The 53,323-nt window shown below is 40.9% G+C and overlaps 1 protein-coding gene across 1 annotated transcript; it reads right to left on the bottom strand.

Annotated features, from left to right (window-relative positions):
• Positions 1-33,031: 33,031 nt before the first annotated feature.
• ISOC1 (isochorismatase domain containing 1) lies at positions 33,032-50,980 on the bottom strand. The gene is made up of 5 exons (XM_032851973.1): positions 50,621-50,980; positions 41,271-41,390; positions 40,958-41,161; positions 39,203-39,319; positions 33,032-34,182 (listed from the first exon to the last, which is right to left on the bottom strand). Exons 1-5 carry the CDS (start codon positions 50,921-50,923, stop codon positions 34,036-34,038), a joined length of 891 nt encoding a protein of 296 aa, XP_032707864.1. The 5' UTR covers positions 50,924-50,980; the 3' UTR covers positions 33,032-34,035.
• Between the last annotated feature and the right edge of the window lie 2,343 nt (positions 50,981-53,323).

Genomic DNA, 53,323 nt, shown 5'->3' with positions numbered 1-53,323 from the left:
TATATATTTGGCTCTGTTCTACTCACCAGTCTAATATAATACATATATTATATTATTTTTATTATATAATATATTATATGTATTATATTAGACTGGTGAGTAGAACAGAGCCAAATATATATATATATATATAGAGAGAGAGAGAGAGAGAGAGAGATCTATATCTAATTAGATATCTATATCTAATATCTATCAATCTATCTAAAGTACTTTTTTTCTTTTTTTTTTTCCCTTCTTTTCTTATCTTCTATCTTATCAGGGATTTCTTATCCTCCTGGTTTCTAGTCTCTTCTGATTTGGTTAGTGTATATTTTTCTGGGGTTGTTGATACCCTTTTAGTGTTTTGTTCTCTTATTCACCTATTCTTACATGGATAAAATGACAAGGTGGAAAAACTCACCTCAAAAAAAAAAAAAAAAAAAAGAACAAGAGGCAGTACCAATGGCTAGGGACCTAATCAATACAGATATTAGTAAGACGTCAAAACTAGAGTTCAGAATGACGATTATCCTCTCTGTCTGCCTCTCTGCCTACTTGTGATCTCTGTAAAATAAATAAATAAAATCTTTAAAAGAAAAAAGAATGATGATTATCAAGGTGCTAGCTGGGCTCAAAAAAAGCATGTAAGATACTAGCTAATCCCTTTCTGAAGAAATAAAATCCCTTTCTGGAGAAATAAAAGAACTAAAATCTAACCAAGTTGAAATTAATAAAGCTATTAATGAGGAGCAATAAAAAATAGAGGCCCTTACTGCTAGCATAAATGAGGCAGAAAAAAAGTATTAGTGATGTAGAAGACAAAATGATGTAGAATAAAGGAGCTGAGAAAGAGATAAACAACTATTGGACTGTAAGGGGAGAATTCGAGAGGTAAGTGATACTATAACATGAAACAGTATTAGAATAATTGGGATCCCAGAAGAAAAAGAAAGAGAGGGACAGAACATATATTGGAGCAAATTATAGTGGAGCAAATTTGGTGAAGTGAACAAGCATCAAAAGCCATGATACACAGAGAATCCCCCTCAAAATCAATAAAAATAGGTCCACACCCTGTCATCTAATAGTAAAACTTACAAGTTTCAGTGACAAAGAGAAAATCCTGAAAGAAGCTTGGGACAAGAAGTCTGTAACATACAATGGGAGAAATATTAGATTGGCAGCAGACCTATCCACAGAGACCTGGCAGGTCAGAAAGAACTGGCATGATAAATTCAGAGCACTAAATGAGAAAAATATGCAGCCAAGAATACTATATCCAGCTAGGCTGTCACTGAAAATAGAAGCAGAGATGAAAAGCTTCCAGGACAAATAGAAACTAAAAGAATTTGCAAACCCCAAACCAACTCTACAGGAAATATCAAAAGGGGAGCTCTTAGCAAAGAGAGAGCCTAAAAGTAACAGGCCAGAAAGGAAGGAAACAATATACAGTAACAGTCATCTTATAGACAATACAATGGCACTAAAGTCATATCTTCCAATAGTTACCCTGAATGTAAATGGGCTAATTTCCCCCAATCAAAAGACACAGAGTATCAGAATGGATTTAAAAAAAAAAAAAAAAAAAAAGACCCACTGATATGCTGTCTGCAAGAAACTCATTTTAGACCACAGGCACTTCCAGATTTAAAGTGAGGGGGTGGAAAACAAATTTACCATACTAATGAACATCAAAAGAAAGCTGGCATGGCAATCCATACATCAGATAAATTAAATTTTAAGCCAAAGACCATAATAAGAGATGAGTAAGGACACTATATCATACTTAAAGGGTCTGTCCAACAAGAAGATCTAACAATTTTAAGTATCTATGTCCCTAACATGGGAGCAGCCAATTATATAAACCAATTAATAACAAAATCAAAGAAACACATTGACAATAATACAATAATAGTAGGGGAATTTAACATCCCCCCCACACACACTGAAATGGACAGATCATCTAAGCCAAAGATCTACAAAGAAATAAAGGCTTTAAATGACATACTGGACCAGATAGATATCACAGATTTATTCAGAACATTCCATCCCAAAGCAACAGAATACACATTCTACTTCAGTGCACATGGAACATTCTCCAGAACAGATCACATTCTGGGTCACAAATCAGGTCTCAATTAGTACCAAAAGACTGGGTTCATTTCCTGCATATTTTCAGACCATAGGGCTTTGAAACTAGAACTCAACCACAAGAGGAGAGTTGGAAAGAACTCACATATATGGAAGCTAAAGAGCACCCTACTAAAGAATAAATAGGTCAACCAGGAAATTAAAGAAGAATTTTAAAAACTCATGGAAACAAATGAAAATGCAAACACAAGTGTTAAAATCTTTGGGACACAGCAAAGGTGGTTCTAAGAGGAAAGTATATAGCAATGCTAGCCTTTCTCAAGAAACAAGAAAGGTCTCAAGTACACAACCTAACCCTACACCTAAAGAAGCTGGAGGAAGAACAACAACTAAAGCTTAACCCCAGCAGGAGAAGAGAAATAATAAAGATCAGAGCAGAAATCAATGAAATAGAAACCAAAAGAACAGTAGAACAAATTAATGGAACTAAGAGCTATTTCTTTGAAAGAATTAATAAGATTGATTAACCCCTGGCCAGACTTACCAAAAAGAAAAGAGAAAGGACTCAAATGAATAAAATCATGAATGAAAGAAGAGTGATCACAACCAACACCAAAGAAATACAAACAATTATAAGAACATATTATAAGCAACTATATACCAGTCGATTTGACAATCTGGAAGAAATGGATCCATTCCTAGAGACATATAAACAACCAAAACTGAACCAGAATGATAGAAAACCTAAACAAACCCATAACCAGGAAGGAGATTGAAGTAGTCATCAAAAATCTCCCAACAAACAAGAGCCCATGGCCAGAGAGCTTCCCAGGGGAATTCTACCAAACATTTAAAGAATTAATACCTATTCTCCTGAAACTGTTCCAAAAAAATAGAAATGAAAGGAAAACTTCCAAACTCATTTTATGAGGCCAGCATTACCTTGATCCCAAAACCAGACAAAGACCCCATCAAAAAGGAGAATTACAAACCAAGGATACTTGATGAACATAGATGCAAAAATTCTCACCAAAATACTAGCCAATAGGATCCAACAGTACACTGAAAGGATTATTCACCACAACCAAGTGGGATTTATTCCAGGGCTGCAAGGTTGGTTCAACATCTGCATATCAATGTGATACAATACATTAATAAAAGAAAGAACAAGAACCATACGATACTCTCAATATTTGCTGAAAAAACATTTGACAAAGTACAGCATCCTTTCTTGATCAACTCTTCAAAGTGTAGGGATAGAGGGTACATACCTCAATATCAAAGCCATCTATGAAAAACCCACCGCAAATATCATTCTCAATGGAGAAAAACTGAAAGCTTTCCAGCTAAGGTCAGGAACACAGCACAGATGTCCACTATCACCACTGTTATTCAACAAAGTACTAGAAGTCCTAGCCTCGGCAATCAGACAACAAAAAGAAATTAAAGGCATCCAAATCGGCAAAGAAGAAGTCAAATTCTCACTTTTTGCAGATGATATGATACTTTATGTGGAAAACCCAAGAGAGTCCACTCAAAATCTCCTAGAACTTGTACAGGAATTCAGTAAAGTGTTAGGATATAAAACCAATGCACAGAAATCAGTTGCACTTCTATACACCAACAGCAAGACAGAAGAAAGAGAAATTAAGGAGTCGATCCCATTTACAATTGCATCCAAAACCATAAGATACCTAGGAATAAACCTAACCAAAGAGGCAAAGAATCTGTACTCAAAACTATAAAGTACTGATGAAAGAAATTGAGGAAGACACAAAGAAATGGAAAAAGGTTCCATGCTTATGGATTGGAAGAACAAATATTGTGAACATGTCTATGCTACCTAAAGCAATCTACACATTTAATGCAATCCCTATCAAAACACCATCAGTGTTTTCAAAGAAATGGAACAAATTATCTTAAAATTTCTATGGAACCAGAAAAGACCCCGAGTAGCCAGAGGAATGTTGAAAAAGAAAACCAAAGTTGGTGGCATCACAATTCCAGACTTCAAGCTCGATTACAAAGCTATCATCATCAAGACAGTATGGTACTGGCACAAAAACAGACAGATAGATCAGTGGAAGAGAATAGAAAGCCCAGAAATGGACCGTCATGTCTTTGGTCAACTAATCTTCAACAAAGTAGGAAAGAATGTCCAATGGAAAAAAAGCAGTCTCTTCAACAAATGGTGTTGGGAAAACTGGACAGCCACATGCAGAAGAATGAAACTAGACAACTTCCTTACACTACACATGAAAATAGACTCAAAATGGATGAAAGGCCTCAATGTGAGACAGGAATCCATCAGAATCCTTGAGAAAAACATAGGCCTCTTTGACCTCAGCTACAGAAACTTCCTTCCTAGAAACTTCATGAAAGGCAAGGGAAGCAAGGGCAAAAATGAACTATTGGGACTTCATCAAGATCAAAAGCTTTTGTACAGCAAAGGAAACAGTCAACAAAACCAAAAGACATCTGACAGAATGGGAGCAGGTATTCACAATGACATATCAAATAAAGGGCTAGAATCCAAAATCTATAAAGAACTTATCAAACTCAACATCCAAAGAATGAAAACTCCAATCAAGAAGTGGGCAGAATACATGAACAGACATTTCTGCAAAGAAGACATCCAGATGTCCAAGAGACACATGAAAAGGTGCTCCACATCACTCACCATCAGGGAAATATGAATCAAAACCACAGTGACATACCACGTCACACCAGTCAGAATGGCTAAAATTAACAAGTCAGGAAATGACAGATGTTGGCGACAATGCAGAGAAAGGGGAACCCTCCTACACTGTTGGTGGGCATGCAGGCTGGCACAGTCACTCTGGAAAATAGTATGGAGATTCCTCAAAGAGTTCAAAATAGTCCTACCCTATGATCCAGCAGCCACACTACTGGGTATTTACCCTAAAGATACAAATGTAGTGATCCGAAGGGACACGTGCACCCGAATGTTTATAACAGCAATGTCCACAATAGCCAAACTATGGAAAGAACCTAGATGTCCATCAACAAATGAAAGGATAAAGATGTGACTAATACACACACACACACACACACACACACACACTGGAATACTATGCAGCCATCAAACCCCCCCCTCCCAGAATCTTGCCATTTGCAATGACGTGGATGGAACCAGAGAGTATTATGCTAAGCAAAATAAGTCAATCAGAGAAAGACAATTATCATATGATCTCTCTGATATGAGGAATTTGAGAGACAGGGCAGGGGGTCATGGGGGAAGGGAGGGAAAAAAAGAAACAAGATGGGACCAGGGTGCGAGACAAACCGTAAGAGACTCTTAATCTCAGGAAACAATCTGAGGATTGCTGGGGGTTGGGGAGGAGGGATAGGGTTGCTGGGTTATGGACACTGGAGTCGGTATGTGCTATAATGAGGGCTGTGAATTGTGTAAGACTAATGACTCACAGACCTGTACCCCTGAAGCACATAATACATTATATATTAATTTAAAAAGAAAGAAAGCAATATTTATTCATAACCTCTGACCCAAGGTTTATTACAGAGTAAACAAACATTCCTTTTAATTGCCATCCCTTTCAGAATTTCAGTTAAACAAAGTTCAATTCTTCATACCTTATCATAAGACATAATTTTAAGAGCAATTCAATTAAAAAGTTACAGGAAATACATAACTTACTTTTCTGTGTATCTTTTTTCAGTAGAATAGAATTTTCACATAAAGCTAGAATTCTATCACCATTTATTTCTCGATGCAGGAAACCAGAGAATCCTGACATTATCTACTTAAAGGTTAAAAGTAAAAAGTTAACCTTGTACTGAAGAATATCTTGTGATTATAATTTATAGTCATATAGTTTATATGTATAAATTCCCCAGATTTATTATTGATTTCTCTTATAACCAATTGGTTAATGCTTAAATTTAAAAATGTTCAATAGCTATAGTTTAGTGCCTTAATTTTTCCTATCATTTTTAGTAATTTTTACTTATTTTTAATTTTTAGTACTGCTTAATTGTAAAACTGAGTAGACTTTGAAGCACTTCAGCATAAATATCCCTGCTTCAAGGTTAGTATTGGTTCACTGATTCAAAATAGCCAATAATTGGGGTATAGATCAATGTGCCCTGGGAATAGTCATTTGCTTGTTGAAAGTCAGCTTCGGTTACCAAAGAATCCGGTCCTTTTGAGAAAAAGCTGTTGTACCTGCAACAGTGACAGTTCAGTGAAATGGTCTTACTTTTAAGACCTTTGACCCAGAGGGCACCTGATCCAAAGCCACTCCTCTCTCTGTACAGGTTCAATAAGTCAGACACCAGTATTTTCTTCTCTCCACAGCCCAGAGTGGTCAGATGATCTCTCAAGGAAGATTGGACACTAATTTTTTTTTTAAGATTTTATTTATTTATTTGACAGACATAGATCACAAGTAGACAGAGAGGCAGGCAGAGAGAGAGGAAGGGAAGCAGGCTCTCCACTGAGCAGAGAGCCCGATGCGGGGCTCAATCCCAGGACCCTGAGATCATTACCTGAGCCTAAGGCAGAGGCTTAACCCACTGAACCACCCAGGTGCCCCTAAATTTTTTTTTTAAGATTTTATGTATTTATTTGACAGAGAGAGAGAGAGAGATCACAAGTAGGCAGAGAGGCAGTCAGGGGGCGGTGGGGAAAGCAGGCTCCCCGCTGAGCAGAGAGCCTGATGCAGGGCTCAATCCTGGGACTCTGAGACCATGACCTGAGCTGAAGGCAGAAGCTTAGCCCACTGAACCACCCAGATGCCCCTAACATTTTTTTAAAAAACATTTTTAATCCAACATAAAAGGACTGAGTAGTAGTACTTCTACTATCATTAAAAGCTTCTGAAATCTCATAATGGAAATCTTTGAGAGTACAAAAGAAATCATATTATATTAGATAGTACACTAAGAACACAGAAAAGCTAAAAGCCTGACATCTCAAACAAATAACCCGCTGACAATGTGGCCTCCTCCCACCTTGCTGCATGCCCCCCACTACATCCCACCCCACTTGAGGTGTTTATACTTGTTTATCTGGTTTTAATTTTGCCTTCTTTTACACCTATCAATAATACTAATTAAACAGCACAATAAAGAGGGTGAAAGGGTGATCAGGCAAATAGACACTGAAATGTAACACAGCAGGAGGTTTGGGGTAGCTAGAAATCCTAGGCTATACCTCTCAGACTGATGGACAAAATGACATTATTCTTGACAGCGTGGTCAGAGAAACACACCCATGTTCCTCATTCTCCTGTCACTTTTCACTTCACTGGAAACAGGTGTGAGGTTAACTTGCCAACTCAAGTTAAACCTCTAAAGGCTTCTGCCAAAATCATGAATTTTAATTACCTTCACATTTATTTCGAGAATTCCTTTAAAAACAGGGAAAACTCTCGAGCTGCTGCCAAGGTATTCATTGTGTTGCCCACAAAGTACAAAAGTTCAAGAACCATTTTATCTTCTCCATCCCATCTCCAGTTTTGCAAGGAATTCCACATGTACAAAATTAGTTCCTTAAAATGAATTGGACAGGGCAAGAAACTTAGGCGGCAAACAAGACTAGAAGCTGGTTGGGTGGGATCAGACAGCTTCTCACCTCTCCCAGCAAGAGACGGTTGCTCAAAGGGGTGCCAACAAATTTAGGTTCAAATGCAAGTTCCTTGTAGCTTTGGCCATCACTCCAAATGTAATCAATGGCCTCTCTCTCGCTGTTCCCACGGAAATTTGTACCTCCAGAGAGTCTTTGGTCTTCTTCCTTCTTCTACTAAATTGTCATCAGTTTTAGTTCAGGGATAATATTTCATTATCTCTCTAACTCCTGCAGTCAATGTAGTCCTTTTCACACGGAAGACAGTAAACAGGGGCACATGTGTGGTTCAGTTGTTAAGCGTCTGCCTTTGGCTCGGGTCGTGATCCCAGAGTTCTGGGATCAAGCCCCGTATCAGGCTCCTTGCTCAGTGGGAAGCCTGTTTCTCCCTCTACCCCTGCTTGTGTTCCCTCTCTCGCTGTGTCTCTCTCTGTCAAATAAATAAATAAAATATTTAAAAAAAAAAAAAAAGAAGACAGTAAATAAAAGTTCAGTTAGTTAAAAATGGTGGATTAGAGGACCCTGACCTGAGGAGTCCCCAGGCACCAAATGTTCCCACATTGCTCTTTAGAAAGGTTGATTCTTTCCTCCGCAGAAGAAACAAAATACCAATTATTTTCTGGTAAGAAAAAAATACATAGTTTCAGCACCTTGCCTAGGAATTTTAAGACACTAAGCCACATACAGCACTTGGATGTTATAAAACTACATGAAATATGCCCACCTTTTCTCTGCGGAAGAATCTAGTCTGCATAGCTCATTCCAAACACGTATTAATCACTCGTTGTATTCTAAAGGGACTTTTCTCAAAATGTGTGCTCATAACTCATTCTAGTTTTAAAAGACTTACACATAAAGATAGACTACAAAAGGTACCCAGACAAGTTTTATGTTTAATCACAACTTAAATGAAGGTAAATTTTAAATGTAGGTATTAGATTAAATTATATAGCTTTTACTCTGTATCAACAAAATCCCAGGCACTGGGCTGAATTGTTTAGGTATGTAAGAGCATATATTCTCTCAATAAGCTGGAACTCGCAGGGCATGTGGGTAGCTTACTTAGTTGAGCATCTGACTCTTGATTTTGTCTGGGGTCATCATCTCAGGGTCACGAGATAGGGTCCTCTGGGAAGCTCCTTGCTCTGTGCCTTCTCAGGCAGCTTGGGATTCTCGCCTCTGCCTCTGCCCCCTGTCTGCAGTATACTCACTCTCTGCCCTTCTAAAAAATAAAAATAGAGGGCCCCTGGGTGGCTCAGTGGGTTAAGCCTCTGCCTTCAGCTCAGGTGATGATCTCAGGGTCCTGGAATCGAGCCCCACATCGGGCTCTCTGCTCAGCAGGGAGCCTGCTTCCCTTCCTCTCTCTCTGCCTGCCTCTCTGCCTACTTGTGATCTCTCTCTGTCAAATAAATAAGTAAAATCTTAAAAAAATAATAAAAAATAAAAATAGAAATAAGTTGGAATTTGCTTTACCCTAAGTCAAGAAAATATGTAAGTGACAACCCAAGGTTCCTCACCTTTACGGGGTAATGAGAAACTAAGTTCCTAAAGGAAAACCATTCCTTCTTGAAGCAGTTTTGATGAATTAATCAATGAAGAAATTAAATGGTTTTGGGAAATTTAGCTTACCAGGAAGACACATTATTTTATAAATTATTTGAACACAATGTTTTGCAGGTGGGGGAGTGAGGCAATGTGAAGCAGCAGGGGTGGTAACCTGTTTTCAGAAATCAGTAGCAAGTTTCTTTTTTTTTTTCTTAAGATTTTATTTATTTTTTGACAGAGAGCTAGAGAACATGAGGAGGGGCAGAGGGAGAGGGAGAAGCAGGCTCTCTGCTGAGCAGGGAGCATGATGCAGGGCTCGATCCCAGGACGCTGGGATCATGACCTGAGCTGAAGGCAGACGCTTAACTGACTGAGCCACCCAGGCGCCCTTAGTAACAAGTTTCTATCCATACATAACTGCTCTTATAAACTCAAAGCAGAGAAGGGGAAGACATTTTTGTTATGGATAACGGGCATAAAGAAAAATATTTTTATGTTTAAAACACACACACACATACACAGATAAGCTTATCCCCAAGAGAAGTGGCATAAAGCAAAGGGTCTTGGTGGCATCCATGTTGGATATGGTCTTCCTAAGTCTGCAGATGGCCACAGTGAACACGTCTGGACATTCAAGTATCTAATTGATGAGGGAGTGCCCCAAAAGTGATAGGGATAGAAACAGCGCACATGAGTCAAGTGAGTGTGTCTACTATCTATTTAGAGAGAAAGGGCTCCAGCTCCAGAGTCCATCACCAGTAGTAAACCAGGTGAGGGCGCATTTCCATGGTTCCTAGTCCCTGAACCCAATACTAGACAATGATCACAGAAGTCAGAAAGGAAACATGAATAGAAGGAAAAGGAAGAACAGTCGCCTACAGAGGACCTGATCTGTGCCTTATAAGATATACTGAAGGGTTGCCTGGGTGGCTCAGTTGTTAAGTGTCTGCCTTCGGCTCGGGTCATGATCCCAGGGTCCTGGGTTCAAGCCCTGCATCGGTTCAAGCCCTGCAAAGGCCTGCTTCCCCCTCTCCCATTCCCTCTGCTGTGTTCACTCTCTCACTGTGTTTCTCTCTGTCAAATAAATAAAATCTTAAAAAAAGAAAAGATACACTGAAAAAGCAGCATTTTATAAGCAGTAATATTATTGTAGTTTTTTTTTTTTCATTACAGAGTTTTTAACCTAAAATAGTAACTAACTATTGAGAAAATACCCAAGTTTTAGAGATAGGCATATATATTGGTATCCCTGTGAACTATCAAAGGAATCTGTATATTTTGGCTCTTCGACTTATCTCCTGATGCTGTTAGAAAGGACAATAAACAAACCCTCTCACAATAATGCCTTGCTGTCTCTGCCAGCGACAGATCCCAGAGGGAAAAGATCATGTGATCCCCAATCATAGAGCAAAGTTTAAAGGCTGTACCTCTTCTTAAGTTAATAGTTAATAAAATTTATATAGTTAATAAAAATATTGATGTGTGTGATATGAGCCCTTTCTTTATCCCTATTTACACATATTTTATAGGTTTAAAAATAATGAAGTAGAAAAAAAAAAATTCCCCAACAGTCACCTTTCCTCTATCAACCCACTGAAGTGAAAACAGGTCCCGTCAGGGTATACGTCCCGCTGTTTCATGGTTATTTAATTATGCAGTGACTCATCAAGTTCTCATTTAGTCAGAGAATTATAAAAAAGCAATCATCATGAAATCAACACTGAGGATAATCTGGATCAAGGGGCAGGATTGAGAAAAGTTACATGGCTGTTTTTCTTCTTTGCTGGCCCCTCAGCCTCGCATTCTGGATGGTGGTCAGGAATTACTCACCAGTGAGAATGATGAAGAATTTTCAAGATGTGTTGATGGAACATTGGAAGAGTCTCAGTTTACCTCCGCCTGCTGGCATGTTTCTGCGTCTGCTTATGGTCTTTATGACAAAGAAGGTTATTTTAAAATCAGAAGGCAGCTTTAGAAACACTGTGGCAATGAAAACGAAGGACTCTGCAGAGCAAACAGCAGGCATAATCGTGACTGTGTCCTGGTGGAGGCACCAATCAAGCAATTATCCTAGAGTGATGCATTAGGGAGCACTGGGAGCCAAGCACGAAACCCAAGAATCTCAACTACTACTTTTAAGAAGTCCACGTGCCTGAAAACATTGGCTACTGGCAGGTAACCAGAAGTACAACTAGGGAGACACAGAACTAACTAAGGAGCAGCCTGAGAGGGGCAGTGAAAGCCAGGACAGAAAGGGGAGCCCCTTGCTGCTGGTCCAAGTGTCTGGCTCAGAGGCTTGCCTCTCCACTTCCTCCTTCCTGTGACAGTGGATGAAAACAAAGATAAATGAATGTGTGAGCATAAAGAGAATTGTAGGTGGTCGGGGGGCTATTAGAGCCCATTAATTTCCTGCAACTGTCAAAGTACATGGAAATATGCTAATGAAAATGAAATCCGCCAGGGAGTTAAATGGAGATGAAAGGGATGCCCAGATGGCTCAGTCGGTGAAGCATCCGCCTTTGGTTCAGGTCATGATCTCGGGGTCCTTCCTGGAATCGAACCCCACATTGGGCTCCCTGCTCAGCGGGAAGCCTGCTTCTCCCTCTCCCTCTGCCCTGTTCCCCCTGCTTATGCTCTCTCACTGGGTCAAATAAGTAAATAAATAAATAAAATCTTAAAAAAAAAAGTGTGTACCAGTTCAGCGTAGTGACTCGTTTCTAAAAGATCAAGTAAGAACAACAACAAAAATAACTTGACAGTAGACACACTTGCCAAACCCTGCCTCAACCAACAAAGAAGGCTAATAGCACCAGGAGTTCATGGGCAGGTCCTGTACCCCTGAGAATGATGTGATGTGCGCATTTCACTCTTGAGGCATCCTTCCTCAGGCCTCTTAATTCCCATATAATACTAAGGAGAACCATGGTACACTGTAATCAATAACCTGTGGCCGTCATATATAATGTCATATATAACGGTCAATAACCAAAACCACCAAGGTCACTGAAAACCAGGAAAAATGAACCAATGCTCACAGACCAAAGGAAAATAAAGAAACACAAGGAGTCAGTTCAATTGTTGTAACCTGTCCTAGAAGCTCAAACAGGAAAGGGACGGACATCAGTCTAACACAAAGTCTGGTGTTCAGTTATTAGAAACGTACTGATGTTGGTTTCTCATGTGTGACCAAAAGACAGTGATAACGTAAGATGTTAAGAGTAGTGAGAACTGTACTGTCTTTGCCACACTTCTGTAAATCTGAAACTCAAAATGAATTCAAATAAAAAATCTGATGTTAGTCACTAGTAATTTACATCTGACATAGTAGAGTACATAGTAGAGTAGAGCAAAGGAAATTGCTTAAAGCCAACAGGAGGTATGCATAAGAATATTAAGTTAAAATATATATACATATAAAATATATACATCTATGATCAACAGAAGAGATAACCATCACTTGAGGAGGAAGACAGAGAGGGGTTGGGCACAGTTAAGTGCATATATAAGGTTATCTGTAGTCATTTGTAAAGGGATGGAACTGCTTTGGAAATTAGTCTGGCAGTTCCTACCACATCTCTGTGAATGGACTACTTAAGACCTAGTAATTCCATCTATACTAATAAACCTCAGAGAAATTGGTGTCTTTGTTCACGAGAAAGATACACAACACTTGTTTGAAGCAACCCCATTCGTCACAGTCCAAAGGGGGAACCACGTAGATGTCCACTGACATTAGAGTGGATGCAAAATTTTTATCAACTTCAAAAACAAACAAAACTCATCTGTTGCATGAGAAGTCAGAACAGAATTGACTTTCAAAGGGAGGGAGGAGGGAGGAAAGCAAAACACAAAGAGTGCTCCTCAAGAATGGGTGATGTTGGGGGCGCCTGGGTGGCTCAGTGGGTTAAAGCCTCTGCCTTCGGCTCAGGTCATGATCCCAGGGTTCTGGGATCGAGCCCCACATCGGGCTCTCTGCTCAGCGGGGAGCCTGCTTCCTCCTCTCTCTCTGCCTGCCTCTCTGCCTACTTGTGATCTCTGTCTGTCAAATAAATAACTAAATAAAATCTTTAAAAAAAAAAAAAAGAATGGGTGATGTTGTGTTTCTTAATTTGCTGGTTATAGGAGTTCAGTCACTCTGTGAATTCATTTTGATGTTCAGTTAGGCTATGCATACTTTTCTAGGCAAAAAAGTTATTAAAAAAAAACTTTTCTTTTTAGGGGTTGGAGTTTAGGAATTGGGGTGGGAGACAAAGGAGCAGCTGTGTTGTTTTAACAGACATGTTCAAGTACTTCATTTTTCAAACCTGCGTTTTAACATTTGCATTTTCAACAGAGGCCAGGATATCTGATTTAACTTTTTATCTACAGCATAAAACATGCTGTCTACTGGATACTAGGTACACACTGAACATACAGGGGATGAGGGCATGAGTGCAGGAAGGAAGGATGCAGGGACTTCAGAGCTATAGGAGAGCAAACCAAGAGCTCTGAGAACATCGAGTGGTTTCCCCGGAGACCCAAAAATCATAGATACATCTCATTAACCTGGAAGATAAACATCCATTTGTATTTGACTTAAAGATATGAAGGGAACCATTACAAACCTATTAGAATGACCCGAAGCTGGAAACATAGACACCATCACGTGGAGCCAACAGCATGTGTCCACACGAGCTCTCACTCGCAGCTGGTAAGGAGGTGAAAGTCGAGAGCTGCTTTTGCAAACACTTTGCCAGGTTTTTATAAAACTAAACCTATTCTCATGTATGATCCAGCAAACGCACACCTTTATGGTCACCCTAAGCAGCTGAAAATTCATGTCTTCTGCACGCGGATGTCTACAGCAGCTTTATTCACAATTGTCAGACCTTGGAAGCCACCACGCATCCTTTGGTGGGTGAATTAATACAAAATTGTCATTACCAGACAAGACAATGTTATTTGGTGCTTGCAAAGAGAAAGGACAAAGCTATCCTGGCCTGTTTAGACACAGAGGCAAATTCCACACTTATTACTAAGTACAAGAAGCTGATCTGAAAAGCCAATCACACACACTGTAAGATGCCGACTCTATTACAGTCTGGAAAAGGCAAAACTATGCAAACCAGAAGCATCAGTGTCGGCCACAGGGTGGTGAATGTGCAAGGAGGAGGCAGGGGTGGGGGTGGGCGATGCTGAAGCAGACTGCAGATGGTTTTCAGGGCTGAGAAAATAGTCTGTATGATACTATAATGGTGGATCTACGTAATTTAACATTTGTCCAAAGCCAGAGAATGTAGAACACCATGAGGGAACCCTAAGGTAAACAAGGGAATTTGGGTAACAATGATGCACTAAGATTCATCCTGGATAACAAGGAAGTAATTATCAATACTATCCTGGTGACTGCGATTAGAAAAGGGGAACAGGCTATGCCTGAGTGTGGGCAGGGGTGGGGAGGTGGGGGAGGAATGTGGGAAATCTCCATCTCCAGCTCAATTTTGTTGTAAATCAAAAACTGCCTGGGTGGCTCAGCAGGTTGAAGCCTCTGCCTTTGGCTCTGGTCCTGGCCCCGGGGTCCTGGGATCAAGCCTGGCATTGGGCTCTCTGCTCAGTGGGGAGCCTACTTCCCTTCCTCTCTCTCTGCCTGCCACTCTGCCTACTTGTGATCTCTCTCTGTCAAATAAATAAATAAACTGTTTAAAAAAAAAAAAAAAACTGCTTGAGGAAATCACATCTTGAGTAACTTCTGTAGAAAATAAGGCCAAAAAGGGTATGAAGAAGTCTTAGGAAAGGCACTAAAACCGAAGGTGAACAGAATCAGTGAGTCAAACTACTTGGATTTTACAACTCAAACAGGCTTAAACCTCATCATGTGATATTTAGGCTTTAAAAAAACTCCTAATATACATGAAGTCAAACACTGGAACAAGTTATCAAAGGTAACTTCTCTCCAGCATCTGTGTAAGAATACAACTCCTTTGCCTTCAGGGGCTTTAAAGTGGCTCTATTCTCTTGAGTACATGGGCCACAGAGACTCTATTTTCTGTGTAAGCCTGTCTCTCAGATTTGTGCCATTTAGTTGAAAAAAAAAAAATCTACTTGCTGGCATTTTAATAACTATATCCTAAAACACTCACCTATTTTTCCCCATACACAGAGGTTAAGGAGAGACCACAGAGTCAGACCATTCCAGATTCATAGATGGCAGTTCTCATCGGCAAGGGAGGTAACAAGGCAGCTCCAAGATGGGGAGGTATCCGCATCCACCTGCCCAAATCTTCATAGTTTGTATGTATGTACATATGTACATATGCATGTATCTAGGTGTGTGTACATATAATACACACACACACACACACACACATAAAATCATGTATACCATCAGGGTCTCAAGACCTTACTCTCTCAAGGTTATATCCTTGCAAGGGCTTCAGCTATGACAACACTGCTGGAACTCCATTCCAAGGACAGGGAGGGGACAAGGGGCTTTCAATTGCCCAGACCCAGCTATGGAGTCAGTCATTATTGTCTTCATCACCTCCTCTAACATGTACTTGCTATTCCCAAACCTGCGCTGTTACCAGTCTTGAATGAAAAATTCCATCTTTATTTCATAGGTTTCTATCTAAGCTCATCTCATTCTACCAACTGTGAATGGCACCTACAATCTGGCTGATTCTACATTCTCGATCTTTGGCAGAAATGTCACCTTGTTGATGGTGCAAATGTTCCACGTACAATGAACCCAGAAATCTATTTACTGTCTACTGATTATTTTTTCAATGAACATAGTTTATTTTAGAATAGAGGCTTTAGGAAGAGAGGGTTTGGGGTCTGGTTGGCACCTGGGCGTAGAAGCATGGACAAGTCCACTCATCTCCCTAAACCTTGGTTTTCTCAACAGTAAAATCAGAGTATTAACTCAACAGTCTGTTTCTTAGTCTAAGTGTCATGGATGCATTTTCATTTTCAAGGGTGAAACATCAACTATTCTCATAAATATGGCTGGTATCATAAGGGACCTTGCTCTAGTCTTATCATTTAAATAAACCAGTTCCCAAGCTTGGCTATGAAAGCAGGTCTGTTCTGCTTCATGGTGGTTCCAAAGCTTCATCATCTGGAACCAAAATTTCAATGACTTTTCCCCCTTCCCAAGGCCTCTTGCTACATCTGGACTTCTTCCTCCCCCACCTCTCCAGTGAGATCTGTGGTTCTACAGAGTATCTTTTGAAGGAAAAGTAAAGTATCACATGTAGGTGAAAATGAGTGTCATTTAACTTTCTACCTTTGAACACTCTGGCTTCTTGGACTTTGGCCCTTCATTTGAAAACCTTCCTTTTCATTCTCCTAAACAGTCATTTAAAATTTTGAAAATCAGTGTTTTGCTCCCAAGTAAAAACCCCCACTGATGGACAGTTTCAGATTATACTCACAAACTACAATATCAGGTTAAAAATAAATCCAGAATGGTAAAGCTTATTAATTTTAGCTACTAGGAAAGCATATCTTTTTTATCCTTTTTTTTTTTTTTGATGGGTCTAGTTAGGTAACTCTCCTCAAGTTTCACAACCAGATGGAAGTTCATTATTTCCAAAAGAGTAAAAGGGAAAACGAAAACATCACCAATAAAAGCAACTGTATCCATAACTCTGGTAGATAACCTAGGAGAACTGAATATTCATAAGAGGCAACATAACGATGAGCAAAAAGGGAAGGTGCTTCTACTCCTACAAAATATAGGTCCTTAAGTCAGTCACTTCCCTAATCTTCAGTGCCCCCATCTGTTAAATGGGTATTATTAAATTCCATCCACACAGAGTTGTGGAGTGGTTAAAATGTCAGCTCTGAACTATTAGTACCCTGTTACACTCTATAAACCTCTAAGGATGTTAGACCTAAGTATACACTTAAGAGCTAGGATGAAAATCAGTAAGTTTTGCTCCCAGCTACTTAAAGCCAGTCCTCCAACACATCTGGGCCTCTGATTCCCCACTTGTAAAAGAGGGTGCTCTATCAGACAATGTGATTTCTCCATCAACTATGGAATTTTAGAAGTGAGTAATTGTGAGCTGGGTAAATTTACAATTTGATGAGTATTTCAGTCTGGGTGAAATGAATGTCTTGGTCTCACAGAGACTGCCAGGGACAAGACTTAACCTAGTGTACTTTCCACTTGGCCATTGTAGAGTCTGTAGACACCTAACACTTCCTGAATCAATCAACAAACACCTAGTGAGCACCTACTTCAAGTGAGGCAACACATTAAGCTCTGAATTAACAAGTTTTCCTTACGTATGTCAAAAAAAAAAAGTGGCCCAACTCTTCCATCACCCTCTCATCGATAGACTCTCAAAATGAAACAAAAACAAAACCCTTTCAAGACTAAAAATCACAAACTACACTTAAGTGCTCTATTATCTGATGGGTTGACAAAACACATCTGTACAGTTTCATTAGCTAGTACAGCTGTTTTCTTGCTCCTTTTACCGCAGCACATTTTTCAACACGATATGTACTTTAGGACTCCATTGTCCTATACAAGACAACACACACCAGGCTTGCACAGTGGAGTTGGTTCATCCAGAAGCCATTACTTGAAAGTAATTTTAATTTTTACAGCAATTTACAGGAAATATGGGTAAATGTTCAGGCATACATTATCTACGCGTAGGATTTCATATAGATGCGTCTCCCTGTGTTAGTTTTGCTTGAGGAAACTATAAAAGGAAAATAAAAGTAACAAACACTCATTCGGAGGTACATTTTAATTCTCTGATGAGGAATATATTCTTGTGAAAACCCTATTATCACACTACTGAGGGAGAAATATCAAAGGTCAGGGTGGTTTCCCAGGGGGAGAGAATAATCTCAAGAGGGAGGCAGAAATCTCAAGATTTTTATCTCAGAGAAAATCCTAAAGCCCTCCACCAATGTTTTCTGAACTGTTGCTCATGTTTCCTCCTGAACAGCGTCATACCTGTCTACAAAATGCCAAAAATCACAGGAAGAAGTAAAACATTCACTTCTATTTGGAAGTTACTATTAGCAGCTGAGATAGGCCGGTGTGGGGCACTTGCCTGGCTCAGTTGGGAGAACAGGAGACTCCTATCCTCGGGGTCTTGAGTTCAGGCCCCACGTTGGGTATAGAGTTTACAAAAAAAAAAAAAAAAAAAAGCAGGTTTGAGCTCACACAGCAAAGAACTGATGGGCCTGTTTCCAGAAGGTGGTAAAATCAACACCTTGTCAGGTAAAGCAGGATCAGCAAGCAGAGTTAAGGGACCACTTAAATCTACTTCACAGATCTGATCCAGTGTTAGGTCATGACCAGGCATGAAGTGTCTTTCCATTTAAGTAGATTTAAAAATACACCTTAAACTGGCAGCAAAAGAGCCACAGGATTTACATACACATTTAAGAATCCCTAAGCTCTAGATGAGTGTTTAATTCTTATGTGTTCACTGACGTTGAATCCAGTGGAAATGTGTTCTGCTCCGAAAAGCGAAAAATCCCCTTTGCTATGATGATTCCAACTGGAAAACGTTCTCTTAGAACTAGGTTAGTATTTGCCCCACAGAGGTATCTGGAAGACCCTTCCGCCTGAAAGCGGCCTACCATGGAGCACAGCCAGCTCCAGCTTGAGACGCAACGACTAAATAGGAAAACCTACAAAGAAAACAACTGTTCATGCTCGAGGTGACCCAGCCCTTTTGTTGAGAGGAAAGCAGAGCTCCTCAAGCAGACCTGTTAAGAAATGCTCAGCATTGAATTGTGCAGACTTTGCAAGCCTGCTGGCCAGGCTGGAAGCAGAGGAGCTTGGAGGCAATTTTACCCCCTCCCATTTCCTGGTGCATATGCTTCAAGCCTCAGGGTGCTTTTTCTCACTGTTTTTATGAGGTAGCCACTGCCATCAGAACCACTTCAGACAGCCTGATAAAAATCAAGACTTGGCCCACTTCCAAGTTTACAGAATCACAATTTCTTGGGCCTGCCAATCTGCTTCACACAAACGGCCACAGGTCATTCCCACCCCCAGACCAACAACCACCACTCAGGGAGAATGGGTAATGAGGCAACCACCACGCAGCAGCTACCCCTGAAGAAACCCATTTCTCCCTCCCCGCTACCCAGAAGACAGAGGGTCAATTCCAAGTGGCAGAAATGTCAAGTGCAGCTCAGGATTCTGTTAGGATCCAGGGGCACCGGAGATGAAAGAAAGCCTCTTTTACAGGTGTTCTCATTCCCCAAATTCTCACAGTATTTCCTTGTCAGGAGACATTTCAAAAAATGATGTTCAGAAAGTCTATTAGGAGCTTGACAGGAGGATGGCTCTACATGAAACAGTTAAGAGACAGGCATATATTTTTGAATACAGCCAGGGGCTTTCACTATATAACATGCCCAAACTCTTCATGGGACATGGTGGAGAACCATCTTAGCCAAACCTCAGCCTGAAAATCCTTAAAAAGAACAGAGACTCATTTTGTTAAGAGAGTAAGCTACATAACCTTCTTCTGATTATGCAAGAAAGCACATGCTCTGGAGAAAAAACGGTAAATAATGAAAACCATATGGAATAAAACACAAGACACTAAGTGTCAGCCTCAACTAAAATGTAAGCGCTAAACACAGGGATTTTTGCTTGAGGCGATGCTGTATATACGGGACTTTGGCAACAGTCAAATTGGCTAGTCAATAAATATTTGTTTAATGTCACTCAAAAGTCAGTGATAACTAATGGTTATTCTGACAAATTTCCTCACAACCATTTATATCCATCCATGTTTCTTCCCTAATAAGTAACAGGGATGAGAAACTGTTCTTTGAATTTCAAGACTATATATTAACCAGTATTAACGTGTATTTTTTATTTTACCATCTGTCCTCTGGAAAGTTTACACCAATTTACACTCAAAACTGTAGGAGACTGCCATTTTATTTGTTTGCTTTTGGAAGTATTGTGAACAGTGGTAGCTTCCTGTATTTGCTTGTAATTTTTGAGGATTAATTATTGAATTTTTTTTTCATGCCACAGTCGTTTGCATTCTTTTCTTTCTTTCTTTTTTTTTTCTTTTTTTTGTACATGTCTGATAATTTCTTAATTGCCTCAATTTCTAGTGGAAAAGTCTTTACATAAGAATGTTAAGTTCTGGGCGCCTGGGTGGCTCAGTGGGTTAAGCCTCTGCCTTCGGCTCAGGTCATGATCCCAGGGTCCTGGGATCGAGATCCGCATCGGGCTCTCTGCTTAGCAGGGAGCCTGCTTCCTCCTCTCTCTCTCTTTGCTTACTTGTGATCTCTGTCAAATAAATAAATAAAATCTTAAAAAAAAAAAAAAGAATGTTAGTTTTTAAATTAAATGTCATAGAATTTTCCCCAGTTGTTTGCCTTTTAATATTACAGGGTTTTGTCCAATAAAAGATTTTAATTATGTTGTGATCACATTCCTTGGTATTGTATGACTTTTTTCAACCTTGAGATAAGCCTAAAGTCATCAAAGGTATATACTTGGTCATTATTTATGGGGGGGAAGGGTGGAAATCATTAGTTTAAATGAGAGTGAAAACTGTAGTTGCTGTTTAAGTCAATACATTTGATGAAAGAAATACACATTCTAGGCATGAGTGTTTGGAATATTTTTTCATAATGTGGTCCTTAAATATATTTTATTTATATTATATATATTTTTATTATCATTCTCATTTCTGTAAGAGTAATTGAGGTAGACTTAGAAAACAACCATTTTGTGGTCTGAGTGGTGCTGTTTCAAGTGCACCTCATTCAGACATTTCCTCAGTCTCCTTTCTGAGTCCTTCTACCCCTGAGGATAAATTTTCAATCATACCCAGTTGTCTTTGTCAGCTACCTTCTAAGTGTGATTCCTCGACAGAAAACACACACTGTTATTTAGAGGCTATATAGATCACCTTGTTTTACCCTGCACTTGCCGGCTCACCTCCATTTGTCCTTATTGTAGGGTGGACAAAATCAGCCATCTTGAGAAGGCAACTGTATTCATTTAAAATTCTTTTTTGGAGGACAAAATATACATAACAGTGTGAACTCTACTGGAATTAAAACACTTAATGAAAATGGGGGACAAAAAAAAGAATGAACTACTGAAAAATAAAGGACCAGCCATCAGCCTATCTTGCCTTTAAAATGACCTAGAGGGCACCTGGTGGTTCAGTCCTATAAGCTCCTGACTTGGTTTTGGCTCAGGTCATGATCTCGCAGTGGAGGGACTGGGCCTCACGTCAAGCTCTGCACTCAGTGTGGAATCTTCTTCAGATTCTTTCTCCCTCTACCTCTGCCCCTCCCCCCATAAATAAATAAAATCTTTAAAAAATTAAAAAATTAAAAATAAAATGACCTAGAAAGTAGGCCTAGTAGTGAAAATTCACTTCTGTTTTACTAGGTAAGTGAAATAATAAATACAAACTTACTTGTCATAAAATTTAAACAATTAGCTCACAGTATACTCCTCAATTTCATATAGAAAGGTTTTATGTTTGTTTTTTAACCACCTGGGGTTACAGAACTACACAAAATTGACTGTGGAAAAATACATTGTTGGGTTATGGCTTTGCCAAAAGCATTTATCTCATTAAATTAGGTTTCCTAGCATTTCCTCTAGTGATATTGTTTCTAGTTCCGTTACAAAAGAAAAATTCTAACACTTCCAAATACACGAATGAATCTAGTTTCACCAAATGTTTTAACTGAAGATCTAAGCTTTTATTATATACATGGTATTACTGATTACTTAGAGCGATTATGGTTAAGTTTCACCTCGACAATCTTAGATGAAGTAGACTTCCCCTGAAAAATATTTAAGTGCCTTAAAGTAAGATCATTCCTTGTTGGTGACTTTTGGTCAGAATTCATTTCACAAATAGAAAACACAGAAATCGCAATTAGAGATAAAACAAATCTGAGAGAAGGAGTGATGATCTCTGTCCAGTTCAGTATTAGTCACATTTCTGACTAGTTATTTGTAATAAAAGGAGGGAACAATCAGAATGGACAACACTACCAAATCCAACAATTCGAGCTGACTGCCCCGACACTCAGCAGGGCAATGGAGATTTCATTCTCTCCCCACTGTGTGACTTTTTTTTAGGCATCACTGCATTCACAGTGCAGAAGAGACACTGAATACAAATGTTCATCACATTTAGGCATTCAAAAACACCACAAATGAGTAGGTTAAAAGCCTCTCAGGAACTAGCATCAAACAGTACAGGATTCTAATTAGCTAAAAAAAAGTAATCATACTAACTCAACTATAATTTTCCAATTTAACAATTCACATTAAGAAATAATGAATCCCTATTTTTCATATCTTGATGCAGGCTTTCTCTTTCTGAAGCTACGAGGCCTTAAAAAGCTTTGCTTAAAGTCAACACTAGCCCCTCAAAACGGCAGGGGAATCTCAGAGGCCAGTTAGGTAGACAGTGGAGGGCTGGTTAGGTAGACAGTGAAGCCCACTGAACACAGTGATGACTGAGAATGGAGGTCTGCACCTCAATCTTGTCCATGAGAGATGGAGGGAATTTCTCAGGTTGCATTTCTTAGATAAATTCTTCAATTTCTAATTAAGCATTCACTCCCTCTCAGTGTAGCTCACTAGGGAGATTAATATCATCACAAAAGATATATGCCTTCCCACAGACAAGAACATACAACCAGGGGGGGAAATACCTAGGAACCTGTTACTAAAAGACAATCTAAGACACTGTTGGGAGATACCACAGTAAGAAGATTCATGGTTTTCATTTTCTTCAAGTGGTTTCTAGGTGATCTGATCCATTTTTATAAAATGAACAGTCGAGCTACCTCCAGAATGTAAGCTCCACAAAGTTAAGGACTCTTACTCTCCTATAAATGAAGATGTCTTTGGAACATGAAAAAACCTAACTTGAGTCAAACTGCTCAGGATAAAGGCAGTGTTAAAGCCTTATTTCCAAAGTGTGCCCCAAGGGGGCGCCATAGAGCTGGTGCAAGTGTTTCGTGGCTAGGCTTCAAGTATGATTGTACTGTGATACGGATCTTTCCAGCCCTCTGAACAGTCAGAGCTTTGAGTATGTTGCCTCTCCTGGACAAATGTGATCAGTTTACCCGAAAGTGTCTTACAGCTGTTAGCTTTTCATTTCTATTCCTGCTATGATACAAAGACTGTAAACCACTGTGGTACATGACCAAGATAAATGAGCCTGTTACTCATGATGAACAGGTGTGACCTTTTGGCCCCTTTGGCAAAACAACCTTCATGTACACTGGATTGCAGGCTCATCCACATGCATTAGCTTTCCAGCATGCTCCACAAGGCTAATAAACTGAACTGCTCGGCTGAACTGGTTTATTTGTCTTGTGGGGAGAAACAGAACTCCATTTACACGATAATAAGGATTTTTGGCTTCTCAGGGCTACCTCTTGCCTCATTATGGTGAGCCATGCTATCTGCATAAACAAAGGTAATTATTTTTCTTTTATGTGATTGGAAGGCATACAAGTAGTTCATTAAAAAAAACCTGCTTTCTTTTGGGTCTAAGTTAAAGGGGAACCAATTTCCTTGAGGCACACCATTTTAAAGTATCTTCTGTCAAGAGAAGACATTCTGCCCAGCTGGATTAGGCTCTGAGAGCTATACAGACTTGACACTGTGCTAATTGCTTTAAAAACATTTTATGGAGTTTGATAAGTAACACAAAATCCTGTCCTTTTTTTTTTTTTTTACAGCTGAACAGTGACATAATTCATTTTATTCCAGGTGATCTCCGAATCCCCTCGGGTAAGACATCTGGCCGACACATTCTGTACCGTGTATGCACCTGTACAGGACTGCAGGTTGGGGACTGACTCTTCTCTCTACCCCATCAGAATCACCTTTTTGGGTTCTCTGTGAAAGCACAGTAAGTGTGCATGCTTCTACTACTTTTTTTTTTTTTTTTTTGAACAATTTGGCTGTCTAGACAGATGAAAAACCAGAGTGAAGGGCTGTGTAACCAAGGCTCATTTATTAAAGGACAAGCACACAAAGAATATGAAGTTTTTAGAGAAAAACACCACAACTAAAAGACTAACTCTCCAATCCACTTTCAAAAGTGGTGAGTGGAGAGTTAATATAAGTAATTACAAAACAGTCCCACCACCGAGATGGAACAGCTAAATGTTTTGGTGACCTGGAAAATTCTCCCAGTGTCTTTCTGAGGTATCAGAGGACGTCACCATGAACACAACTGAACTAAGGCAGTGATCTTCAACCCTGGCAGCACATCAGCCTCGCTTTGGAAAGTGTTCAAAATGCTGATGCCCCAGAGGCACCTGGGTGGCTCAGTGGGTTACAGCCTCTGCCTTCGGCTCAGGTCATGATCCCAGGGTCCTGGGATTGAGCCCTGCATCAGGCTCTCTGCTCAGCAGGGAGCCTGCTTCCCTTCCTCTCTCTCTGCCTGCCTTTCTGCCTGCTTGTGATCTCTGTCTGTCAAATAAATAAATAAAATATTTAAAAAATAAAAATTAAAAAAAATAAAATGCTGATGCTCAGGACTTAGCACTGAACAATTATTCAGTTAGAATCTCCCATCACAGGCCATGCATATGAGTACATTTTTACTCCTTGGTGATTATAATGGGGAGCCATGATTAAGAACCACTGTGCTAAGGATTAAAAACGATGTCCGGTGATTCTCCGATTTTGACCCACTGGAGTCACCCAGGAAGCACAGGGTAGGGCTTGCAATTCTGTATTTGCCATAGACATGATGGCAATGATCTGAGGGGCATACTGACTAAGCCAAATCTTCAAGCACTGGTTCTCCAAGTGGGCTGCACACTGCAAATAACCTGGGGAGTTAATACTCCAAAGTATCTGGGTCCTTCCATGGAGATTCTGACTTCCTTCACATGGGGCATGCTCTGGGTATTGGGTTGTAAGAACTTACCAGGTGATTCTAATAGGCAACAAGCTCTGAGGCCACTGCCTTAGCTTTTGTGGAGTGAAACAGCAAAGACTAGTAAACCAGGAATGAAGAGGAATTAGAGAAGCATTGTGTTTAAGTGACAGGTTGCACATATAGGTCTCATGGCCAATGGAATGTCTGACAAGTCATGCTTTTCTTTTCTACAGGATTTGGAAGCTCTGCCACCACTGAGCTTGCATTCTCCCGTGGTAGCAAGCAGGTGGGACCACATAGAGTCGGCCCCCTTAGACCGTACGTGCCCTTTCCCCCGTGCCAGCCTACCTGCCCCATTCCCTTCACTTGTATTCCCTGCCTTGCCCCGCGGGCAGTCGAGTTGGACAACTTGGGGTTCAGCAAAGCCTACGCACCCGGACTCCAGGTCGCTGGGTTCAATGAGCAAGTCCCCAGCAGAGCTTGCTTTAGTCAAGAGTGACTGTACACAAAATGAAAAATTAGCCTCTTCAGTTTTTAGACACTGTATATGTATTGACGAGCTGCCCTTCCCATACATGGTATTTAGGAATATTAAAGGATAGAGGGATGAAGCCCTTGAAACAGGTCACACATTCCATCCCCAGGCTCCAGGTTCTTACCCACTATTTGTGGGGATAACAACAACCCTGTCAAGGTTTTGAGAATCAAGAGATAGACATCAAGCCCCTATTGAAGTGCTGGACTCCTAAACCAGTGCTCAATCGACATCAAGCTGCTGTTACCCATTTTGTAGCTCTGCTGCCCTTCAACTGTGCACTGAAGCTGGGAAGGCCCTGTGCACAGTAAGCTTGGTGCAAAATTTCCTATTCTTTTCAAGTAAAGGCCAGAAAATATTTTATCAGATCAAATCAAACTAATCACCCACGAAGCACTAACAAAATTAAAATGAGAGTAGGTTTTGGACGCACAAAGCTCTAATCCATCTGGGGAGAATCTGTCATCTGGCATGCCCTAATGGTGTCCAGTATGTCATCTTTGTACAGACCATGCCCTGTGCCCTTTGTTTCATCTATGGATAGACAGAGGCCCTTCGGAAAGAACTCTTCCCTCTTCTCTCAACCAACCCCACTGGGGAGGCTTTCACAAGGTAGGTAATTATTAAAGCAGTACTCAAAAAATGAACAAATAAACCCACATACACGCATTCCAGAGAAGTCTTGGTAGCTGACATTGGCTGGTGTTATTTTTCTTAGGTGTTAAAATATTTCAGAATCTACACTGTCAGTCTATCAGTGGCCAAACAGCTGTTATTGGAGAATGTTAACAGAAAGACAGCCCTATGCACCTGGACTACCCATTTCCCACATCCCAATTAGCTAAAAGTGTTAAAATTTGGAGGGGCGCCTGGGTGGCTCAGTGGGTTAAGCCGCTGCCTTCAGCTCAGGTCATGATCTCAGGGTCCTGGGATCGAGTCCCGCATCAGGCTCTCTGCTCAGTAGGGAGCCTGCTTCCCTTCCTCTCTCTCTGCCTGCCTCTCTGCCTACTTGTGATCTCTCTCTGTCAAAGAAATAAATAAAATCTTTAAAAAAATAAAATAAAATTTGGATTGTACACAATCAATGATAGGATGGTTCATTTTTCCAGAACTGTGCTTCATTATTTTGCGAGTTAGTATGGATTAAAATCATTGAACGCTTTCCCACATACCTTTCATTTTTATCTTTATTAGATCTTTCAGTAAGTATAAGTGTTCAAGAGGTAGAAGAGACTAAACCTACTTCCAGATGTTTCAATCCACCAAGCTGTACTGTACTATTCAGCAAAAGTGCCATATTCACAGAATTTACTTCTGTCAATTTAAAATAAACACCCATCAATGTGTTTCAAAAAAGCAAGCAATGAACTCATCCCTTTGTTCTTGAAAAACAATTTTCTAACAGGGCAATCACTCTAAAGTTTTTCTAAGCTAATTCACACACTCCATAAAGATGGTCATTTTTTAAATGCTCATGACACCCTTATGCCTTATCCAATCACTACATTTTTTATGATTATTCAAAGAAAAAGAAAACGAGGTAGTATTCCTTAGTCATGTATTTATAATTGTGTTTTCATTTTCTAAGATATATTTCTCTTGAAATTACAAAGGGCATCCTTGATTGAACAATTACAATGATTCATTTTCTCTTCTAAGAATCCATTTAACACATGAGGGCGATCAGCCGTACTATGTTTGCACTGCTTGGTTATGTGAAAAGGCTCTAAGCCTCATTTTTAAGCCTTAGGCAACCTGTGTTATTTTAAATGAAGGTTTTCAGAAAATGCTAATACCTAGTAAGCAGACGAAGGAGTAGACACTTTTGGGCATCTCCCCTAACTCCACATCCTATGGGAGATAACCCTGAGATCTCTCACAAAGTCTTGAGGGCCACCATAGAGAGAGAGATAGCCCAAGAATCAGAACCTGACAGACTCCATCTGCCCTTTGCCCTGCAGCACGCCCCAGCCCGCTGTGGGCAGATACAGTACTTCTTGGGCTCCCCCCGGGTGATGTGCCGTTTGTCCAGGACCCTGAACACTTCCACCCAGGCCATTTCTCAGTGTTGTTTAGGCAGCTGGTCACCTTGAGAGAGGACCCTGAGAACTCCTTTTGGGTGAAGGGCAGCCTTGCTTACATAGCTTGCTATGAAAGCTCAGTGTGTACCCACTGAGTGCAAGCCTTCCAGCCAGCACACGCTTCATCACCCCTGGAGCTGCCTTAGCTTGTAAGTACAGTAACATCAGCTCCGACACCTGGCAATGAATTCAGCTTGAAAATTCATGTTTATAGCTTATTATAGCAAATGATTTGATTAGAATTACTCAGAATATGGAGACTGGCAAACAACATACCAAACAAAAGCATTCAAGGACTCTAGTAGATGTGTGTTCCCGCTACTCATCATTCCAATACGTTCTTAGGCTATTTTTGGTCCTCATCATTCAGGTCTCAGAAGACTTTATATTTCACAGACCTGCGAGCCAACTAAAATATTCAAGTGCTTAAGAGATAGCTTCAGTCTTAAGTATATTTTGTTATTGAAATAAGCAGAAATTAATTTTTTGAAGGCAATGAGCATTCACCATAGCTAAGCTATTTACCTCGAAAGTTTTGAACACACAAGATGAGTGAGTCGATAGAACAATTTCTGGCTAAGAAAACTGTATTTTGGAAGGCAAATCTTAAAGCAATTTAATGAACGTCTCAAGGACGTTTAAAGAGAGCGAGAGAGTTGACATTTAGTGAAATTCTTATGTTTCTCAAGGAGCTCTCTAAAGAAATTAAATATTTAAAGTAAAAAGTGAAGTCTTCAAAACAAAAACCTAGCTATTTATAGAAAATCTCAGAGTGCAGAGAAGGTTATCTATACAAAGAAGGAACTTGGGCGTAAAGAACTCCCCCTTGCCACCCATGCTTTAGGCGTCATTACGGCTTCCTCAGGTTTCCCTGGTGCCTGGAGGGGGGTGTGTGGTTCACAGGACAGCAGGAGGGAACATGGCAGCAACGTTCCTGCACACTAAATTCCAGGCTCAAATCTGCAGTCAGAATCTCAGTCTCACCACTTCGAAGGAGCTCAGTGACCTTGGGCAAGTTACTTACTCACTCAGGTCTGCATTTACGTAACAGGGCTATAAGGGAACTTGAGGATCAGTTCATATAAAGTACTTTGCTACCTGGCACATTTCCTAAGATGACAGGCACTCAAACAAATGTTGGATTTAATTCACTCTCATAATCTGAAGCATAGGGTTTACAACTGCAAACAAACCCTACTCAGGGGGCAGTGTAGGCCGATCTCTTTGTTGTGCAGACAGGAAATCTGCTCCAGGTGCCAAAGCTAGAGAAGTACGAAGCCAGCTGCCCCATCTCCATGCACTGCAGGAGTGGGGGCTACTTTGCCAGTAAGAAAATCTCCCGGGGCGCCTGGGTGGTTCAGATATTGGGCTCCGGTCATGATCCCAGGATTCTGGGATTGAGCCCCGCATCGGGCTCCCTGCTCAATGGAAGCCTGCTTCTCCCTCTCCCACTCCCCCTGCTTGTGTTCCCTCCCTCCCTCTCTCTCTGTAAAATAAACATATAAAATCTTTAAAAAAAGAAAATTCCCCGTTCTTTTCTGCCAACTCCGTTCACCAACAACCCCAACCATTGTTTTTTTTAACTTGAGCATAAAGGTATGTGAGACTCCCCCCCCCCTCCACCGCCCCAAATGGTGTATGGAAACCATGCTATCTGCAGGAATAAATTGCTAAAATGCAATACTGACATCATAAGATGCTTATTTTTTCCAAATTCGCTAAAATAATAAAGCTCTTACTTATTGGCAAATTAACAATACAGCCCAGAAGCTACTAACGTTTTGGGTGGCAGCCAATAATTTTCACTCGTGTTCTTTGTAGGTAGCATACATTCCTTCTCGGGTCTTAATTTCTCAAAAAAAAATTAAGAATTGCCCATTTCCAACTTGTAATTTACAAAGTATTCCACATTTTCGGCTGAGGCTACCTAACAGGCTATTCTGAAAGCACACAGGCATTTTCCAAAAACCCAATTCAAAGCTGCGTGTATTCAATATACGTCAACAATGAGTACTTGTGTATTAACTGTACGTTCAGAGACACATCCCCTTTCATTTCTTGCATTTAGTGCCTGAAGTGGGAGGAACAATTTAACAAAGAAGCAGCTGCAAGAACAATGAACCAATCTAAAGCCTAGCAACTCTTAGAGTTCTGTAGTAAAATACACTGTGCAACCAACAATTATATCAAGAAATCAAGCCTCATATGACAGGTGTGCTCTAAGTTGCCTCTTTGCTGCTCTGAGAAATACAAAAAGCCAAAAGGACAAGGAAAAATGCAGTATTAACCATAACAAACTACAAGACATTCATTTTCCCTCCCTGCCCCACTTTTCTGGAAACAAATTAGTAAGAGCTCATTGGAATGTAAAATACAGACATTATTTTATTCTCCTAAGAGCACCCCACTTATTTCCTTCCTCCTTTTCTTCATATAAACATGGCTACAAATTAAAAAAAAAAAAGTATGTTTCCCATTGCTGTATAACCAATTATCAGGAATGTAATGACTTAAACGTATTACCTTCCAGTTCTGCAGGTAGGAGTCCAGGAACATCGTGGTTGCATTCCTGCTCAGGATCTCTCAAGCCAGAATCAAGATGCCAGCCAGACCCTGTTCTTCTCTGCAGCTTCTGGAGAGCATTCTTCCAAACTCTACTCAAGCTGTTTGCTGAATTCAGCTCTTTGTGCTTATACAACTGAGGTCCTCGTTTCTTTGCCAGCTTACCTACATTTCTGCGGGTTGCAATCCCATCCATGTTCGAAGTCAGCAGCACACAACCCCCCCCCAGGGAGTGAGAGATCCCTCTCATACTCAGGATCGCCCCCCCACAACCCCAGGGAGTGAGTGATCCCTCTCATACTCAGGATCTCTTTGCTCAGGAAGAGCCGAGTCCCTTTTAAAATCTCCCCTCATTAGCTACAAGCCACCAAGCCAGTCTATCTTAAGGGGCACTGATTTGAAACTTGAATCACCTAAGCAAAAACCCTTTCCTGCTACACTGACACCGGGAGGTTTAATTGCCTGCGCACGCACGCTCCCACACCACAGTGGGAACTAGAGGAGCCATTTCGGAATTTTGTTTCCTACGGCTGGCAAACAGGGATTAGAGTCTATCCAATAGGAATTATTAGGTTATTTTTCCTGAACCAGCATTTTGGATTTTAATCTCTTCTAAAGACATAAACTTTCTTGAACTGTTCAGCCCTAACAGAGAAAGAAAAGCAACTTGGAAACCAGAATTCTAAAAGCCAATGGCAATTCTTTTAAAATTCCATTTCCATCTCATCTAAATAATTGATAATTCCCATTATGGTAGCCTAGTGGTTTTTAAATTCTTTTTAATCAAAGGTTAGTTGTTGATAATTAGGCTCTGTGGAGGATTAAGGAAGCATTAATGATGTGTGAATATTGACCTATAGTTATTTGACAATGCAAATAATTTCCGTATTACCAGCCATCCTCCTGAATTACTTAAGAAAGCTGTCCAGAGAGAAATAAGACTAGACTGAAGACAGCAGGCCCCGGGAGAGATAGAGCACTGGGGGTATCCCATCGACTTTGTAATGTCAACGGCCATGCTGTTCTAGACTGTAACATGCATCCTTTTCCTTGTTTTCCCCTTTCCCTATGATCATCTTCACAGCATGAACCACTGGTATCAGGAAGTACAAGATAATGTGCTAAGAAACCTTGTCCTCATTCTGCTACACCTTTAATCAGTCGGGCATGTTTAGAAAAGGCATTTATCTCTGGGTCTCAGTGGCCACATCCGTAACATAAAACCATGTTAGAATTTTAGAGCTGAATTTCACCTTTGAGATCATGATCTTTCAAGTTCCAACCAGCTTGAGTCATATTTATCCAAACATCAACTTGTCAAAAGGGAAAATATTCCGATTAGAGAAATGTGGTATTTAAAATGGGTAGTAACAGGGTACTTCGTTCCTGCTTGGAGTAAGTTATCACTTTCATTTCTTTTAAAGTTCTGCACATGTTTTTACATTTCACTAAACGAAGCATCTTAATCCTGTTCCGAACCCCTCAACACCAGACTCCTCTTCTGCTTCAGTGCTTCACTTCTTTGTTTCCATTAGTTAAAAGAACACTGTTCTACAAAACTGTAGGCACTTCCCAATTCAAAGCCTAATATATTAAAATCAATTCAGTCTTCTCATAATAACAAGGCCATGTCACCCTGCTTTTGCATGATCTGTGAGAAAGAAGAAGCCAGAATTCCCAATTATATTCTTCTGAACTCTGGAATATTGACATTCCTGAACTTTTGACATAACCTATTTCAATTTACATTTGCTGAGAGGTTATGATAGATCTGACTTTATACCAGACCAGGAGTTTCCTACAAGCATCTTTTTATCCTCAGCACATAGCACAATGTTTAGAACTTAGCAGGTTCTCAAAATGTATTTCCAGAATGAGTACAGCAACTGCACAGATTCTGCTTTCAAAGAGCTGACAATCTAGTGGGAAAGAGGGATTTCAGCCCAGTGATACTCATTTCAGGCTTCTAATCTATAAAACTATAATATATTAAGTTTCTGTGGTATCGAGCCACTAAATCTGCGCTAATTTCTTATGGGAGTAATAGGAAGCTAACTTGGGGGTCAGGGAATTGGTTTCAGCTCTGACAAACTTCACTGCAGTGGTATTTCATGAGAAACAAAGGGTGTGGATGCAGGGGAAGGAAACAGGTGTTCTTTCTGATATGCTTGCTACTCAAAATGTGGTCCATTCTGAGCAGCCCTGGTGCAGAGAGCCTTTTAGAAATGCAAAATGTCAGGCCCTCCTGCACAGCTACTAAACCAGATTCAGTGTTTTAATGAGAGCCCCAGGTGAATGACATTCATATTAAAGTTTGAGGAGCAGTAGGTTTGAAGTTCTTCAAAACTATTTCAAAACTTTGATTTAAAATTTCTTTTTTGATACCCAAATTGCCTAGGGGGAAAGAATACTCAACCACACCCACAAGATTGCTGGCTGCAGTTTGTTACCGGTGACAAAAGAAATCAGCATTTCTACTGCTCTTAAATAATGACAAGGCCCTTCAGGAAAATCCATTTGCCCCACCTGCAAAGAATTTTCCTTTGAAAATTCCCTTTGGTTGATAGATTATTGAATGTCAAAAGTTTTACACTTTGAAAAAAATATTAGAATTCCTGGCATAGTACTCACAGAGCCATGTTGTGGAGGACAAAATAATTTCATTCGAATAATACATTTTCTTTAATTACTTTAATATAAAAGACAGCAGTGTTTCATATTTCACATGATATAAAAAAAAAGTTTTAAAACCCTCTAATAAGTTTTTAATGAAAATAAATTTATTGAAGGGTAGCAATGACTACAAAATTAATACTACCAAATCATGACTCAAGCCTTTGCCTTAACTGTAATATTTGGAGGGTAGGTAGAGAAAATACCAAACAAGAATACGGACGTTTGAAAACCCTATTTTATCCAACCTGTGACTCTTCGCTAAAGCTGGTGCATATCGGAAGACATATTCAACATTGTAGTAAACACATGCGGCCAAAGTAAAGAAATCTAAAACAGTTCTCCCCTGATTTTGTAACATTGCAAACCATTCTGTTTAAAAAATTAAAAGAATGGCCCAATGAGTATTTTAAGGAAAAGATACAGCTAAAAAAAAAAAAAGAGAACATTAACAGAAAATGAGTGATAGTGACTAGAATAAGAAAATTAGCATCATCAAGAAAGATACATAATTATTCAATATATATTTGTTTGGTTAGATCAATGCTACTTACTCAAGTAACCTGACTGCATTGTGAAAGAAAGGGGTACCATGATCCATAGGTCTGTTTGAAATTCTCACCTAATAATCCTATTTCAATCTATCTGTAAAGTAAAAGCATGGAGTCTGGGCTACAACAGACATCTTAATAATACTATGAAAGTCAAACCATTATTGGTACATTTTTTTAATTTACAGTGCACAATTTGAAAAAATGTCACAAGAGTATTCACATTAAAAAAATAATGACCAGTGGACACAATATACACAAAACAGGCACCTTCATTATAATTATTTTAATAAATAAAAGCACATTAACCCAAAAAAGAAAAGAAGAAGAAGAAGAAGGTAGGCAGCACCTGAAGCCTTTGACATTTGTAACTAAATGTTGGTACCCAAATGGTCTAAGTGGTTATGTTTGACTAAGAGGAGCAAAAAAGGAGCCAAGTTTTGACTTTAACATTTTAATTCTAGTAGAGACAAGAGCTTGTCCAGGCTTACAGTCCTGTCACCTGATGGTGAGCAGCATACCAGACCTTCAAATGTCCTTATACTTTGGAAAGCAGGCCTGACTCTGGAGCACTCGCCTTAATTAAATTCTGAATTTCCTTGAATTTTGGATGGTCTTTATCTGCCACCAGCTGTAGCAGAACAGCTTCACTTGTAGTCACTATGATCCCAGTTCGAGCAAGACGCTTAAAAAAAATAAAATAAAATAAAGGCAAATCAAGAAATGAGCACAACAAGGAACACTGTATTAAACAGCAAAAGCTATGGCGGGATACAATAATTAGTGTCCTCTATTAAAGCGATGGTCCTTAGCCAGACCATCCACTTAAGTGATGGAGACAGATTTCCAACTAGTCACACCACAAACTGATTACAATTATTCTCAGTAATAGTAATGTGGACTAGAAACAAGGAAAAGAAAATATGTAGCTAATGTTATGACTTATATGTGCCAGTCACAGAAAGGACATCAAGACTATGAGGGTAAAACAATGACTTTTAATTTCTTTCTTTCTTTCTTTCTTTTTAAGATTTTATTTATTTATTTGACAGACAGAGATTACAAGTAGGCAGAGAGGCAGGCAGAGAGAGAAAGGAGGAAGCAGGCTCCCCGCTGAGCAGAGAGCCCGATGCGGGGCTCGATCCCAGGACCCTGGGATCCTGACCTGAGCCGAAGGCAGAGGCTTTAACCCACTGAGCCACCCAGGCGCCCCGACTTTTAATTTCTTTTTTCTGTCTCCAAACATATGACATACAGCAATGTGTGTCCTTCCCATAAGTCAGAAAGAACTGGTTGTAGGAGAGCCTCATGCAATTTGTAAGAATGTGCCCCTGTGGCACCTGGGTGGTTCAGTCTTTAAGTGTCTGCCTTTGGCTTAGGTCATGATCCTGGAGTCCTGGGATCAAGCCCCACATCAGGCTCCCTGCTCCGCCGGAAGCCTGCTTCCCCCTCTTCCACTCCCCTGCTTGTATTCCCTCTCTCACTGTCTCTAACAAATAAATAAATGAAATCTTGGAAAAAAAAAAAAAAAGAGTGTGCCCCTGGGCTGATAACAGACCCACCAGCACTGCCACCACCATAAACTTCAGAATCATGAAACAAGAGCATAAAATTTAAAGTTTCGCTGACAGATCAAAGAATGTTGTTGCCAAACTGCCCCAGTGACATCATAATAAAGAAGCAAGGACAGAAGTCTCAAGGAGGGAAGAAGGGAGAGAGGAGGGCAAAGAAGACAAAATTGAGAATAAGCAGGAGAGGGGTAGAGAAGGGAATGAGAGAGAATTCTAGAGTTAGAGTTGTCTTCTCTGGCCATCTCTATTATCAGAAACCATAGGGAAAAACCTGGCCAACTGCTGTCCCTCGAACCCTCTGCTGTAAGAACCAAGGAGAGAGGCAGAGACATAATTCCCAGGCAGGTCAGGGGAAAAGACCCAGGTCAGTGACTCTTCATGAAGGAGGAGTCAGAACAAGAACCAGGACATCCTCCAGGAGCAAGGTGAAGCCTTGCAGATGTGCAGGCCTAACCTTCCCACTGGCAGAGTAAACCCCTCCTTTTTGTCCCCAAGGACGCAGAAGGGAGAAGCTCAGCCCACTTCTCAGAAAGCCAGTGTGGACCTCAGCAGTCTGTGTGGAAAAGCATGCAGGGCAGCTGACCAGCAGGCTTGAGGAAAGAAAAAACAGCAGAATTACATAGGAAAGAGGGAGAAAAAACCAAGTGTGCTAGTACCCTGTATGGTGGGGACAAATACCCAAAAGTGAGTTTTTTGAAGACTTCTGGAAACTAAAGTCCTCCTCCTTTTAGTCCACTTTTGACTATCCTATCAAAACCCTTAGACATCTCCGGGACTGTGTGCTTCCCTCCCAGAGAAGAGCAGGGGACAACTGTAAGACTAGAGCAGCTCCTGCCCTGACCAGCTGGCAGCCCGGCCTGGCCTTCCTCAAGGCTCGCAGTTTAATGAAGGGACTCTCAAGGATCCACTCTGAATCTTAATCACACACTTGCAGAGTCTGTGAACACGCCTGAGGCATGCAGAAGTGCCAAAGAAGTCAGTTCTCACTCAAATTTCTAGTTCCTCCATGAGGCAGAAGGACAGAGAACTGCTCCCAGGTCTACGGAAGAAAGCAGATAACCCCTGAAAACACCAGCTTTCCCTAGGGCTCTGCTGACCACAATCTGCTGGACTGACGGCAAGTCAACAGTCCCTGGTGAGAGTCAGGTCACCGTGGCAGAGGTGGGCTGGGATGCTCGAGGCACAGAAACACATCTTAGTCAACTGACGCCAACCATGGCTTCAAGACGGAGATATGGCCAAGGCTGACTGGATTTAAAAAAAAAAAAAAAAAAAAAAAAATCAAGCCCCCCCTCCCCCGCAAAAAAATCAAGCAAAGAACCTACGTAAGCAGAAGGCGTGGCTCAGCAACATGCAAAGTTTTCAGAACCGACTCCTGGACCTTCCCATGGTGCCTGCCAACCCCAAACTGAGTGCCTGAGCAGAGAGAAAAGCGGAGCTTCTGCAGACACAGGCAGGTCTGGGCACACCCACAGGCACTATAACGACACCTCCAGTCCTTCTCCCAAACTCTCTTTCTTTCCCGGCTGAAAATGAGGCAAAAACTTCAAACCACACCTCTTTAATGCACACAGGTATAGGGCTCCATCGGCTTCCAAAGTTCATCCCCTACACTTACAAAACAAGTCCAGCAAGGTCGAAGCAAAAGTTACTCTGACCCACAAACCACAAAATTCAAGGGCACAAAGCCATGAGACCTTCAGAGAGGGCAAAGGGGGGGTGCTAAACCCAGTAAATTTCCAATCAACATGAACCCCCCCACCCCCACCATAAGTCCAAGGGTATCAAGTTCCAGAGAGGGTTTCATTCTATTTTATTCTGCATTTACTCTACAATTATTAGTTGAAAGAAACAATGCCTGACAAACGGTTGATGCTCAAAATATTCTGTTGAAGACAGCACATGCCACACACCCAGGCCCCGAAGTTTCAGTAACAGTATCTATAAATCTTTTTAATATAATGATCTCAACAGGCAATGTGGATAGTCTCAGGAATTCCTGTGAGGAGCTGTGTTCTAAAGGAACAGGGAAGGCGAGCTGGCCGGATTGCTCTTTAACTTTCAAAGTCCTACAGTAAAAGAAATAAAACTAACACTTCTCCCAATAATCTAGGTACAAACTACAACACCTCCACCAAAAATTAAGACTAAGAGAAAAATCTGCAGTGTGGCACGCCTCCCCCATCGCGATCTGACCTGATTCTTTCTTTTCACTTTGCAACCTCTGTGCTTGAACCCACGTGATGATGGTTGCTCTGTCTCACCCAAAGCCACCAGAGAACCACACTCCCTCCTTCCTGCTGGGTCTGAGAAGCTGACCTACTGCTTCTACATTTCGGGTTAAGACTAACCGCATGGATACAACAACAAATAATAACCACAAGACAAATAAATGCAGCAGCTAATATTTGAGTGTTTACTTCATCGGACGCTACACTAAGTGCTGTCAACACCTTACCTCACTAACCCACACCAAATCCCCCAGTGGGGTGGCTTTTTACTATATCCGCTTCCCTGGTAAGAAATCTGAGGCAGTGGGGCTCCTGGGTAGCTCAGTCATTAAGTGTCTGCCTTCAGCTCAGGTCATGATCCCAGAGTCCTCAGTGAGCTCCCTGCTCAGCAGGGAGTCTGCTTCTTCCTCTCCCACTCCCCCTACTTGTGTTCCCTCTCTTACTGTCTTCTCTCTGTCAAATAAAATCTTAAAAAAAAAAAAGAAAGAAAGAAAAAACTGAGGCACGTGTACTAGATAACCTGTCCCTGGACACACATTTACAAAACGCCAGGCCCTGCATTCAAACCCGTAATATCCCTCCAGTGTTCAGACTCCTAATCACTGAGAAGAGACGACTTCCCAAAGAGTGTCTGATGGTAAAGAGGTTCACCATGTTTGTATCCCCAGTGTTAGGAGGAGACAGAGGTGCCAAAAATCATAATTTTCTGTAATAAATGCCATAATAAAGACATGTCTCAAAAACTTATTTGAGTGGAGGACAAAAGTCCTTGCAATTTCTTTATAAGCAAGATTGTTATTTTTGGATGTTTTTAGTTTTCCACTTCCGTGGAAACACTTCAAGTTCTGGCCCTCAGCCTTCCTAGAGAAGGGATGGCCAACCAGGGCCTTAAAGAAGCTGCTGCTGCCACCTCCCCACTTGCTTTTGCATCGGCCCTCTGCACAGACTTTTCTTCTTTCTTGCCTATACTCTCTCATTTGCCCTACCTCAACACCCCTGGGAACACTCCTGGCAGAAGCAATGACTTTGCAACCCAACACAGAAAGTGGTTCATAGGCCAGCTTGGGCCTGAACACTGGAGGATCTCAACAACGACGAAAAAATCTGTATTTCCCATTCTCAATAAAAATCATCAGTTAAAGAATATGCCAAGTCAATCCACATGGACATGACTCTAAAATTATTACAGAACTAGAATTAAATGCAAGAGAGAGAACAATCTACAATATGGAGTGAGTGTTTCAAAGGATTATATGGTAGTTTGCTTTTCAACAGTTTTGGAAGAGAAAATGCTTACAAAAGAGTACTGTTAAGCAACACTGACAAAATAGCTCTGATTCCCTGACTATGGTCCACCCTGATCTTCTGGGGCAGACAGCCAAGAAATACTATGTGTGAGTGGTGTCCAGAAGCAGTGATACACCTCCCATTGCCCAGAAACTCAAGATGGAGGAAACCCAACAGAGGCTGAACCAGGCTTAGGCTGGCCATGCCCCTAGGGTTGGGCATGGCCAGCCTAAGCCTGGTTCAGCCTCTGTTAGTTAAACTAGGTGGGCTGTTTCTGATTTGCAAATCTCTCAGTGATGCAGATTAAGCTTACTAGAAGGCTTCTTACAAGTTCATACATCAAACCATAGCAAAGTCATGAGAAAAGATGTATGAGAGCTTCTGGTATCACTAGAAATCTAGATCTGAGGAGATGGAAGCTATAAAACAAGATTTAGTGGCAAGACCTCAAAGGTCGGTCAGCACACCACCAAGACTCCGGAAGTCAGTGAATCTGAAGTTGTCAAAAGACACGCAAATTGAAGATGCCAATTTTTCATTGCTATGAAGTATTCATGATTCTTCAAATTAATCGGGAAAAATTGGTAAATTACTTATTTTCAAGCAGGACAATTACCTCAAGAGCAAACATCCGGTCCATCATGCTTCTCGATGAGGTGGCATCAGCAACAATATGAACCTCAATACCTCGGCCCACTAGTTCCAGAGCTGTCTGCTGGATGCACACATGAGTCTAGGAGGGACATTAAAAATCCTCCGTAATAATGCGGGCACACATTTTACAAACATGTGACAACATGATAAAGCAGAAAAAAGCACTACAGTTCTCATGACCTTGCCCTCCATCTGGCTTTGCCTCTAACTTGCTAGGTCATCTTGAAAATAAACATCTCAGGCTTTAGTCTTTGGTTTCCTCACTGTAAACTCAGAAACTGGATTCCATCAAGCTTCCTCACACTAGGATCCTTGAGCATATACTTGGAGCTCCGTGACAATTTTTTCAAAAGGATTTTCATCTGTCATCTGGATGACCTTCCTAAGGCTGACTACTACCACTCCGTTTTGATGCTGCTCGTGGTTGGGTTTATTTCTGAACTCACTCTGAGTGCCCAACACAAAGAATGAGTCAGCAGTACTGTACACGGAGAAACAAGTAGAAAAACTAAGTTGGTACGAGGTACCCAGTAGTAAAGGTAGGCCAAGTTAAAAATAACAAGTGACAAAGGCAAAAAATATCCAGTATACAGCACAAGCAGACGTATCATACAGATCCCGTCTTTGTAGGTACTAACTTGTAACAATTCATTAGCAGACAATACAGAGCAAAACCATGCCCGAAAAAGAGCTCTGTTATATAAGCAATGAAAGCACATTTCAATAATACCAGGATGCCAAACTTATGTGCACGTGACGAGTGAACTTTGGAGAATTATCAACTGGCATGCCATTAAAATTCGCACTGGAGGACTGTTCAAAGATGATTTTGATTAGGCATGAAGTATAATAATGACGAATGAGCAAAAAAATAGTGCCCAAGTCAGCAAAAGTATTTGGCATGACATATTTATATCAATAGGCTTCCTCTGTATTATCATTATTAAAGTCAAAATACAAAAATATTTAATGCACACCTAAAACTAAGGCTGCATCCTTGTACTCTTAAAACCTACAGTATAAAACCTACTATCATAGGTATATTAAATTTATACTATTTGGATTTCACTGTATTTATCATTTTTTTCCATAATTTTAAAATTTAATTCAATAACTGTTTAAATGCTATGAATAAATACATATATTCTGTATATACAAATGCCAAAAAACCAGATCAAACAAAAAATCATTTTAATCCACATAAAGAATCTTGGGTATTTTTTTCCTTCAAAAAGGTATGTAAGTGATTCAAGTGGGAAGGACAAGGAACTACATGACTTCTGAGGTTTTTCTAGAGCAAAAATATGACCAAGGTGAAATCCTATAACACATAAATAAAAATAATGCCTCTGAATGTAGGCTGATCGATTCTTGTGCCTCTGTTTTAACTACTACTTTTGGGGCACTGTGTTTTTCTGCTGTGATATGCATCCCTTAACCAGCTATCTGCTCCAAGCAAGCTGCACAGCATGAGTGTTTTAGTTTCCTCATCTGTAATAGGGGGAGACCCAAAATACTTCATTGACTCAGAAAGTCACTGGGAGTGTTGAATGACTGAAGAGTTACAGATCACTGCCATGCAAAGAGTCAACACTCATTGAAGGGTGGTGGATGTTTCTCATCATTACTATCACCTACCACCTAGCCTACACATAAAATTGCACTGCAGTTTTTCTACAAATGACATTGTACCCCAAACATAACAAAACGCACTTACTTCTACTCCAAATAATACAACACTCCTGACTCCAGGAATCTCGGCTAATGCTGCTTCTACTTCTGGTATTACCATTGAAAACCTGGTCTTTGGAAGGACCAGTTTTACACCTGTTAGGTCAATTTCTTGAACGGTGCTTCCAAGACCTTTAGGGTACTGTTCTGTTACAATAACTGGAATTCCTAACATTCGGGCCCCTTGTAACTAGAAAAAACAAAAAGAAAACAAGGATAATTAGCAATTTATGTATTTTGTAACTATATAAATGTATACCATGCTTCAGGGAGTTGGAAAAATAAACAAGCAAACATACCAATCTTTGTCCCACGCTAATAATATCCCCAAAATATTTGATGGCTGGTCTAAATCGCTCCTGCATATCACAGCAGAAAAACACAGTGCTTGAAGGTGTAAGATTTCCCAGGGTGGTGAGCTGAGGAAAGAAGAAAAAAGAATGATTTAGCACTCGTTATACAACGACATTTATTTTCAGTGGAGGTCAATAAAGGAGAAAAGTGTTCCTACTGTTTGACCTAGTAAGTCAATTTCTACAACTATTATCCAAAGGAAGTGATCTGAATTATTGAAAAAAAAAATTATCCACAAAGATGTTGACTGAATTGTTTTTAATAATGAAAATCAGAAAAAAACCAAGAACCAACAATACAGAAAAGATTTCACAAAGTTTAACACACTCCCATGAGAAAAAAGTTTTTAGAGAACTAAAATAATATATGCAAATAAGTTTTTAAAAAATATTTGAACCATCTATGAAGAAATGCTCATGATCTAATATTAATTTTAAAAAGAGAGCACAGGGACGCCTGGGTGCTCAGTTGTTAAGTGTCTGACTTTGGTTCATGTCATGATCCCAGGGTCCTAGGATTGAGCCCCACATTGGGCTCCTTGTTTGGCGGGAAGCCTGCTTCTTTCTCTCCCTCTCCAGATGCTTGTGTTCCCTCTCTCTCTGTCTCTCTCTCTGTGTCAAATAAATGAATAAAATCTTTTAAAAACAAATAAATAAACAAAAAGAGAGCACTGAAGTTCAGCAGTATTTCAATCATGTAAAAATATAAATAGAATGTAGAAGCAAATACATGTAAATATTAACAAGTAGTTACACAGTTATGGGTGTCAGTCATATTTTTTTCTTTATACCTTTCTTACCTTCTCCAAATGCTATTTAAAAACACTTCCCAAACGTTATTTAAAAGTACACATTGCTTTTACTGTTAGAAAAAAAAAATGTTATGATGGTAAACAACTTAAGTTTGATGATGGCATTGCTTCTAAGTACAAAAAGTAACCCTGAAAATAAACTGTAGCAGAGACTATGGAACATAAAACTAAAAAATCAGAACAAATTCAGAACTGCTGCTGTCATCAAGACAGAAATATTAAGATGCTGTTCTCAGGAATAACTTCTCAGAGTTAAAAAAAAGAAATGCAATGAAATAATGCCAAGCACATCACCACTGTTCAATGGACAGACATAAATTGGACACCTGCATTCATCAACAAATTCATCATCATCAGGAAATTAATGAATTAAGGTTAAAAACAGGTATTAGATTACCCAGCTTGACGTTAATTGCCATAGTTGGTCTACAGTAACAACGTGGGCCCAGGAGGAGTCTACAAAAAAGTGGAAAGCCGCTGATCAATGTTAAGAATTTCATGTCACTCATGCATTCTTCAAGGTCCACGATGCTGTTCTTCCTGCCTTCTCAAATTTCAGAAAGCACTGCAGAGGAAGCAGTCTGGTCCTGAATGAACCCATGCCCCTCCTCTTACTAGCCAGCCCTTAGATCTCCCCTCAATTTTCCCATTTTGCCCAAAAACCACCCATGGATGATGTCTGTTAATAATTTTCCAGAGAAAACCCTGTGTCCCAATTACATGATGGTGGCTTCCCCACCAGCCTGGCCCTACACACTCCCAGGAAACAGTTACTACAGGAAGTAGGTGCATCATTAAAAGGAATCTCTTGTCCTGCCAGTGAGTCTGTACTTCCTTATCTGTGCGCTGGTCTGAGGAACTCTCACCCATTTCCCTCTACAGACCAAATTCCCGGCAGAATGGGAGTGCTGTCTGTAATGCTAACACTATGTAAAAGGTTTCCCTACTTTGCCAATAAAGGATGATCAAAATAAATATTCAAGCATCCTAAATTACATATTCTATCTTTAACTGTTCGCTCCCTTAAATTTTTAATGCAAGTATCATTTTCCAAAGCAGGGAGCGTGACATAGATATATAAGTACCCAGGACACAATTTTTGAAACCAATCACTATTTATGAATACATATTTTAAATTCTCTGTAAAAATTAAATTTTGGATCAAAGGGCTCAAAGTCTAAGTGGATCCCTAGACACCCACAAAGTGTTTAGGGCACAGGACAGAATGCAGTTTACCTGCAACTGGTCTGTTTCAAATTACAGCAATGCAACTCAGTCATTCTCGTCATTCCACGGCAGCGAAAGAAGCAAGCAAGCAAAATAAACCAAACTAAGTGTGCCAGATGGCCAAACACTATCATACTCAGAGCTCGTGGCCGCTCTATCTCTAGCTCGCAGATCTCACCTCAGATAATGGACGAACTCTGTACACATTCCCAAAAAGTTTAGTCCTCCTGGCCCTAAACTCACAGAAGGTTATGAACAGCAAATCGGAAAGTAAGCGGCTAGAGACAGGCAAACTGGTATCAGCAAGAAATGATAGGTGACAGAAAAAAAATTCAAAGTACACTAAAAGCAGATCAAAACTCAACTAGTTCCACATCTAGACTTCTAGTGGAAGAGTATTTTTATAATAACATAAATTGGGACATCATTTTAGCACACTCAACTAAGAAAATGTTAAATTATATAATACTTCAGGGCTATGATATTAAAATGGCCAAATGTATTGGGATACATAAAGGAATAAAGCCTTACCTATCCAGAAACCCTAAATATTCAGAGTTGTGGTCTCCTGGTGTTTCTATTCCTACCTCCTTTCAGCTGTGAGGTCTTCTATTCTGGGCAGGGGGCCACATCAGATATATGTCATAGTGGACACAGACTGAGGATGTCAAAAAATGCAGCCACAAAATCCTCACCACCTTGAAAAACCCTTCTAGTATAGGAACTCATCTATTAACCTTCAGCAAACAGAGAAACGACAGAGATAATGTGACAAGGCATGTTCTTGTGCAGAGATGACTGGCTATAATTTAGTGAATCAAAAATGCCCAGACAGCCTCCTCTCAGTAAGTCAGAGTTTAACTCCTAATATCCCTCTTGGATGTGGACTGCATGAAATGACTTGCTTCCTCAAAGTAGAATATAGAGGAGGCAACAGGGTGACTATTTACAATGGAAAAAATCTGCAGACACTGCCTCAGCCAGGTGATCAAAACTGAGAGAATCAGTCTTGCCACATTGCTAGTATATAGACTTGAAAGAACGTGATAAGAACTACCTTCACCATCTGCCTCTCAAAATCCCACAGCCCCATTTGAAGTGTGTGAAAAACATCAGATAAACCAAACTGAGATACATTCTACCAAAATATCTGACCAGTACTCTGCAAAACTGTCAATGTCATCAAAAACTATACAATACAGACAAAACAAGTCTGAAAACCCAAAGGAGCCTAGGGAGACATGACAATGAAACATAATTAGTATCCAGGAATGGACTATGGAAGAGAAAAATGGCATTCGGGAAAAACTAGTGAAATGTGAATAAAGTGCAGAACTCAAGAGATTCGAATGTACCAGTGCTGGTTCCTTGGCTGTGACAAGCATTGTGCCCAGCAATGTAAGACGAGAGTCAGGGGGGAATACTAGGTACAAGTATCCAGGAACTCTCCAGGCTTTCTCTGCAACTATGCTCTAACACTGTGCTAAAACTAAAAGCTTATTTAAAAACAACAACAACAAAACAACAACAACAACAAAGAGGTATCCCTACGCTATGGTAGTTGGGAAAAAAAAATTGCTACTTTTGATAAGCCAGAAAGACGGCTTTGAGGCTACAATAAAAAGGAGAAAAAGCAAAACAAAACTTCCCTGAGAAACTCTAACCATGTCCCACCAATCCATCCCCCAAATTCACATGAATTCAATAAGTTGTTATTCAATTACACACTGACTCTAAAACCCAGACTTCTTAACTTGACTCATGAATTTCTCTTAAAGCAAAACCTTGTAGATAACTAAAAATGCTGCTCAGACATACACTGCAACTGCAAGATAGCAAATTAAAAGTACACTGGGTCAAATGCTGTCACAAGTTAAAACACAGCAATTACAAATCATTGCATATTCAAGAACCATGAAAAAAATCACATATAAAAATGTGTGTGTGCGAACATACACACCTTCATTTATCTATATATCTGCAAACATCTCTATACATGCATACACATAGATAACACATATCTCAATAAACATATTCAAATACAAAAAACCGGTCAGAACCTGTAGCACCCTTCAGAGATCAATTGCAAGTATAAATTTTTGTCCATTTTCTTAAGAAGTGTCACAGCTGGAATCTGACCAGATTTAACAGTTAAAAGACTTTTCATCCCCAAGTCCCATTATTACATTATTATATTATCACGACAGTATATCCCCCTCTTCATTACCACCTGTGTTCTGACCATTTTCTAACAGCAGCTGTCCATCTGCAAGGAACCTGTCCTTCCTCGGTTAAGTGCCCCTGGTTACTCAGGACAGGCACATACACGGAGGCTGGCCTTGCTCAGTGATGCTCTCTCTATGCCCCAGTTCTGTGTTTCCACAAAACCAATTCACGTTGAGTGTTTTATGTTGAATTGTGTCCCCCAAAATTCATATGTTGAATTCCTAACCTCCAGGACCTTAGAAAGTGACCTTATTTGGAAATAGAATCATTGAAAAATAATTAGTCAAGATGAGGTCACACTGGAGCAGGGTGAGGGCCGACACCAACATGACTAGCATCCTTATAAAAAGAGGCAATCTGGACAGAGAAGGCCTTGGGAACATGAAGGCAGTGATGAAGGTGATGGGTCTATACATCAAGCAATGCCAAAGATGGCCAGAAAACCAAGAGCCCAGGAAAGAAGCATGGAACACATTCTCCCTCACAGTCCTTAGGAGTCGACCCTGAATGTTAGCCTCCAGAATGCGCGGAAGTAGGCTTCTGTTGTATAAGCCACTCAGTGTGTGGTACTTTGTTTTAACAGCCTTCTAGTGAGAACTACTACTGTGTGTCTTTAGGAATTATTAAAGTTTGGAATTGTAAATGGGATGTGTTCAAAACCGAGGCAGTCTATGAGAGTCACAAGATAGGCATGATATACTTGGGAGAGAGTCCAGAAGGGACGGTTGGGTATCAGAATTTCCACTCAGAAATGTTTGCAAGGAAATGTGATTACCACAGCTACAGCAAGGCCTTGCTCCCCCGGGGTAGCAGAGCTGTGGGCAATAGAATCTGAGACCAAATCTCAATTTCCCTAAATTCAATTACATGAAATCAGACAAATCATTTACATTTTCAAACAGCAGTGTCTTAATCTATAACAAGGCAACAAAACAGTATCTACCTCAGAGGGCTACTTCAAGTATTAAATGGGCTTCATATAATCAAACAATAAATTCATAGTCCCTACTCTCAAACACTGCTTGTTTACAGGTAGCCTCCACTAAGGGGAAAAAAGTATGCAATGCTTGGGGCAGTAATACAAAATGTTAAATTTTTTTTTAAAGTGACACACACAACACATTCTATCTCTCTCTCTCTCTCCCATCAAACCAATGGGGGAGAGACAAACCACATCCCTCGCATTCCAGCTGTTTCCTCTCAGTGCCCTGACACTATTCACCTCCCAGAGATCTGTCCTGCCTGCTTCTCTATTCTGTTTCTGAGCATTACTATCTATCTGCTCCTCCTACATGCTCCCACAGTAAAGGTTTCATAATCAAAAATCACCACCTTCAAACTAGCAAGCCCAAGGGAAAACAGATTCCTTTCCTTCATCTTCCCAAACCAGGTCTTCTCTCCCTTCCCACCATGAACTCTGGGGTCTCTTCTGGCTAATAAATGCCATGCCCTCTGTTAAAAATAATAATAGAATATTAATAGTAGTAATAAACCTCTACGAAAGTGAAGGTGCTCTGGAGCCAAATATCTTCCCAATTAACCAACTCAGGAAAGGTCAAAATAACCTTCCCAGGGAAGCCCTTATCTCCCACCCACACAAAGCTGCCAGACCTTTCCCTCCTAAATACAAAGGGAAAATGGCCTCACTGGCATCCTCCTCGTCATGTCCACTTCTTCCTCTCTTCTGTTTGGGCTCTGCCTTCCATGGTGACAAGCTGGAAAATACATTGGAGGTGGTAGGATATCAAATGTACAGGAGTCTCCAGGGTTGAATGTTTCCATTAGTAAAAACTTGGAAAATACCTTAGGAAAAATTAAAACTTGAAAGTTATAAAAATGACCTAAATTCCCACTGTTCAATCCTCTCATTTACATTTCTTCCTTTGTGTCTCAAAATGCCTCGGACTTCAAGCATTCTGACCAAGCAGAAAACACATAAACCATGCTTGAAACATGAGCTGTCTTCAGCTACCTGAGCTGTCAGCAGACACTCGGTCCCTGTGAGATCATTTCAGACAAGAAGACACTCAGAAGTCCAATATTCACAATGGGGGTCTCAAAGATCAGTCCCCACAGAACCACTAACCCACTACAGGTGCACACAATATGGCACAGGCAACCACTCAGTGTTACAAGGTCATGGCAGCAGCAGTCAGAACAAGAGTGAAAGCAAAGCCACTCCCCTATGTAAATTAAGAATATATTCTAGAATATAAGTATGTGAGCCAGGGCCCTAGAGGCTCTAAGGTCCAGTTCAAGCAAATAACAAGTTACATTATTTAAGCAGAGGACTACATATGGCCAAACTTGTGCTCTCTGTCCCTGCTGCTGGGAGAAAGGGACCATCAGGCCCCAGGAGCATGGCCTCACTGAAGGGCCATCCTGAGTCTTCTTAAGTGACAGGCACTGATTTCAAAGAACAATGAACACCAGCAAAACAAATGACATTACAAACTCAAGTTTGTGGCCTGTTCTCTATTCTGCCTGATATTTTCATTAAGCATGAGAAGAGAAGATGAATGCTATGGTCAGCTACCAGGGAGGGCCTTCACAAGCTTTGATGGCTACACCATTATCAGAGAACCTTGGGCAATTTCTTCCATTTTCTGCTATTTTGCAAAATGAGAGGTTATCAGGTGAGGAACAAGAATGGGGTCTTATCCATGTTTGAATTCACGGCGCCAGGCACTTAAAGCTGCCACTCAAATGTTTGTGTGATGAACCCTATGGTCTCATTTAGCTATATAAATATCCATGTCTGTAGGATTACACAGCTAGGTTCCAAAAACATGTAATAAATTGTTCATGGAAAGAACTATCTTCCCTTTCACTTCTAAGTATATACACACTAAGTACACATATGTCTATATTAGAGACCTATACTCATATACATATAAATAGGTATCAGAATAGCTTTATGGGTATATATAGAATGTATGTAGCCTTCCACATTTATTTTATAGCTGGAGGAGGCAACGGGCCGAAGAAGTCAACGTATTATTACTAAAAGGAGACAGCATAAAGAAAAATACTGTTAAAAACTTTAAAATATTTAAGGTATTATGTAACAGACTTTTAAGAATTCTTGGGCTATTTAATGAGATATAAATAATATCTTTAAAAAATTGAACAGAGTTGTGTTATTATAATTATTATTTTAAACATCACCACCAAAAAAATGTTATCTCCTATACCAAGCAAAATATTTCAAAAGCCACAAGTTACCTGAATTATAAAATGGCTTTTGAGAATGTACAGGACATTTCAGATATACACATATACATTACTAATTTCCAGCACGTTTCATTAAAAATCAGTTGGCAGACATGGGCCTTGAATTTTTCAAAATAAATAAGTCTTATCTTGTGGGGAAGGGGAATAGACTTAGAGATGTGGAGTGGGGGAGGGGTCACTAGTTTGGCTTAGCCCACCCTCCCTCCCAACCACTACAGAAAATGCATCACAAAGAAGTCTGCATCTTCAGGTCAGCTGCAGACCTCCTCAGTTAGAACTTGGATTCTGGCCTTTATTAATGGATTTGTCAAAGGTGCATCCAACTTCTTGGGTATTTTGGCAACAATAACCTAAATACAAGAACAAGGAAGACTGCAGAAAGGTGTCAACCACGAAAACTCTTGAAGACATAAAAATGGGGGGCGGGGGTGGGGGGAGTTGTAGTAAACACCTTCCAACCACCATTTTCACAATTCTCTGTATGGACAACAGGGCAAATTCTGGGGTATCAGAGATCATCACTTTAGAATCCCCACAGGGCTAAACGGTGGAACCTCACAGCCTTTGTCCTTTGAACACAGGAAATTTATCCAGGTAAAAGTATCTGCTTTGGAAGCTTCTTGCAGGGGTGCTGGGGCTGGCATGGGTGCTGTGGTGATAAGAAACAAAACCAATTCTGCAGCTACTGACTACAGCTGGGCGGAAGAAAAATCTAGAGAATAATCTTAAGAATATGACAAGTTAAAAAAAAAGAGAGAGAATATGACACTTGAATATTAAAACGCCTTCTAAGCCTGATTCCCACATTTCAATTTGGTCTTCCAAAAAAATGGCTTATCAGTTTCTCAACAACAAAAGAAATTGTTGATAGTGTAGCACCTAAAATATATCTTTCGTTCTCTCTTTCCAAAAATAAAAATCCTCCAGTGAATCCTCTGAGCGTAAAAAGAACAAGAGACAGGCCCACATAGTTATTAGTGCATGATTAAAAAAAAAAAAAAAATATATATATATATATACATATATATATATGTATATACATATATATATATATATTTAAAAGCTATAAAATAATCCTCAGGCGCAATAACTTTCTCGCAGCACCATCGGGAAATCCTGGTGGAGGGAAAGTTGGGGAATTAACAAGGTATTACAGTCCTGGCGTCAAATGACTTTTTGAACGTAGGCGACGCATATATAATCAAGAGATCCAGTAACCGGTTACCAGGATGAGGCTACGCAAATGGTTATTTCACTTAAGGTTAACGGAGGCTTAAGCTCCAGGAACTACAAACTGGAGAGAGGAGCGGGGAAAGGCCTGACTCCTAAAGTTTGTGTTTCCGCAAGTGGTAAGCACAACTCCGGGTAACAAACCCTAAGGCCAATTACCCCCATCAACTCTTCACCCCCATTCGGCAGCACTCCCACAGAAAACCCAGCGAGTACCGCACAGCCCTTCGGTTACGCAGGCGGCTGGACTTGCTCCTCGCACACAAAGCGGATGCGGCCGGTCGAGGACCACACACGTGGGGGCGTTCTCGCGTGCCCAGACGCGATGGGAGGCCCACGCCCCCGCTTCGGGCGAGGACAGCTGGTGACCGTCACCTTCGGACTGGCCCATTCTCTGAGCCGTCCCCGAGGACTGAGCTCGCGGCGCAGCCCTCCCCAGCCAGCCAGGCGCGCAGGGCCCGGCGCCAGGGCGGCGCGGGGCACCTGAGGAGCGCGGCGGGGGCGGGGACAGAGACGCGCGGGGACCGGCAACAGCGGCAGGGCGCGCGGCCCTCCCGCGGGACCCACCTGGATCTGAAGCGGCACGAGGCGGACCTTGCAGCGCTCGCTCACCGCGAAGCCCTTGGGCAGGTCCACGTACTGGCCCCACTCCTCGGCGAAGAGCTGCACCACGAATTTGCGGTGCATGTCGATCTGGTCGCCGTACAGGCTGAGGAACTTCTGGATGAGCAGCTCGTAGCCCGCGCCGTGCGGCACGGACGAGGGCCGCGCGAAGACCGAGAAGCAGAAGAGCACTGGGACCGTGCCCGACGGCGCCCCCGCGCCGCCGCTGTTGGGGAGCGCCGGGACAGCCAGCTCCGCAGCCGCCATGTTCCCCCCAGCGTCTGCCAGCTCCGAGGCCAGCAAGGCGCAAACAGGGCCTGCCGCCGCGGCCCCGCCTCCCCGCGCCGCCCTCCTGCTCGGGAAGGCGAAGGGGCGGGCCCTGGCGGCCGCCACTCGCGCGCCCTCCCCCGCCCCGCAGAGGGCGGACCGCGGCAGAGAACCGGGCGGTGGGGCCGGAGTGTGTGCCAGCCAGCGCCTGCGCCCGCCGCCGGGACCGCCCCCTCCAACCTGGACTTGGCTAGGCGGCCACTTTGCGCGTCTAGTACGCAGGGGAGGCGTGTGGCCCCCAATTCCCCCGCGCTCCGCCCACCTTCGAACAAGCGCTGTTCGCGGGGAGTTACGTTCTGCTTGGGGACCGAGGGCTGCCCAGCTTTATCTGCCAGGACGCGTTACCTGTTGGCCCTGTGCAGAGGCAGGGTGGCAGCAGTAATGTCAAAACCAATAGGTCAGACTGGTACAGACCCTAAGAAGAGCAGCAGAATTTAATGTTTCCTTAGAAGGGTCATCCGAGGCTCAGGACTTCATATTTTTTCAGTCCCATGGGACACAATATCTCTAGTAATGAGTTTGAGGTCTTGGCCTCCCTTTATCTCATCCCAATTTCAGGGAAAATTTGGATTGGGAATTGCAAAAGATAAGGAGGTTTATGAGCAAAGTCTTGAGGAAAATCGGGACTTTATATTCAAACTGAGCATTTCTGTTTTTAAGCGAGTAAGAGGGATCACCTTCAAATAAAGTAATCTCCTGCCTTATGAACATTGTAAAGCACTATATAAAATTAACGGGAATTAGAGAAACATACGCTATGAAACAAGTTTCCCAAACATCAGGTCCTGGGTCAAGACAGGCTCATGAGTCCAAACACATTTGAGAAACTGGGGAGTTCCTCTTTTAGGGATGTACGAACTTTTAAGTCAGGGTTTCTCAGCTGTCATTATTGACATTTGGAAAGCAGACTACTTTTTCATGGGTGGGTTGGGGGGGGTGCTATCTTGTGTATTTGTAGGATGTTTAGCAGCACCCCTGGCCTCTATCCGGTAGATACCAATAGTACAGGCTCCTCCCTAGTCTTTACAATCAAAAATGTTTCCAGACATTGCCAAACATCCCCAGGGGGCAAATTTGCTCCCAGTTGAGAACCACTGCTTTCATGTAATGCTAAGACCTCCATTTGGTCTTTATTGCTCACTTGTACCCAAACTACTAAAAATAGTCTGTTTTCTGGTTTCTTTTCAAACTCTGAGACATTCCATTAAAAACTCTTATTGTCTGAACCCATCAGACCCAAAATGATATTTTTGCATCTATCACTCCACTGCAAGTTCTTCCATATGTGGATGTGAAAATCTATGCTAATAGAAGTGACAATTGCAAAGCTCCACTGATGCTCCAGAATAAATAAGTAAATAAATAAGGACAAGATAATTGACAGTTAAAAGCTAAGTGTGAAAGCTCTAGAAGCCTTTTTGGTAGCGTTGAAAGAGGCTCTCAGTTCTGCAGTAGGAAGACAGGGAATGCTGAGGACCAAGACTAGGACTTCATGTTAAGAGTAGCAGAGTTCCAAAGAAGGTTAAACTCTTAAACAGTGCATATTTTCTATGCCAAGGCCAGAGCCCTGGTTGGAAATGGGACCCTGACACAAGAGTTGGGGTCGATGATGTCCCAAATCATGAGTCCTCAGATTCCTTAATGACACATTCCTCCATTTTTTTTTTTTTTTTAGGACAATGCAGAGGCTTTTCCTCAGTAAGACATGAACTCCCCCAGGATTTTCCCCCCACTTTTTCTCCTGGTACCTAGGCCCCTAACATAGCCTTAAGTAACACCAAAACCAGACCACAGATGTACTCAGCCTTGTTAAGAAAGGAAAGGGACTATATTCCAAGCAACAGTAGAATCCAGAGGAAGAGCTGAGAGATTATGTGTGTCACTGGCTTATGAGGGTGTATGACCAAAGATGCAGAGCAAAACTTTACCAGTTAAGAAACACTCTACCAACGACAGATTTTAACACCCTGGTAAAGCTTTGGAGGGATAGACAAAACTGTGCATCTAAGGTAGCTCCTGCATGGGCCATACATTAACATTCTCATGTTATTCCCTCTGTCATACTCTGGAGAGACATAAACTGGCTGGACATCCTGCAGAATTCACATTTGTCCACTATATTGATAACATCATGCTCATTGGACAAGATGAACAAAAAGTAACTATTTGTGGAAGGCCTTGGTAAAACACATAAACTCCAGGAGGCAGAGAAACTTAAGTTTTAAGGGCCCAAGACAGCAAAATTTTAGTGTCCAGTACCCTAGCACATGCCAAGATAGCAAACATCCCCTTAAGTACAAGACACATTGCTGCTTCTTGCACTTGCACTTCCCACCATGA

This window comes from Lontra canadensis, unplaced genomic scaffold (assembly GCF_010015895.1).
Source record: "Lontra canadensis isolate GAN:19392208 unplaced genomic scaffold, GSC_riverotter_1.0 scaffold5, whole genome shotgun sequence".
In the NCBI taxonomy this organism is placed as follows: domain Eukaryota; kingdom Metazoa; phylum Chordata; class Mammalia; order Carnivora; family Mustelidae; genus Lontra; species Lontra canadensis.
This window is presented reverse-complemented; position numbering and strand designations above follow the sequence as displayed.

What these genes read in the sequence shown, in the direction of transcription:
- ISOC1 (XM_032851973.1), bottom strand. Translation starts at nt 50,923, where the DNA reads ATGGCGGCTGCGGAGCTGGCTGTCCCGGCGCTCCCCAACAGCGGCGGC. An exon ending in TCGTGCCGCTTCAGATCCAG is followed by an intron (nt 41,391 to 50,620) that starts GTGGGTCCCGCG and finishes TTCTTTCCTCAG; the next exon opens with CTCACCACCCTGGGAAATCT. An exon ending in TTGTATTATTTGGAGTAGAA is followed by an intron (nt 39,320 to 40,957) that starts GTAAGTGCGTTT and finishes TGTCCCTCCTAG; the next exon opens with ACTCATGTGTGCATCCAGCA.